The sequence below is a fragment of the Corvus cornix genome, chromosome 2, assembly GCF_000738735.6.
Source record: "Corvus cornix cornix isolate S_Up_H32 chromosome 2, ASM73873v5, whole genome shotgun sequence".
Taxonomy (NCBI): Eukaryota; Metazoa; Chordata; class Aves; order Passeriformes; family Corvidae; genus Corvus; species Corvus cornix.
This window is the reverse complement of record NC_046333.1, coordinates 143,957,124-144,029,212: the sequence shown is the minus strand read 5'-3', so window position 1 is coordinate 144,029,212 and position 72,089 is coordinate 143,957,124. Positions and strand designations below refer to the sequence as shown.

The following is a 72,089-nucleotide window of genomic DNA, read 5'->3' as shown; positions in this document are numbered from 1 at the left end:
TCCTGCAGTGGAGCCTGGAGTCACACAACTGACTGATGAGGTGGAAACACAAATCCTAGGCATTTTTCCACCAAAGACAGTATAAATGATATCCTTATGTCTTCTGGGAGTGATGAAACCACTCTGTGATAATTCAGTGGTGTGGAGAATACCTTGTTTTAGCTGATGAGCAACCACCTAGCAATCAGCAGAAGTGCCTGTTTCAGAAACAGCATGTATTTTTTGCCCAGAAAGGTCATTACATTAAATACACCCACAGGCACTGGAAATAGATAAAAGAATCCAGTACTGTTCTGTCACAGCCCCATTAAATTGGCTAAAGAATCAGAAGCCTTCTGGATTCACATATCATACATTCGTTTTTTGCACAGTGGCCCATCTTCAGCAGACAGTATAGTCCCATGAAGATTTTAGATCACATTGGTGACAAAACACTCCTAGAGGATAAGAGCTGCAGCACCTCTCTCAGGCAGATGAAAATCTTGGTCCCAGACTTGCTTCTTTCTCTCAACGGTTCTAGCCAGAAGACAAGAGACAAAATTCAGCTGCAGATGGTTCTTTGTCTTCCTTCTAGGTCAGCCATGTTCCCTCAGAAAACACGGGTTTGTCACCCAGTATTTGACCTGGAGAAATGAATGGAGAAAGGTCATTTTGTTCCACTCATCCACAAAGAGCCTAAGATAAGGTCCTGAGACAGCTTTTCTGATCTGAGACACAGTGAGCCAGCCTGCAGAAGATCCTGAACAGAGGTTAGAGAGAGCTTCAGTCAGTCTGGCATGCAAAACACCCACGTCCCTTAGGGAGGTATGCTGGTGTCTCAGCAAGGCAGCTGTAATGTGTTGTCTGAATAATGACAGCTATTAACATGAAAACAAATAAATACAAACTGGATGTGAATAAATGCAGCATGTAAATAGAGGGAAATGTAAACATCATTATGAAGGTGAATAAGATTCTAGAATGACATTATGGAAGTATTAGGGGGAAGAAAAAGGTAATTGATTAAGGACAGGAACCAACACATGGAAACAGGAATATTGGCCACACTGGCCCAAAGGTTTCATTGTTCTTTACTGGACACTGCTTTTTCCATGGTCCGCTCTTTTTATGCTCTGTATCAGAGGGAACTTTCACCCTCTGATTACATCTCCCCTCTCATTCTTTCTAGATGGACACAGACTGTTGAAAGTGGAAGGCATATTTTTGCACTATCCACTTCTTCATTCAAATTACCTTTAAGCTCATTGAAAACTGAGGTCTAAATAAAGGTGGAATACAGCCTGAAGAATTGTAATAAAAATGCCTAAGGGCTTCTGCAGGATGTTAATTAACCTGGTTCATGTGGGGAAGATGGTTGATAACTCAGTGAATATTTGAGCCATTTCAACTGTACAAGAAATTAACTGTTGTACATACCATACTCTGTAGAAATCCCCCACTGGATTTCATACTCTAATGTCTATAAAAAAAGGCAATACATATTCTTAGCACATAAGCAACAAATAGGAAATGCTCTTACGGGATGCACGTTCCCACAATAAAAGAACACAAATCAAACCCAGCAGCTAAAGAGCAGATGAGCGAATGATTATTTTGGGCCTCTAATGAAATGATGTTGTGAAAGGCATTAGACAGATTGATTAGAGCTCAGCTGACTGACAAAACTGCCCATGCTGTACACCATTATAATGAATCTACCTAAACTATTTCCTTGAGTGTGCACTGGTGTGTGCATCCCTGTGCATGCGTGCCTTTGTGCTTCACAACTAATTATTCATTGCTTTCTTTATAGTTCAAAAAACAGTCTGACTTGTACAGATCTATGTTTTAAAATTAGCTATGAATACACACTCTGGGTAGGACTCCTGCAAGGATTCAATTTCAGTATATCTGACAGTCATTTCAATTAACACATTTATCAGCATATTTACAACATGCAGCGTGAAATAAAGATCCTGTTAAAGAAAGAAGCAAACTGAATCAAGCCTCTCAGATTAAAAACCAGTCAAAATTAAATAATTACCACAAGTTAATATTGAGGCTAAAAGCATAGTAAGAATAGAAATTAAGATTGGATATTTATACCATTAAGGAGAGTATTCAGAGAAAAAATATCAGGATTAAAAAGAAAGTAAGATCAAGATCTTTTGCTGTATAAATGTTATTTGTTCCATTTGCTTTAGCAGACCTCTGCCAACAGCCATTAGTGATGGATCGGACATGCAGTCTTAGAACCTGTAAATTACAGGTATAGCTTGAGATCAAGGTTTGGAAATGGTTCCTGGAAACAAAGACCTGCATGTGGAATAATTAAAGGCAACAGCTCAGGCTGAGGAGTGGCTGACTAGGAATCACCCCTGCAGAAGAGATCTGGGGTGCTGAGGGACAGGGAGTTGAACATGGGTTGTGCCAAACAGCTTTATAGGGACAAATGCCAACTGCATAAAGACTGTGTTGGCAAAAACACAGCTGAGAGTCTGAGCAAGTGGATTTCCCCCTCTGCTTTCCACTTGTGAAGAGAACACATCCAGACTACGGTGTTCAGTTTGGCCTCCACAGGATAACAAAGTTATTCATGAGCTAAAGGAAGCTTTTCACTTGGGTGGTTAGGGACCAAAGCATATGATGGACAAGATGAGGTTCAGAAGCCAACCTTGTTTAGCTACAAAAAGAGAAGGCTAAGGAGGAATAATGTTAGTATTTTCAACTACCCAAAGGGAGTTTTAAAAAAGAGATGAAGCCAGACTAAGAGCTGGCAGATACAGGGTACAGCAAATGGAAACTAGAAATACCAATTAGCTATAAGGGAAAAGTTCTTCACAGTGAGGGTGGACAAACATTACAACAGAGACCCAGAGAGGCTGTGCAGCCTCCATCCTTGGAGATATTCAAAGCAAGGCAGCACAAAGGCCTTGAGGGAACTGATCCAACACTGATGCCACCCTGCTTCGCCCTTTGGAGATCCCTGTCAATCATACCTTTGTAAGGTTTTAGAGAAGAATAGAAATGAGGTGTAGGGAGAAAAACAGAAATGTCACTGCACAAAATGAGATTCAATAATCAAGGAATATGTAAGACAGACAGAAAAAAAGTGCCTAAGTTGAATACTAAGCCAGGCCTAAAGAACTGTTATCTGGTTATAATAGGCTGAACAAAGACAAACTTCATCTCCCTTTGAAATCAAAGCCCTGCAGGCTTCTTGTAGGAGGTAATTGAAGACAAGAATAACCTTGAGCTCTAGTCACACTGTACTTATTCATTGCTTATTTAAGACACAGAAACCTATTGTATATTGCTGCAATTTGTATAGCTAATTATATAGAACTCCAGTTACACATTGTGTCTAATTGCTGGAATATACATCCTCTGAAGCCATTAGGAGTGCTACCACTGATTCATTTGAAGAGTCTAATTTAGCCACCTGAATTATCTGACTCATCTTAGTAGGCTCATCTCAGCAGGCTTTTCTAATGTTGCCCTTTGGAGGAGCTTGTCTCTGTACAGAGAGCCTGGGGAGACCAACCTGAGGGACATGCTCAGTGCTCTGGCAATGCTGCCCCTTCTTTCCTCCTTGATAAAGGAGGGATGGTAATAATTGCATACCTTCACATTTGATGTGAGAATCAGTTGATATCAGAGTAATTTAACAACAGGAATACTAAAAAATCTATTCCATTTGCCAGAGTATAAAAATGACCTTGTTGAGGGATTGGAAGGATGAATGGGAGGAAGGGTTGCTGACCACTAAAATGCCAGATATTCAACAATATCAATTAATATGGTGTTTTCAGGGCTGTCTGAATACCTTGGCAGTAAAACAGTGTTTAAAGGAGGTCCAGGTAATTAGGGTTTGCAGAAACCAGAAGATAGGAAAAATCCTATAATAAATATTGAACTAAGGAAGCAAATCAGTAGTAGGATGGCTTCAGTGAATAAGGGAGTGTGCTGAGTTTTCTTCTCTGTGATTTGTGGTCATTGAGTGGTTACACAGGTATTCAGGGGGCTTATGAGGCATAAAAATGTTTGAAGAAGCACATAAAATAAAATACAAATTCTGGAATATTCAAGGCACAGCAATGTTTCTGAGGTCAAATACAGCTGCTGCAGCTGAGTTATATATTCTATACAAAAATATACTCTATATTCTTACAGATATTCTGTATATTCTACTCTACTGAAATAGAATTGTTGCTGTACCTTTATGGTAAATGAATAGGGTGGGAGAAGGGCCACAAATATTTCATTTCTAGAATAAAGTTACCACTTCAGAGAACAAATGAGAAATATGAAGAAGAAAGAGTTACAGATGGGGAAAAAGGTGTAACAGAACTGGGTCATGGAAGATACAGCTGATGATGCCAAAGAGAGCTGAGGGTGGAGTGCTGGTTTGGAACAGGTCATTATGGTTAGTGCAGTGTCAAAGGAGCTGAAGGAAGGGATTAGGAAGCGTCTAGAATCATCAAAGTCTGACTCTAAGTACTGCACATAACATGTGCAGGGTTGAAAACAATGGGTTTGATAAATTAAATTAAGTAGGCCTATATTTTAGAAAAAAATATGTCCTCTGAGTGGAGAAGGAACATGAAGGAGGGAATGAGAATAGGATGAAAGGCAGACAGGCAATAGGTTGGGATGCTGACCATAACCAAAGCAGTAGAGGTCACGTAAAGTGAGAGTTCTTGAAGGAAGGAATTGTTGGTTACATTTTATCTGATATACAATATCTGATCGGGAGAGAAATCAGTGAAATCTTGTGTGGAGGGCAAAGTGGAAAAGAGGGCTTAAGAAATGATCTACCTCCAGGAACGTGTGATATACTTCATATGAATGAACCTCAGTAGGCTTCAGCAGAGAAGTAAGGTGAGGATAAGCACTACAAGAAGTAAACTCAGAGCTGAAGAAGGAAACCTCTGCAGGACCCCATTGAAATTACTGCTGGGACAGCTGTGCTGGAGCCACCTCACTCTGTGAGACCTCCATGAATGACTTGGCCTGTCCTGTGCTCTGGGCAGTGCCAAAGACCAGATCCCACTCCCACAGCTGAGGCCACTGAGCTGTGTCTCTTTAGCTGAGGGAACATTATGCACCTGGGGACAGTCTCATGGCTTGTTGTAAGCGTTTCCTCCAGGCTCTCAAAACACTGTAGCCACATTGGCTCTCAGCAAAGATGCACCTTATTCTACCTGAAGCCATGCAACTTTGGCACAGACAAGCCAGATGGTCAAAATGATTAATATTTTCCACTTATCATTCAATCTTCAAGCTCTCTTGAATTTCTTCTGGTGTCTGGACAGCCTGCTTTGCTAGGCCGTGCCCTAAGACAGCCAAGTGCATTTCCAGATGTGGACAATAAAAACCCACCTATGCTACACAGAAAAGGGCTTCTAAAGGCTTCAGACTGCAGCTGTCTAAAGAGTGTTTTGCAAATTTTGTGTTGGTTCTGGCAAAATGTCTTCCATTAACTAATTTTATTAAGGTCTATTCAGATCCCTGCATGTGCTTAAGATCTCAGCACCATGGTTGCCAACTTCAGCAACCCGTCAGCATTTGTCAAGACAAGAGAGCTTTTGCAAAGGCATCTCTGTGTACAGACTGAAATGGGGTGTTATTCATCTCTTTAAATTAGGTTGTCTCTGTTGGCTGCATTCCTGTTACAGTCACTGGAGATCTGGTCAATACAGCCATGAGGCATCAGTCAGTTTATTCTAAAGCAGACACTCACATTTAGGTCAGATGAATCATGCCCCACGTATTATGGATAGTATTGACTGGCTCTCCATACACATAGCTGAATTCCATGTAACTGCCTCAAAGGTAAGCACTTACATTTTAGAAATGTTAGAAAAGTTAGAAAAAAGCAACTCAACTAATCCCCCTAATAGTCACTTGGGGATCAGAGTGATAACCCAGGTCTTGGGAGGTTCACATAAATTCCCACCAGGAAGGATGAACTCACAGCTGTACAAATGCTCTGAGAGCATTGTTTCAGTCCTGACCTCACCACAAACTGCATCTGCCACCTCCTCTGTAACCAAATCACTTTGTTTCTCTACAGTTTTGTCTCTCACATGGACACAGTGACGTGACACTTCCCACAGTGTTCTGTTGCCTACACAGACTGGGAGCTCCTACTGCATCTTACAGGACTTAGAATGTGCAATCTTGTATTTTATTTCAAACCTCCAGTTGCTACTGTGATATGAGTAAATAATGGAGAGGACACAACAGCTAGTCAGGAGAGCTTTCAGTCCCAAGAATGATTGTACTTTTAACTAAGAAAAGTATGTTTTCATATTGGATTTTGTTCTCTTTTTTTGTGTGCATTATTGTTATTGCTGCTGAGACAACTGATTTATTTCAATGTTTCCTCTTGTTCAAAAAGAAGAAAGCTTAACCCGTGCCCTTTCAAGAGTAAAAGTAACCCTACAGGGTATATAATAAATATTTAAAATGGATAAATTGAAGGAGGAAGGGGAAAAAATCACATCACAGAAGGATAGCAAGGATTTTATTTCAGGGTACTGACAGCTTCTGTTGTCTCTGCCATCAAATAACTCTGAACTCAGGAAAGCTGCTGCATGCAAATGAAGGCAAATGAAATATAGGTGTCCACATGAAGTGCATCATTGTCATCCAAGTGGCAGGTGGGTCCCCTCAGCACAGAGGCCAGGCAGTGGATGCTGAGTGCTCCCACATTAGGGGCGGTCCCGTGAGGACAAGGTTAAGACTGGTTAAAAGCACAGCAGGGAGAGCCTTGCATTGCACCTTCCTTCAGTGTCTTAATTTTGGATTGGATTTCCTCCCTCAGTGCTGTCAGGCCACTATGTTCCTTCAGCGATGGAATTTATTTTATCCCTGTTCTAAATCATGAGAGAGGAATTGTATGCTGATGAGGTGATAAGCTGTCACCATCCTACCAGGCAGCTACTCCACACCTGTCTTGAAATCAAATGCTGGTCCTGAGCACCGTTTGCAGCAGAGACATGGAATACCAATCTGGGCAGGAGAGACCGTCCTTCCAGAGCCCCTGCTTTTCACCTTTGCCTCTCAAAAAAAAAGAGCAGGAGATTGACTGTGGCTTTCTTGTGCACTCCTGGTTTCCAGGGGAGTCAATGCAAGTCATTATTCAGGTACATTTTTTATTTAGGGAAACTGAGACACAGTACATTGAGCATTTTATTCATCTTTCACTGGGAGCCTGGCAGAGTAAGGAGCTGGTCCTGGCTCTCCAAAGCCATGCGAGCTCTCTGGCCATGGACCACCCTTATGTATCACAGGGATCCAGTCAGACTCATGGTTGTTCTCTTCTCAGAACCACATCAATGCCTACCCTGCTGGAAAGAGCTTATGGTTTTGCACCTCAGCTTTCCCACATTCTGCAATGCCACTGGCTCCACTTCACAGCCATGACTTTCTACATTCCCTTGAGCTCAGTAAGACAAGAAATAACAAAGCAGTAAAAGGCCAGCGTAACATAGAAGTGACTCCTCCCAATGCAAAGTGCAGAGTATGTGTTTTAATTACTCTTCTGACCTGGTAATGGTGTAAATCACTAGCAAGCTACAAAGTGATGATGACAGTATTAAAAAAACCCCACAAAACTGGTTAACTAATAAAAATAGAACACATCTCTGAGGAGGATCTTCTCAAATGTTACTCATTGAAATGGTTTTAGTCCTCTAATTGTGCTGAAAAACATATCTAAATCTAAACCCATTTTACATACTTAAGAACGGCTGAAATAAAAATTGCTTTTACTAACAAATTATCAAGTAATATTAAAATGTCGTTATCACATTTATCTGTTTACCAGCTGGAGTCCTAATTGAAATTTGTTCAGAACTCATAATAGCATTAGGTCATGTTATGCTTACAACATTTAGCAATGATTACATCTGTGACTTTTGTTTTTAATTACCTTTTTTCAGTTATCAGGGAGAGATAGAACCTTTCAAGATCATAAGTCATTTTTGATTACAATGGAAGGAGAAAATAATCAAGTCATCTTACAGAAGAATGTGCAACTGTATAATTTAAATTCCTGACTCTGGGTCTGTTAGATCTGACTGTATTTTGATTTCCTTTCACTCATCGGTTTTGTTAATTGGTTCTTGATGCCAATGAGGTGTGCTGGCATTTGCACATTTGGGGATTTAAAATAACTTTTTTCAAAATAGAGATGAGTGCCTATTGTCTCTTACTTTCCTGCTGGCAGTACAGAAGGACCACTTTTAACCCAAAGTACTGAAAAACAGACCACTTTGTATCAGCTGTGCAGCTGGACATAGCCAGGGGTGAATTTTAAAGGGGTCTTGAATGCAGCTGTAGCTGTGATTCAGGAAAGTGTTTCATCACGTGTCTTCATCATTCATCCCAGCCAGCAAACACACGCATGATTACTCACCTGCTTTAACTTAAACATATTGCTGAGTCTCATCCTATGGAAAGGGCAAGCCATGGCAAGCAGCAGGCCCAAAGCAGGACTTCACATGCCCTCATCAGTGGGACTGACACCAACTGCTAGTTAGTAATGAACTGACTCCAGCAGGTGCCTGGACTAGAAGTGCCCTGGCTGCCCTCTTTCTTCAAACTCTTGCTTAGCTTGTTGTAACGAGCCATGCTTGGAAGAGCAGAAAAGTAACTCCATGAGCCAAAACAGGGAATAATCAGCCTTAATCTGCTGGAATGAGTAACTGAGAGAGATCAAGCAGCTCCACTCACTCTTCTCTGAACTCTGAGAGTCTGGAGACATCCATGGCCCAGCAAATCTCCCACAGACACAGGCTCACCATTCTGTGCCACTTCTGTGCTCTTAACACACAGCAGAAAAGAGAACCTGAACATGGGCAGCCATGGGAATTTGGTGGCACTGTTTGCTGGGCAAGTGCTTATGATGATGAATTAAATAGGGTTGGTAAGCTATGGGAAAAGAACAAGGTCATTTATTTCTGCACACCTATGGAAATGTGAGGCACACAGAGTGGCAACCACAAGAAATCAAGTCTGATGAGCTTACATGATAGTGACTGGTATCCCTGGAGGGGTAACAGGGATTGTATGAATGTAAAAAATGGGCTCAGAAGGGATGTTGAGATGCAACATAATCCATTCCCCTGCTGAGATGAAAAAGGGGTGAATTGCCCATAAGACATATTGTCTATAATTCTCTTGCTCTGCTCAGAGCCAGAGGAGTTCAGCAGTTGTACTATATCTAGTTGGAAAAATAGCTTTCAGGAACTGAAACAAGAATTATAGAAAATTTAGGGTGGAGTAACAAGAATGGCCGAAGATCTAAAATACACCTCTATCATTCAGTCAGTCTCTGGAAATGAGTATAACAAGTTAATACCACTTGGAGGTGAAAACATGTAGACTGGGTTTCAAAGTGTCTGACCTGATTTCCCTGCCTACATATCAGAAAGTTATACTTCCCTCATGACATCTCACTATGCCCAAGCAATTTCTTTTCTGTTGACCTGAGCCACTGGTCCAAAGGCTCAGTCCTTTATTGCTTTTCAGAGAAGAAAGGGAGAGGCTTTTCCCCCATTGCTAAATGAGCCTGTGGTACCTGTACCGGGGCACAACTAGCACAGGCATTTTCAGTGAGCACAGGAACCAAGCCAGTACCTCTCACTAGGGCAGGTTAAATGCATCCTTTCCCTCCTTGGGGCAATTGGTCTGCAGGGGAATGATCCTCAATGGTTATTCTGGAGCAAAGCATTGAGAAGTTTTGGGCAGGCTGTCAGTGTCTGCTAGGATGGGATGCTCAGCCCTGCTGGCAAGGGAGGTGAAGGACTTTCCCATGGCAAGCTCCTGCCATGCTGTGCTTTCTAACTGCTCAGAGCTAGTGGACACTGGGTTGAGGGTCTTCCTTGACTCTGCAAACAGACAACTTTGTATCTCTGCTTATATGAACTGGTAGTTCTGAAACAGCCATGTGAGGCCTAATGCTGGAGGGCAGCAACACCGATTTTTTTTGGAAAAAGCATCAAGTTCTGTGCTCTTTATACTGCCTTGCCTGCAGTGACCTGTGAGATGCAGATAGCCTGCACAGGACAAATACCTGAGCTGGGAAGAGACCAATCTCTTCCTGTTGACACCCTGTCCTGTCAGGAGGCCACATGAGGTTGCAGATGTGGGTTAATCCCACATGGGACAGGTGCCAACCAAGGAGACACAGTCACAGGTGCAGCCTGCAGTGGCTGCACAGGGAAACCTGGGAGCAGATAGACTAAAAGTGATGCTGAGATGAATTTCATTGAGGATGAATGTGGCAGCAAGAGGCCATTCCTGTCACTGCTTACAGCCACTGCAGCCTTTACTGAGGACAAGATGCGCAGCACTGGAGCTGTTATAAGAAACCTGTCCTTCTCTTGCTCTGTATTTTGTACTTGTTCCTAACCAGTGAAGTTTAGGGGTTTTTTCTCAGTGAAAAAATAGGGGACAATAAGACTCAAGGGTCATTATTTATCAAGCACCTTTTCTAAGGTGCAGGAGTCATTTTTATTTCTAGTCTCGTTTCAGACTAGCTAACACTGGGACTCAAACCTGCCCTTTCTACACTGTAAGGCAGTAACCCAGCTGCCCAAGCACTGGTTATGCTGGGGCTGCTTGGGATTTAGCAAAATTCCTCCTGGGACCTGAACAGTCTTTCACAGGCAAAATTTCAGTGATGTGAGTGTACTGCCACAGAAAAGTGCTGGCTCATTTCCTAAACTCAGAGTAGGAAAAAAAAAAATCCAACTCAGTCTAAATGTCAATGTAACACCATTAAAGCAATGTAACAAAAATAACTCTGGCCTGAAGACTTGGAGATTTAAGTGAGACTAGAATAGGCCTTTAATTACTTCCATTTTTACTCTTCAGCAGCCTCAACAGGACTAAAATAGTTCCCTCCCTCCTGTTCCCACTGTGTCAGTAGGACAGAGCCCTGCATGAAGATTCACACGCTCCTTAATGTTGTGCCTCCTTAGACACAACAATACCTCTCTTAGCTTTCTCTCCCCTCCCACAGCAGGCATTCAGTGTGCATCAGCCATACCACAGCCAAAATGAGAGGCATGAAGGTGGATTTCCTTTTCAGTCTCAGCTTTGTCCCTTTTTTCCCTTCCTTTTTTTGGAGGAGATGCAGATGGCAGTCACTCCCTTTGCTGTGTGCAAATGTCTAGACAGGAAAAAACTCCCCACAGCTTGTCCAATTTTCTGAGCTGCCTTCTGCTCACCTCTACCTCCTCATTTTCCTCGTTATCTGCTTTCAGTATTCTCCATGTTGCTATTGGTCCTGTGAAAATGAACACATCAAAGCCATAAGTAGTAGCTTTTTTGCTGCTGCTATGTCCTCTCTCCCCCCCTCTTCTTTTAACATTAATATTAATAGCTACTATACCTTTCTTCACTGATGCTTTCTTCTTGATCCTCAAGGGAGTAAGCCTTTTCTTGGACTTTCTGCTACTGTGAATGCTTGTTTGAAGGAATGCTAGGGCATGCTGGGAAGCACAACACCGATGATGCCTGTGATGCAATACTGGGTCGAGCAGCAAAGATATTAAATCCTATCGTATTTATCAGAAGAATCAAACATTCTTTTATACCTGGCACATATTGCTGGGGTTTCTTTCCTTGTTGCTTTCCTAGCAAAAATAGCTTTTTAATCAGTCCAAAATCTCCAAGGAGAAGAGAAGAAAAATAAATAACCTCTTTCCTATGCCCTCCTTGATGCTATTCCACAGGGCAGCTGCCTGAGGAGTGCAGAAGCAAGTGCTGTTTCCCGCCTGTTGTCAAAGCACACAGACACAGATGCACACTACAGGGACACTAGTCACCAGCACCCTCATCACTGCTGTTATTTAAAGCACGGAGTTAACGAGCTCCCCTGCCCTCCAAGGTTTGCCTGCCTGTTGCTAGTCCCTGGGGCTGAGGGCTGAACTCCTCGTGCCTGCGTCAGCCTGGCTCTCACATTTGTATTCCGTGGTGCGGTTGCGTGTCTGGAGTGCTGGGAAGAAATCCCCCAGGTTGGATTTCACTCACACACGTATAATGGAAAAAGGCGGCCGCAGCGAGCGTGACGTCTGTGCTCTGTGGGGGCTGCACGCAGTCCATGGCCAAGGTGCTGCCTGGGATCACAGGGTGCCCAAAAGGCTGAAGGTGAATTTCCTGATGCCATCGTCACAAGGAACAGGTACCATGGTAATGATGAAACTCACTATAACCCTCAGAGCAAGTTATTCCAAGCATGATTTCTGCCTAGATGGATGTAAAGGTTATTATTTGCTCCTGTCTTGACAGCGGGGGTCATCTCCCTTTGATAGCAAGGACTACTTTATTGTGCAGAAGCAAAACACGCATCTGGGACAGGAGGGATTGGGGCACTCAAATGAGACTCCCCTTACACTTCTCCAGTGACGTGTGCTGCAACTGGACACCGCGATGAGTAACCTCCTTCCCCCCTCCTGTGCTCTCCCAGAGCTGCTGTTGATGTGAAACCAGTGGTTGTAATGGCCAGTGGAAAGACCCCCATGAACAGCAGTGGGTTTGCATCAGCTGGAGAAAGGACTGAGAGAGGTTTGGTGCTGGATTGGTGCTGGCTTTCAAGTTATGGCCCCTTCCTATCTTTTCCTTTTCCTTCTCCAGCAAAGCCTTTTGCAGGTTCATAGACACAGACTAGCTGCCTTTTAGTCTGGGGAAATCTTCCCTATTCCAACAAAAAGGCTGCAGGACTGAAATGTGCTGTACTGGCACCACAGCTATGACCTGAGGACAAAAACTGGTGGGGGAGAAGAACAGTACACTTATGAACTAACTTATGAACTGGAGAGAAATGCCAAACACTTGTACAAAAGCCCACTGCAACCAAAGAAGCTGCAGATTACAGAGACACAGCTCAGGCTCCTATTGCAGCCTTTTTGAGAAAATAAAGCCTCACATAAGCACAGCCTTATGTCCAGCAGTGCCAGTCTCACTCATTTCAGCTCCAACATGCATCACCACAAGAGCTCTAAAGGAAGAATGGCAGATTGTTTGCCCCAAGAGTCAAGAGAGTCAACAGTCCAAACAAACAAAAGGAGGTGGGGGGACCTATTTGCTTGTCATAATCATCAGTTTGATCTTTTAAAACATGTGCAGCAGCTTCAGAATCTAATGGAGATGCCTTGTGTTTGCAAATGTGAAACCTAAACAGTTTCAGGCAGTGATCGGAGAATGCTTTTGAGATCTCTGCAGGAAACCTAATAGGAAAATTCAAATGAGGTCATATGCTTTGCTGCTTGTCTACAAGCTTCTCCCAAAGGTCTCCCTGCTCTCCCAGCTTATCAGCCTAATTAACCCCCTGCACCTGGTTGCCACGCATGGAATTTCGAGTCATTATAGGGGTGCGTGGCTTCCTTAGCAGCACGTCAAACTCTTCATGTCACACTCCAAGCACTGGAATTTGCCTTGCACTTCTTCGTTCAGTGTTGCAGGAGGTGGCCAGCTATCTGCACATGCAAAAACTCCACTGAAGGGATCAATTTACAGGCAGTATTTGGACCAAGGGGGATAACATTACCCCCAGAGGGTCTTTCAGGTTTCTGCAGCACACTGGAGCAGGAGGTTCTGAGTCTGAGTTGCCCTTAGATGTTTTAAACTACTTCACAGGCATTAACTATGCCCATTTCATACACACAATCCTACCTTAACCAGCTCCCCTGAGTAACGCAGATGGTGTGCGAGCTTTCTGCATATTCAGCTGGCAAGGGACAGCCTGAAGAATCTACACTGCTCCCACAACTCTTTACACATTCCTCATTAGAGAGCCCGAATTGAAGGAATAAAAACAGTAACCAGGAAAAAAATCTCAGAGCAGCACGCAGAGATCCAGGAATCAGACAGGAACTTTGGCACAGGCTGCTATGGAGGTTGCCCTCTCTGAATTTGTCTTTCCATTGTAGTAATGAATCCCTGGCTATCCTGTGACTTGGTGAAGTGTAGAGGGCACCTTTGCTCACCCCACTGTCCCTTTAGATTCTACTACCCTGATGTTCGAGGCTTTTTCATGGAGTTCAGAAGTCACAGTCAAACCTCCTCAGGTGGAGAAGGACTCCAAACTTTCAAATCCCACCTCTTACTGGGTGTTTTCACCACAGTGTCAGTAGGCAAAATGGTGTCAGAAGTATTTTAAGAGTCTCCAAATATATGATCTTGGTTTAAGAGTGGTTTCAGACTCTGAGCAGCAGGACCAATAAGCACAGATGATAGTCTCTCAAACTTTTTTGGTTTGCTTCTTGGTTGTCTTGGAGGACCCAATGCAGCACATTAGAGGTAAATAGCATAGTATCTATCACAAGTAATTATTTTCCCCTCCATTCATTACAAAAGGAATTGGGAAGTTGCTCAGTAATGTACTAAATTTACACTAATTTTATGGCACTGAATTTAAAGTTGGGTAAATTCCCAGAGCCTGAGCCTGCTTGGAGGATCTGCAGTCTCAGTATCATCATGCCCAAAGAAGAGCAATGGAGCTGGTGAAGGGTCTGGAGCACAAGTCCTCTGAGGAGCAGCTGAGGGAGCTGGGGGGCCTAAGCCTGGAGAAAAGGAGGCTCATGGGGGACCTTATCATTCTCTACAACTTCCTGACAGGAGATTGTAGCAAGGTGGGGGTCGGTTTCCCAGGTAACAAGCAATGGGACAGGAGGAAATGGCCTCAAGTTTCACCAGGGGAGGTTGAGATTGGATATAAGGAAAAAATTTCTTCATGCAAAGGGTGAACAGGCATTGGGACAAGTTGCCTAAAGAAGTACTGGAATTACTGTCCCTGGAAGCACTCAAAAAAGTGTGTTGTGGCACATGGGGACATGGGTTAGTGGTGAACAGAGCAGTGCTAGGCTAACTGTAGGATCTGAGAGGTCTGTTCCAACCTTAAAAATTCTATGATTCTATCATTCTACACAATGTAGACATGAAGCACTCTCTGTCTAAACTCCTCTCTCCACCTTAAGGAGTATTTAGGCCACTCGTGTATAGCTGTGCATGGTAGGTTTCTATTTCAAGAGGAATCCTTATACATCGGAAATCCTTTTGGCTGCTGTCAGAAAAAAGCATACAAGTCTTTCACTGAATTTGAAGACTGCCTTGTATGATGCAGTCATTGCAGCAGCCTTCATGACATCTTTTTTGATTTAACTCTACTTTGCATTTTGTTGTCCTGTATACTGAGACAGCAGTAGATTTTTCTGTGGCCAGTAATGCACTGTTAAAGCAATTAAGTGTACTAGAAATATTTTCAAATGACCGGGAGTAAGCTGAATAAAATGGATGCCTCTGAGTAAAAAACTTAGTAAATGGCATGCCAGTTTCTTTTTAACAAATCAGGGGATGATGGCACAAATTCTGGCAGCACACAACCTATGCAGGTTCCTAAAGATGAACTCTTACAGTTATGCGTATTCTAAGTTGGCCTCCATTAACAGTTTGGACTACTAAATGTTGACAACCAATCAGAGATGCAAGTAACTATAGTTTTAAATATCTTCTAAGAAGATATCACTGTCCTATAGCATTCTGAGGTAATTATTTGATTAACCAGTTGATTAACCATTTATTTCAAGCACTTATTAGTCCTGTGACCTGCTGAATAAAGCATGTACCTTGATTCAGGAGTTAGTATCCACAAATCTTACTTAGTGGTGACTTTTCCTTTCTCTGGTTCAGTTTCTGCAGATATAAAACAGGGATAATGATAATGACCTCCTTAGTAATGCCATCAGGGATTTACTAATAAGCTAATCATTATTGGGGAATAAAACTTTAGGTGAAGAACCATTTATTAAAGCATCCCCATGGTTTACTCAGACTCCAAAAGTGATTTATGAATGAAGCCCTAGAGGGAAGGTGGATGACAAATGCACCAGTCCTAAAGCAGCAAAGATCCAAAACTCATGGCCACAACTCTAGCAAATAGGTGTGTGTCAAGGCAGAGATGTGCACAAATTCTCAGTAGTTCCTCATCTTTATGTCTCTCCTCAACCTTCCTCAGTTGCTGCTTTTGCTGGAGTAGGAGAGGTGAGGGGTTTTTCTGTAATCCTTTTGGTGCAAAAGTATGGGATTCTTTCATGTTCAATCCTGTCACCAAATGAGTTGCAAATACTTCCCCTGCAACTGTTTCTGCAGCGTTACATGGTCAGTACCAAGGGAAAACATGAGGAGGAACTGTCCTGGAATGAGTATATTGGATGCAGGTGGAGAGAGCTCCCTTATATGGCCTGGAGCACACACCAGGACCTTTCAGACCATGACAGTGATGAACAGTACACAAAAACTTCATCTCCCACCTTATTTTGCTTCTACATGGACAATCTGAAATGTTAATAATGCATTTCTTTTTCTTTTCCCTTCCGCCTAGTAACCTCTTTCTCTAAAAACCCTTTATCACACTTTCCTATTTAAGCCTCTGCAGAGCACTTGGCTTTCTCAGGTGCAAAATTTACTTGGACTGCAAAACTTCGAGATCTGACTAGGTGCCAAATGTGGCTCATTGGCTCCTACCATCCCCTCAAATAAGGATTTTAGCTTACTTCTAAAAACAGGAATTCATCACTGCAAATTACAGTAAGGTTGCAGTTGAACATTTGAAGCACAAGTACCGCTCTCCTCTACCCTTCCAGTTGCAGGGGATGATGGGGGAAGAAATAGGAAGAACAGCAGCCCAATACCTGACTCTGAACCTGCTGTCACTGGCAGAATTATGGGTTTTCTCTTCATGAGCTGGTCTACATGACACCAGGCCTACTAGAAATATTGGGTATGTCTCTCTCAAAGAGGGAAAGGAACTGTGCAGGAGACAGCAGGGCTCACTGAAAGAGCTTTAAGCTAGATTTGAAGGGGAAAAAGGATAAAACCAGGATCACTAGAGATAAGCCTGGCATCATGCCAATGTTTGAGGGATGGTGTGCTAGCAAGGTCCTGCTGTCTCAGTGAAGGTAGAGATGGAGATCCATGTGTCAGCAAAGACATAAGGGTTACTGATGTGATAGAAACCACAGAAGTTCCTGAGGATGGTCACATAGGAATTAGGGCTTCCCACTCAAAAGAGATGGTGGGATCAATAACCCAACTTGGCCAACAAGGCCAAGTGCCAAGTCCTGCACTTGGATCACAAAAACCCCCTGCAGCATTACAGGCTTGGGGAAGAGCGGCTGGAAAGCTGCCCAGAGGAAAAGGACCTGGGTGTATTGGTCAACCAGTGGAACATAAGCCAGCAGATGATGATGATGTCCAAGTGGCCAAGAAGGTCAATGGTATCCTGGCTTGTATCAGCAATAGTGTGATCAGCAGGACCAGGGCAGGGATTGTCCCCCTGTACTTGGCACTGGTGAGGCCACACCTCAACTGCTGTGTCCAGTTCTGGGCCCCTCACTGCAAGAAAGACATTGCGGGACTGGAGCCCCCAGATAAGGGCAACTCAGGAACTGGTGAAGGGTCTGGAGCACAAGTCTGATGAGGAGTGGCTGAGGGAGCTAAGGATGTTTAGCCTGGAAAAAAGGAGGTTCAGGAGAGACCTTAGCACTCTCTTCAACCACCTGAAAAGAGGTTGTAGCCAGCTGGAGGTCAGTCTTTTCTCTGAGGTAAAATGGTATGGTATCTTCATAGCCAAAAACATTACCTCAAAATCTGTGCATAGAATCTTCATCAAGTGAAATTATTATAATTAATCTGTAGGAATTATGAAGGTCTATGATCAGTGGAAACTAGCTTAGATTGAACTATGATTCATTTCAAAGTTCATATGTATTAAATAGAAACTGACATTCAACTTCACTGTAAAACACTGGCCTTTCAAAGCTTGGTATATGAGAAGAGGCAAAGAGGGCCTGGCTTTTCACAGAGGTCATGTGCTGCAATTTGTTCAAGGTGAGCAGACTGCTTAGAGGGAATGGCACTGGAAGAGGAGGTGTCTGGGCATTGTGCAGCCAGGTTTGCTTTGCAGCCACGTGCTGGACAAGGTTTTCCCACTGAAGGAAAGAAAGGCTCTGATTATCTTTATTTTACACCTCTGCAAGTAACATGGGCTGTACACATTGGAAAAGAGAATTCAGCTTAGATGAGAGCTAGCCCGGAGAGAGGAAATTTGTCACCTGACAGTCTGCTCTGCAGGTGTTTCTTCTGTTACAGATGTACAAAACCTCCAGTGCATTGCAGTTTGAATCCAACCGGGCCCAGCTAAGAACTGTTGTAAGAAGCACAACTGCCTCCTTTCTTAGGTCACTGATGTGGTGGGGCCCCAGTTGTGTTGTCAGGAATCCCCGCAGCCCTCTTGGTAAATGATTGGGGAGGGACACCTCATACAAACTCACAAGACAAATTATACTAAAAATTAAAAGTGAAAAAATAAACAGCTCGACTGGGACTTCAACGAATAGTAGCTGCACTGTGTGTATTTCAGTCACAGCTTTTATGGCTGAATGGGTTTTGGAAATACTAAGGGACTGGTTTTGCAAATCTCCCATGTGCAGAATCCCTGGGAGTTAGGACCACTCTGTCCTGACTGTGCAATTCTTACCTGCTCATTTCTGCTTCCCTCTTACCATTGCAAGATGTACCAACAGCACATGTGGGCAAGCCCCAGCTGGCATCTTTTGCCCAAGGCAGGGGCTTAAGTGACACAAAAACCTGAACAGAAGTGTAAAAACCCTAAAGCTGGAAATATAACTCAGGTTCCCATACAGTCCCATTTCTCTGGAGAGAAATTATTTTCTGTGCTTTCTAGTCTGGTAGCAGTTACACAACGGTTTCTACTTGAATGCTTCCTGTCTTGGGGAAATTGCCATCACCATTAGCAAACTCTGTACCAGATGGACAGAGGTCTTCCCCACCTATTTCTGTGTGTTTACAAAATATCCCTCTGCACCTAAAACAAGATTACTCAGGCACTTCTTTTAAAGACCAGATCCCAAGACTTCTATCTATGCTGATAAGATACCGGTGCTAGTTTCAGAAGAACAGAAACTGTGCTAATTTCAGGGGGACTCCTCTGTGCTAATGAGTGTACCAGTATCTAGCTGAAGGTTTTTAGTCTTCAGAAATTGCCTGCAGCAAGGTCCCCACACTCTGTCCTTCCCGTGATGCCCCTCTCTCTGAAGGAGGGAAGCTGCCCTTTGCCCATGGGATCCTGCTGCAACTCCTGCAGTTGAGAACAATTCTGCAAGAGAAGTTGGTCATGAAAGTCACCTTGAATATCTTCTTAAACACTTGCCTCCACCATGTACCTGAGAATCCTGTCTTATATGAAATCCAAGGTCCTGATGTAACTTCAGGTTGAAGTCATAAAAGATTTTTTAAACTGGTGACTAAGCATTCGTCAGAAAATGAAATGATGTTGGAAGAAAGTGAGTGCAGGATCTACCCGTATTTTAAAATTCAATTAGCAGCACAGCCATGAAGAACAGCCCTGTGGTTATGCAGATTTAGTAAAGTCATTAAGATCTAAGATTACATGGGGTCCTATTTCCCCTTACTCTCCCTTTTGCTGCCCCCAGCAATCCTGCCTATTTTCAGCCTATCACAATACAAACGGAAACAAATCACCAGGGGTTAAACAGCCTAAATTGGATTACAGTCACACTGTTCAGAAAATAGAGTATTGCTGGTAATTGCATTCCATTGAATAAATATCTCTACACTAGTTTACATCACATTAGTATTCTGACAATGATTATTCTCATTGTAATTTCCCTGTCCATGATTAAGTGTAACACAGCTCAGAATACAAACAATTGATGTGTTCTGAGTGCTGGTATTTGTTTTGAAGATTAAACAGCATCCTGGTTGGATATTAATAAAACCTTAGATCAAAAAACTCCTAGACCCTTTTTCTTTCAATCTTGCTGCAGATTTATGAGCCAAATAACTCAAGGCCCAAATTTGTTCCTGGTGAAGTCAATAGGAATTCTGCTAATTTTACTTGCTTCACGACCCTCAAAATTCCTTTTATTTGCATCACAGTTGCCTCCTAAGTTTGCTGGTTCCAAAATATTTATGGATAGTCTGTGATGCCTATCTCAATATCAAAGAATTCCAGTCTAAAACAGGCTGGCACAGTTATGGGTAAACTTTACACTTGATCACTGCTCAGGTATTTTATTGCAGCTTCTAGGTAACAGCCTTTCTTAGAAGTCTCCATACCTCCAGCTTTACTGGGACCACTGACTGCAGCCTCCAAGCAGTTCAACCACTTCGATTTTTTTTAGTCCCTGCTGTTCTTTACTTTCTCAGGGAAAGAGACAATGCCCTGGCCGGCAGATGAAACAGGATATAAAGCAAAAAATGTAAAGAGCAATTTAGTCTGTCACTTCTCTAAGTTTCATGGGGTCATGGAAGACACATGTCAAATTTCTCAGTTTCTTTGTTCCTCCAGCTGACTTTGAGACCTTTGATATTGCCCAGGGGGAGATTAGGGTCCCCAGGTTCAGTGGGTTGACTGTCTAGCAAGTAAGAGCATCACCACTGTTTATGGGCCAGCAAGCTCTGGTGTGGAGCTAAGAAGATAAGAGGAGGCAACACTGGCAGGTAGACAGACTGAAATTCCACTTCATTCCTTGCTATCAGCTCAAGAACAGCCACATCACCCCACTGAGCACATTTTGTAAAGCAGCCTGTAGCCCTCTCGTGAAAGAAAAACCCAATGGCTGGATATCTTAAACTGGGCATTTGTGCTAATTATTCCTTTCCCTTGCCATAGGTCCAGTAATTAAAAAATGTCCCAGGAGTACTGCAGCATTCTTTTCTCTCTGCCACTTAGCAGAGGCATGAGCTATCAGTGACATGAAGATTCCATAGTTCTGTGCAACTGGCCCAAGTGCCTATCTCATCTGTCACATCAGAATGTTTTAGGCACGGACATTTCCATGTTTTCAGGAGAGTATCTTAGTGATTATGACTTCTTATGGCATTACTCTGCATAGAAAAGGTGGGGTTTTTTTTTTTTGGAAGAGATATCAGCTTTTTTGCATAAAATGAAAGAAAAAAAAAAGACTGTGAGGGCAAAGGAAGAGGGGACTGACATGAAGGAACGGAGATGAGTATGATGATCAAAACTTGAATTAGCTGCACCTGTATAAGTATAAAGCTGAGAAGCTGGTCATTGTTTACAATATAAGCATAATATTAGAATAAGGCTATCAATAATGGACAGCCACTGGGAGGCAAAACCTACCGTGGCTGGCATTTTCCAAAGAATTATGGCACCTTGGAGTCCAATTTCCACAGTACTCCGGCCTGTAATCTTGTTGATAAATCACTTCCCACATGTAGGACTTGATGCTAAACATTGAGAACAATCCACATTTTACTGCCGGTTCCAAGTGCATAGGGGAAGAACAAAGCACTTTGCAAAAACTGTTATGAAACTGGAAACAGGAAGCAATACAGGGCTGCATGAAAATGAAGTGCAGCAAGGAGCCCAACACTTTAGTCCTTTTCCTGGCAGCTGACACCATATATTCCAAAGACCGAAAGTGGCTCTATGCAGTGCTGATTGTCTGAAAAACAGTTACAAGACAGGACTCACACAATCCCTCTCAGCAGCATCTTATTCTGGTGTCAGTGGTGGAAAGACCTTAAACACCATTGCTATTTGTTGTCATCATTTTTGATCTGATGAAGTTGAAGGCGAGAGTGAAAGCCAGGCCATTGCAGAAAGCTCCATCCAGGCACGGGCACCACAAGGGCCCTTTGGCAATACAGAAGCAGATTGTGTTTGGAATCTGGTAGGCACGGGGACAGCTGACCAAGAGGACCAAGGATGGTATGGTATGGTGACGCTGCCCAAGGCATCAGCATTGCACCCTTGAATTTTAGGGACATGAATATCCATTTTTTTATTGTACATTTTGTTCATAAGTGTATCACAAACTCATGTGCATTTGAGGCTGGGGGAAATGAAGATGTATCTGTTCTCCACATCATAGGCCTAACTTCTTCCAGGCCTCAAATCCTGCAAGATCTGTAAACATCAGCAGAAGACTTCCCTCTTCATTTAAGCAAAGGGACGAATACGCCCTCCTGAAGGAATTCCACCAATCTCCTTCTGCTGAAACCTAACACAAGAAAACCCAGTGACAAGGATAAAAGCTGGGGCCACATTTCCCTGAATGAGGCATAATGCAGCATTAATTCATCCTGGTTTTTAAATAGGAGAGTTAATAACTTCAGTCAGGAATTTACGAAAATTGAACTTAGGCCACTGACCCAAGACACAGCAATTTGGAAGCTGGAAGAGAGATAAACAGAACCTATTACATGGGAGCAGCATTTAACTATAGCAAGAGTGCTGATATCTGACATCTGAGTCTTGGATCAGTAGCTACAGATACCGTAAAACCACCATGTGCAATTAGACACAATCTGTGATGTGCATTTCATAATAAGGCCAGCAGTACCACAGCACAGTTACTGACAGCATTCACAAAATACAAGCACATTTTTTCCAGGTCACATTTAAGGTCATTTTTAGCAACAGCAAAAAATATTCTTGTTTCCTGACAGGTATTTAGAATCTTCCTGAGGTCTTGTTAATTAGTCAGATTTTATTTTGCTTATGACATTAGCCTTGAGGAGGGGGGCAGTGGTGAACCACAGAAAAAAGTGAGGAAAAAAAATCCTGTTCCAGAAAAGTAAAACCCGTAAATCTGATCATGTTCCATTTTTTCATTAGTATGCACAAATAAAACACATTCTAAATTTTTACTGAAACACAAAAGCTGGTTTTTCAATCTTCATTTAAAACAGCCTAACCCCCCAATATGTTAGTGGTAAGTACCACTCTTCTTTTTTTTCCCATATGAGTTACAAATATAAAGCATTAGGTCTGACCCTTCCTTCCCCAAAACCATTATCAAAATCACATGCAAAACTGATCCTTCTGGAAGCCCAATTTACTTGAAGCACCTTCGCTCCACTTGGCTAAAGAAGGAGCAATAATCCATGTGCTGGTCTCTGCTTATAAGCCATTTCTAAGAAACAAAAACCTTAATCTTAGCAACAACAGGGTTTGGTATTTCCAACCAGAAGCTTTTAACAGAGAAACCTTTTTGGAAAAGTTAAAACCTAAGCAATCAACTTTTCAAAGCCTCTTTTGTGAGTGAATAAGGCCAGTTTCAAACCAGAGGAACCCAGACACGCACAGCTCTCAGTGACTTCACCCCAGACGCCACCCAGTTGTCCTTCACAAGCACTGAACAGAGCAGTACCAAAGAGACCATAGTCCTTGAGAGCCAAGCTCCCACGGCCTTGCCTGCAAGAGTAGCACCTTCTCACAAGCCTGTTTAGATCAGCAAAGAATGGAAGCAACCTCCTGCCTTAAAGCACTCATTTATTTGGAATTTGTAATGCCTATCTTTCGTAAGACCTGGCGCTGCAGTCAGTTTAGTACTGTGTTGAGCTTGGATTTCAGACTTAAGCCCATCAGTATTAATATGCCAAAATTTCTAGTGGGGAAGGAAATTCACGAAACCCTTGACCGTAAGAACCCTTGACTGCTCCAGCCTGTCAGCCCCATCCTAGGGCAGTGACAAGGTCCCGTGGGCTCCACCCAAGGTAACTGAGAGGGTGCTGTTCACCATGGATAGAGTGCACACACAGCCCTACAATGAACAAACAGCTGGGGAAGAACCAGGGAAGCAGTTTGGGGTCATTTGTTGAGATGACCCGGTACACCTGCAAGGATAAGGAAAGTTATATTCTCTGGCATCCACAGACAAAGACATTTCCAGGCAGAAAAGTGTTCTGCCTTTGAAGTCCAGGAAATTCAGAACTTAAGTACTTAGACAAGGAGAGCCTCGAGGATTTCTTTTCTCTTCACAGAGTGTCAAACTGAGCAGATTTTATCTAGTTCTTCCTGAATCAGACTACAGGATGGAATTGAAAGAGGCTGCACATTATACTCATTGGATCTGGTAGGCAGGATTAATAAGCAGACTTGTTGTGACCTGTGAGAATCATAGAATCATAATTTGGCCTGAAAGAGACCTGCAGAGGTCATCTAATTCAGCCCTTTGCAAAGAAGGTCTACTTAGATCAGGTTGTTCTGGGATGGATCCAGTCTTTAATGCTTTCAAAGATGAAGACTAAGCAAGGTCTCTGGGCAAAATATTTCAGTATTTTACCACTCCCTTGGTAAAAAACCAAAACCAAAACAAACAAAACCACCAAAACCCCCACCCCTTTAATATTTAAAATGGAATTTTACAGATTTCAGCTTGTGTCTGTTGGCTCTGTCACTTTTCTTCTTCTGCTGGGGAGCCCAGAAGTGAAGCAGCACTCCAGATGCAATTTCCTAGGTGTTGAACAGAGGTGAAAGATCACTTTGCTGGATCTGCTGGCTACACTCTTATTAATACAGCCCAGGACACAGTCTGCCTTGAAAGGACATGCTTGAAATCTGGTTATTATATGGCTTTAATTAGTCTGTACTGGAAACCTAGAACTGGCAATGTTTCCCCTCTGCACATATAAAAGAAAGTGCAACAGAGACTGTGACTCAGGCCACAGATTGTTCAGAGTTCCTCATGGATGAAGAGTGAAATGAAAAAAAAAAAAAAAATTAAAATTTACATTCACTAGACTGGTGAATCTTGCTGAGTTTCATCAATACACAAAATTACTCAGTCTGGCACAGTCATGGAGGCACCTCTTTAGAGGATCCAAAATCAGACTAATTCGTCATTTTTTCTGTTGTAACCAAGCTACAGTTCATTAATCTATCCCAAAGTCATTACCTTCGTGTGGCTTTTACTGTTACTTTGAACAAGGAAATGGCATAGACGGTAGGAATTGTTTTGCCTGATCTATTCTATAGCAGCAAAATAACACTGTCTTCTTTCCAATTACTCTTAGGATCAGTAGATTGTAAATGTTTAAAAGAGAGGACACTCAGTAGAATTAGACCATTGAATCAGTGTATCCCTGAAAGAGCACAATGCACACAACTTAATTTTTCTCCCCTTGAAGTAATTTGGAATATTTCCCTCAAGTTAACCATGGGTTGGGTTTAGTTTATAGCAAGAAACGAGGGACCTGTCAGGTGAAAAATGAGAAGCTGAATCCTCCATAAAAGAGAGTTTTTACACCGCTCATTCTGATACAAAAATGGCTTTGCATTGAAATCACTTTGAATTTAAGGCAGTAGAGATTTAAGCTGATAGTTGCAGACATTTGCTACAGTAAGTGTTTTGGTCCCTTGGCATTGTGGCCTTGCTGCCTTCCAGAAAACAGTGTTTCTATCTTCCCCTACAGATGATTTATCTTTACCCACAGCTTTGCTCATGCTGTTATCTCCTTCATGTGGAACCATAAAACATTTGAATCAGAGCAAGAGAACACCATGTTACACAGAAAAAGCCAAGAAAAGGGATTTGGTGTCGAGCTGACAACTTTAACCTATACAGAAGCTGTCTGAAATGAAGCACTGCCTGTAAGCATGAGCATCAAGCCCAGTCTGCAGCTGGTATCACATGTGAGGATGGAAAGCATCGAACTGCTTGGAGTGCTGCTGAGCTGAGACAAGTTCAGAGCCCTGCCCTGAGCCTCCTCCTGTGCTCTGATAGATGGCAGAGGAGGATGAACTCGGATGGCCAAGGGGCTTCCCTGCAGCAGCTGATGTGATCCGTCAGGCTCCTGCCTAAAAGACAGCCCAGGGAAGGAAAGAGGGAGGGAAGGAGGGAAAGGAATAAAAAAGGGAATGAAATAACAATGAACAGCACATTGCTCATGCTCTTTCCCCAGCTGGAATCAACCCACATAACCAGGGGGGAGAACATCTGTCTCCAGAAAGACAAACACATAGGGCTGTCAGTTCTAACAGGTATGAAAGTCATTATTACTATCACACACATCATTATCCAGAGACCACTTTATAAATCCAACCCAGCACTGCCATCCAGCAGACCAGAAGCTTCCTTGACAGTAGATTCTACTAGGAATATGGTGTTCATCTAACTAGTTCACAGGATTTAAGGAATAACCATCTGCTCCTTGCTCTCCTCCCACAGGCACTATCAGAAAGGGCTTAGTGGAAGACAAGGATAACACTGATGCTTTCTTAAACAAGAAGCACAGCGGCTTTTCCTCGTGCCTATGTACCTTCCACAAAGGGGCAGCAATAGCAGACGCTGTACCTGCTATTTGTCTACAAGCCGCAGAGGTTGTCTCAAGGTGTGCTTTTAACTAAGGTGGAAAATGGTTCTTGGCAGCAGGCAGTAATGAATGAATCTACAGGAGTGACTCCAGCCTGCCTGGGCTTGGCTGGTCCCCTGCAGCCTACAACAACTCAGCAGCATCATTAGTGAGTTATGGGAGAGGGTTGCTTGCAGCTGACTGAAAACCATCTCTCTGGAAGGTGTTTGGTGTGCGTGCTGCAGGGAATTTCCTGCATGTTGTTTCTAGAGGAAGGCCTTAGTTAGGAGTCAGGGACCTCCCTGAGCACTGTGGACATGAGCAGGATGATTCAAATTTGGATACTCCTGCTCCTTGGAAAAACATGTCACCTACCTAGCAATCTCCCTCTCTGTCTCCATGGTCCTTGTTAGCAGGCACTCTGAGCACCTCAGGACCTTAATGGTTTTATCATTGCAGCACTTCAGTGTAACAAGTGAGTAGGTGCTATTCACAAATGGAGACCAGAGCCCTGAAAGCATTGATCTTCCCATTTCATTTCATTAGAAGTCCAAATTCATTGCTAAAGCACACTTGGTGCTCTCAAGGGTGTCTTACTGCTCACACCCAGCTTTGCTGTGCCTCAGTCTGATGGGAGTGTGTGCAAAACCGCATCAGACCAATGCAAACTGCAGCCCATGAGCTCTGCCTCAACACTAATGCCCCAGAGCAGATCCTTCAGCTGCCTGTTCCCTCCTTGTCTTGCTCAGCAGAACCCCCTTCCACAGGCATACCCATAACACACCTGCGGCTGATGCAGGTTCATTCTGTGCATCCATCTGTGGTGAGGACTCTGGGAGATAAGCAGTGTGACAGGAGGCTTCTGAGAGGGCTACATGGAGGGCAAGCTGTCACCAGCCCTTTCCCACTCGCCACACACACACCATGAGCCAGGTTAGCCCAAGGCCTTCCCTGGTCCAGGTGTCTGTGTACAAGCCACACAGCTGCTACCCTGCAGCATTGCAGCCTCAGCAACTGAGACCAGCCAGGAGCTGAGTCCTGCTCTGCTGGATTTGGAACAGGTCCAGCAGAAAGCCCTAAACATCACCCTCACAGATGGTTTGAGGCTTTGCATCTCTGTTGCTTTCCTTTGGCTAGGTAAGAAAAAAATATTAGCCTGTTTCTCAGTCTAATGGATGAATGACAGGGTGGATTATCTGCTCAGGTATTGCTCCCGTACTTTGCCATGGACCTGCAGAAGTTGCGGAGAGCAGCTATGGCCAGTATTTCTGGGTCAAGTTAGCAAGCACCCAAAGCTGGGCTGAGGAGAGCAGACCCCACACACTTCCAGCTGTGTTACCACCTTGTGTACGGTCACTTGGTCTGACCTCACCAGCCTCACATTCTGGCACAAACACCACCCACAGGAGACTTTGCTCCATTTCCTCTGTTCCTCCCCATTTAAATGGGAGCAAAAGCACACAGTCATAGATTCATAGAATGGTTTGGGTTGGAACAGACCTTAAAGTTACAACCCCATGGCATAGGCAGGGACACCTTCCACTAGATCAGGCTGCTTGAAGTCCCATCCAGTCTGGCCTTGAACACTACCAGGGACAGGGCAACCACAGTTTCTCTGAGTGACCTGCAATCACATCACAGATTTGCTGGAAAGAGCGATGCATTTACCTCATATTAATACTTTCATGTTTTATCATCAGTATGGCAACAGACAAAGAAAAGACTCCTTCCTTTTACTAATGGCTTCTGCTTAGGTACTGCACACCAGGAGCAATCATCAGAAGCTTCTTCCATCAGAAGCCCTACCCCTTCCCAGCTGCAAGGACACGCTGTGCTACCAAGGCAGCCAGCAGTCCTGTGACGTGCAAAAAGACACATCACAGGAGGAGCTTCCAGGGCAGAAGCTCAGCATGAAACAGATGAGAAATGCAAGGGATGAGTAGTTCTCATGCCAAAAAGATGTGTGTGCTGTACCTCCTTCCTTGTTATGTTTGAAATATAGTTGCTATTTTCTGGTAAAAAAAAAAAATATGGACTATATTTTAATTAAGCTTTTCCTGCTGCTCAAGTCAGTTTGATAGCAATTCCTATGAATCCAGGCCCCTACTGACATATGAATTACTTCATTTTCATTTGCTGAAATGCACCAATTAAAAACTCAGAGTGGAAGAGCTTCTGAGATACAGCTTGGATGTCTCAGTTAAAAACTCTGTAGCTTTGGCAATCTCAGCAATTTATTTTGCCACAGATCACTTTTAGTCACAAATTACAGTGTTGGAAGTAGATAACATAGCCATAAACTTCGAGCAAGAGTTTTAGAAAATACAGAATTTGCTCTCTGATGTGAGATTTTTTCCTATCTGCAGTTCGTCTAACTTTCCTTTCTTGAATATATGGTAAGCCATGCTACACTATAACCAATAGCAAAGATCATATGTTTAGAAGTGCACAGATGTCAATCTCTCATCGATGTCATCAAAGATTTATCAGCTAAATGCAGATAAAACCTTGCTGACACCAGAGGCTCATTATCTCTTTCATGTTATGTCAAATATCATGAAACTCAGGGTTCAGAAATACCAGCATTTTCACTATAATTTTTCAACATTTTGAGGTGCATAAATTTTCTGATTCTCAAAATTCCTGATATTTCTCCTGGAGACACAAGCAGAACCACTGAGTAGTGCCAGCATTTCCCACAGAAGCCCAAACTCATGTCACAAACTCTTGTTTCTGCATTCATGAGGCCTGGCCCAGCAGAGATATCAGTATGACAGGGCTCTAACACAACAGAAACCAAGAGAAGCTGATATCTAATAGCATCTGGGTTACACCAGTCATGCAGGATATGTGAGACCCAGAGGTCCAATCTCTTCCAGGGTAGACATGAAGAAACCTCTCTCATGAGCACATCCTAAAACCAAAACTTTCAGATCCTTCTGGTGAGTCTGTCTGAATGACTCTTGATGAAGATACTGCATGACTATGAGACATCTGAATATTCATCAGAGAGGACCTCAGAGCACTCTCATCCCCTTCCTGCATCTGATCTAAGAGATATTTTCATTCCTTTTTTTCAGACTGATTGAATGGGTGTTTAATGAATCCATACAAAGCTGAACAGCTTCATGGGACAGAGAAAGCAAGACTTGCTCAAAAAGAGCTTACAGTCTGGTGGCTTTCAGTACCCTCCTGGGAGATATCGGTTCAAGTTCCTTCAGTGAGATATGAGACTTCATCCTTGGTCTTTCATACCCCACGGAAGCAATCTTAAATATTAATGCTTTTATTAACTGGCGTGGCACCATTTCCTCTTGTGTGTGAGAATATCCAACCTCATTAAAGCACTTAACCTTGGGAGAGTATTAGGCAGTGTAACACAAGTGAACAGAAGCACCATATTCCAACAGCTGTCAGGACAGTAACTCTCTGTCCTATTCCCCACCAGCTACCTCTGGCATGCCAGGTTTGATAAATCTCATTTTAGGTGGCATTCCTGGCTTTACAGGACCCTTGGTGCCTGACTCGGGGATACAGCTTCCACTGGAGGACAAAGAGGTCACAAAAGAAATGTTACAATTCTGAATCCAAATATCCTTGGTGGACTTAGCTATGGTGTCATGGAAGGACACCGTCCATCAAGTGACTCTCAGGTCATACACTTCCCTCAGTTAAGGGCATGATTGATTTCTACAGAACTTCATGGAAGAACTTCCATGGACTTCACTAGGAAGTGGTTTATTTCTCCAGTGCCCCTAATTCCACCATGGTGTTTAAGCACTCTAGATCACTAGGTCTATGATGTAGAGTGCTTACCTGCCAAATGGAGCATAGTTTATATCAGTTCTCATAAAACTGTACTGCAAAAAAGAAATGGAAGCTATTAAATAATTCAAGGGTGTCATAGCCATCAGCTGGCTGAATACCTATGAAACAAAATCTGCTTACAGAATATGCCACTAAACCTTGTCTTACTCAGAAGCACTGCTAAGAAAAAATATAAACACATAGCAAAACTTCTTTCTTCTCATCCCGGACATCTTTTAATAACAATGTGACCACAGCATTTCATATCCAAGTAAGGATGAATTATGATTTCAAATAAACATCACCTTTTTAATCTTTGGACGTAAAATATGTGTAAGGCTGCAACTGGAGCAACAAGATGATATACCACTGGGACAACAAAATAACTGTTCCATCTAATTCTCAAAATTAGCTTTAAGTTCAAAGCAACCACAACTAACACTACAAAGGCCCCTGGATCACAGCAGCTACATAGATTAATAGAAGTTACTTGCTCCATAGACCTCAAAGAGTTTTTAAGCCAAGAGGTGCAGTCCCCTCTCTGTACATCAATGGACTACAAAAGCAAGCAGCTTTGGCTTCCCAAAGAGCCATCCAGCATGGCAGGTATTTTTGCTTTAAAAGGGGCTATCAAATTTTCAGGCATATCAAATATCGTACGAGCCATTTTAAGACCCACCAGAATGGTATTTTTATGTCAGGAACCTGTAGACATGTGTTGCTGCATTCAACAATAGATTGAAAGCATATGGATGTGAAATTCAGCTGTGAAAGTGTTAGAGGGCTGTGTAGAGCTGAGTGAGACAGATCTCATGTAGATTCAACCTTGCTTCCTTGCAGTCTTTGTGGGGATTCAGATAAGGGAGTTGCTGGTGTGAACCCACTCCAGCAGCAAAGCTGTGTTTTGTCTGGGGTGGAGCTTTCTCTCCAAAACAGAATTTACAAAGAACAAATACTTACACAATCTGAACAAGCAAGTGACTGGAACCTGGGAGTGACCCCAGGGAGGTATAGTATTGAACAGTGTGAGCTTCCCTGTTGACTTCAAGCACAGCTCTATCTGTGGTGTCCATATGTTCCCTCTGCGATGTGCACAAAGCTCAGTACCTCAAAACTGGGTAACAAATGCCAGCACACTGAGCAAGGACTCGCCTAACTGTGGACCCTCCAATAACAAGGTCAGGGGTGTGCCTTCAACTCTACCCTGCTGCAATTTGGGCTCCCAGCTCAGGAATTGCACAACCATTCCTGCCTCCACTCAATATCCAAAGGCTGCATTATCTTTAGCGGATAAGCACCAAAGTCCTCTTTTTTTTTTTTTTCAAATGCTATACAAGAAGTCAATTCTCTCTCTAAAAGCACAGTCACTGAGGTAGCATGCACTGTCACCAGCTGCCCTGCCATCCATGTGCCTGCAGAGTTTAGCTGCTTTGAGGCTTAGAGGTTAAGCATGAAGAAGTTTTAAGCATCATAATTTCAGGCACTAGTCCAAGTGATATATAGGCACTGTAAATTCTTTGGGGATTTTCCACCCAATTCCTTACCTGTGCATGCAGCAAGCCATTATGGATGTGAGTTACGATACAAAAATACTCACCAATGGTTTCTTATCCCAGAAGGTAGCTGATTGAACAGACAATATGGATTCCATGGAGCAGTCATGGCAAGGAAACTCAAAGAGATCAAAGAAGCTGACAAGATGCAGAAAATTAAGCACTGAGGTGAATTGAAGCAGACAAGAAAAAGAGAAAACACGATAGAGAGCTGCAAATATTTGTGGATGTGCATGAACACACGAGCGACTGCCTGGACCGTACTGAGTTTCCACTCATACACAGACACAACTTTCCACACGTTGCATCAGATTTAAAAAGAAACTTGGCCTTGAACACAGGGCTGCCAAACCATTTTAGTGAAGAAACATAAGAGATAGTAAGGTACAGTGCTGAGACAAAGCTTCCAATGGAAATGGGAGAACGTCAAAAAATCACTTCTATGTTCAGTTTAGCTTTTAGCTAGTCTCACACATGCCCAGCTTTAATTACTGAAGCAATTTCACAATGCTCTGACTATGAAGTAGGGCCTCTTTTGTCCAGTAGCAGCTATAGAGAAGAACTGCAGAGGGAAGCAGGCAGTGCCCAGAAATCACATTGCATTCAACACATTTTGGACATTTGCTCAGCTAGCCTTGGTCCAACCCTGCCGCTAGAGTATATCTAGTTTGGTTGGATGCGAGAGAAACGTTCACAATTTGAAAACACACTGGGATGCAAACCAAAGTGCATGTGTGTCAGGGGTGGGTGTTTGGATGATTCATTTCAAAAATGCTCCCATGGACAACCACCAGCTGAACCCAAAACAGAAAGGTCCTGATCTGCCTGTCTGTCACTGCTGAAATGGCTTGCAATGTCCCACCATCCCAAGCAGAGCAGAGAGCTCATCTCCCCAGCCCCAGGTACAGTAATTCTCCCCACCCCAAAGGGCAGGTCTGTATCTGAAACCACAGAGATGTAGAAGCTGATGGAAATTGTATTCTTTGAGCCTGTGGGCAGTGCCCAGGGCCCTGGTAACATTACATTTGTTCCTTCATTTGCTGCTACTTAGTGGATTCTCAGAACAGCAGCATTGCAGTTAGGCTTACAAATTACAAGACAACAGACAAAGGGAATAAATGAGACAAAATTAAAGACATTACTCCTACCTCCCATAAGTTATCTCTGAAGTCTATTTTAACAGCGTGATTTTTCCAGTGTATGTTAAAATAGTATGAAAAATAAACCCTCCTAGAACACTAACTAGGCATTAATGAAAAAGCAGAATATTGTTTTGTGTTCTCCAAAACACAGAAAGAAAAATATTCCCACCAGATCTCATAATGCCTTTCCAGGGGAGAAAGAATCATAATCTTCTATATTGAAAAAGAGACTTAGCTCTTGGAGTCGGAAAGAAAATAAATTAATAAACCTAATTACACACTCCGCGCATGGAGGAATCGAAGGCGCAAAGTCAGCCCAGGAGAACCGGGCGCTTTGATTGTGTTCACTTTACAACTTCCCCTGTCACTGTGCGCGGCCCCAGGGAGGCACCTCCTGGCGCTCCCGCGGGGGCTGCGCGGGGCGGGCGCTTCCCCCGGGGCAGCTGCGCGCCTCTGCGCGGGGCACGGCGGCATCCGTGCGGCCACGCACCGAGGCTCCGCTTCGCCTCTCGGCGCCGTCCCGGGCAAACTCCGGCGGCGGAGCCTCCCCCGAGCTCACCGGCGGGCCGGGCTGCTGTGGCACCGCTCCCTTAAAGGCGCCGCGCCCGTGCGAGTTCGGGCTGAGCGCGCTGCACGCCCCGTGCCCGCGCAGAGCTGCGCAGCGGCGGCGCAGAGAGCCCTGTGCCCGACCTCCGCCTGCCACCAGCCTCGGTGGGGAGCAAAGCGCTTGGCATGTAGGAGCGAAGAGAGGGAAAAGGTGCGGGGCGGAGGGAGGTGTGGGGGAGGAAGGCGGGAAGGGGGGTGAAAGGGGGGGGGGGGGGGGGGGGGAAAAGAGCTGCCTCTTTAAATACTGGGGGCTGAGCGCTTGCCGGGGCGTCCGCGGCGGATCCAGCCTCCCTCCCTCCCTCCGGCCGTGCCTCTCCGGCGCTCATGCCCAGCCGCGGAGCCGGCGGCGCGGCGCTCGGGCGCTGCCGCTGCGCGGGGAGCAGGAGCCGCGCCGGGCCGGGGCCATGATCCAGCCGCGCCGCCGCCCCGCCGCCCGCTCGCCCTGAGCCGCTCCCGGCGCCGCGCAGCCGCCGGCCCCGCGGGGTAAGTTCGCGGCCGCCCGGTGCCGGTGGAGGGCGGGGGAGGCGCACCTGGCCGGCGGCCCGGGCCGGCTCACCTGGGCGGCGGGCGGGTGCGCTCTCGGCCGTCCCCAGCTCGCACCTCCCGACCTCCCCAGGCGCTCTCAGCCCCCTTCTAACAGGTGGCTCGGTGCCTGCCCTCTCTCAGGCGGCTCCTGCGCCGCTCTCCTCCTCCTCGCCGCCGCCTAACAGGTGGTGGTGCCGCCGCGCCTTCCTCCGTGCAGGTAGGGAAGTGTCGCGTCCCCCCTTCCCCCGTTCCCGACCGCACTCTGGGACGCTGGTAGGGACCGCGCTGAGCGGGGGGAGCCGCGCTCATGCCCCCGCTGCTTCTCTGGGAGCCGCTCACCCGCGCCCGCCCTCATGGCCCCGCCGTGTGTCTGTCGTTGCAGCGGGCATGGGGAACCAGGTGGAGAAGCTGACCCATCTCAACTACAAGGAAGTTCCCACGGCCGACCCGACAGGTATGGACAGAGATGAAGGGCCCAGGATCGGGGTTTCCTACATCTTTTCGAATGACGATGATGAGCTGGAGCAGCAGCAGGATTCGGTGCATGACCTGGGGGGTGAAAACCCTGCCCTGCAGCCCTACGATCCCCAGCTGCACGAGGTGGAGTGCTCAGTCTATTACCGGGATGAGTGTATTTACCAGAAGAGCTTTTCAGAGGAGGACACGCAGCTAGAGGAGGGCGATGAAGGAGGTGGGGGGCATCTGAGCACCTACACCCCGGAGAACCTGCTGAATAGGTGTAAACCAGGTGACCTGGTGGAGTTTGTGTGCCAAGCCCAGTATCCGCACTGGGTGGTCTATGTCGGGGATTTTCAAGTTGTGCACCTGCATCGGCTGGAGGTGGTGAACAGCTTCCTCACCGATGCCAGCCAGGGCAGACGGGGCCGCATTGCCAACCAGCTGTACCGCTACAAACCCCTCAGCCCGGCCGTGGTGGTGCGCAATGCCCTGGAGCAGGTGGGTTGCAAGGATCGGGACTTGAGCTGGAGAAACTCTGAGTGTTTTGCTGCCTGGTGCCGATACGGCAAGCGAGAGTTTAAAATCGGCGGGGAGCTGCGCATAGGCAAGCAGCCCTACCGATTGCAGATCCAGCTGGGTGACAAGCGCAGCCACACGCTGGAGTTTCAGAGCCTGGAGGATCTGATAATGGAGAAGAGGAGAAATGACCAGATTGGTAGGGCTGCTGTGATCCAGGAGCTCTCCAGCCACCTGCAGGCTGCAGAGGAGGAGGAAGAAGACCATCATCATCCAGGTGCTCAGACTGCTGTGGAGTAGCAGTCTCAGCACCACCATACTGCTTAGCCTGGGTGATGGGGATTAAAACTGAAGGCTGCGAAATTGAGCTGTTATAAACCCTTTGGGCTGCTTCGGTGCAGCTTCATTCCAATCACATGTGAAAGGAAGGGGGAAAGCTGATTAAGTGTCTGTGCTTTAGTGCTTAACTCCTTCAGTGCTTACTGATAAAACCCCTGACTTATTTGTAGAGGATAAAACTCAGGGCAATTCTACCCCTCTCCTCTCTCACTTCTTTCCCTTCCTCTCTGCCGTGTTCTCACGTAGCCTTTTCCTCAACCATCTGCCAGTAGGCTTGACCCTACAAGATGCTATATGCCTTTGACATCTACTTATCAGCAGAAGTTAATAGTATTTAATACCATTAAGAAGTAGTCAACAACTTCCAGGCCATGACCATGTAGCTCTGAGTATGAGGATATTGTTTTCCCTTCTTTGCTGCTGTTTCTCTTCAGCTGTGGCTTCTGGTATTGCAAGGAGCTGTCTCTCGCCTGGCTCAAGGCTTCGTGGGTTAGTAACCAGTCCCCCAGAAGGTGTAAGGCAGAAATCTCCACCAATTTTAACAAAATGGGTTTGATGTGCCTGGTGCCTTCATAATTGATAGGAAGTTGAACGTGGGCTGGGAGACCTTCTCCTTTGCTATCAGCATGTGGCTTTGGGGACAGAAGATGTATTTATTGCCAACAGGTCCCAGGGAAGGAAGTTTGCTACCCCAGTTACACTCTGCACACTAACGTGTGCTGGGACTCCTACAGGCAGATGCTGAGCTGTGTCAGGGCTCATTGCAGGCTGCCTTGGCTTCCCCTGAAGCAAATGGCAGAGCTCCTGATTATGTCTGTAGTACACACAGAGGTAGTAGAAGCAGGTTGCTTATATGTAAGAGCATGTCTTGTGTAAGCTGTCCCTCGAGGGGGTGACCTCTTGGCTGGGTGCTTATGGCTGTGAGCATGGCACAGGTTCTGCACCACAGTGAACACAGCTGTGATGGAAGGGAGCACAGGCTGGAAGACATTACAGGCAGGGGGGTTTGGGTGTTCCAAAGCAGTTTCCTCTTCATTAGGGATTTCATGTTTCCTTTTTTAGCTAATTTCGATAGTATGCAGCTGAGCTATAGCATTAGCGGAGAGGACATGCCTCCAAAGTTATGCAAGTCCCATCAGGAGGGGGAGTGCAGTGCTGCCTGCCCTGACTATTCCCTGAACTTTTTTTTCAACTGTTGAACTGGTCTCCCACACAGGCAGTACTGTCAGGTCTTTGTCCTGGGATCTAGGGTGTGTGAACAATTACTGATTTGGAGGTAGTTTCTAATGCAAAATTTCTTCCCCTTAAAGCACAATATGATGATGTGAACTTGAACATAAGCTTGAGTTAATTTAAATAATGGAAGCTAACAGTGTGCTGTAAACTTGAAGCATAGTTAATACAGTCTTCCCCGCAGCTGTTTACAGTTATACCACAAATAGCAAAGTACTCCATGTCCTTTCCACCCCTGGGACAGGAGCAAAGTTTGTCATTTAACAATAGGTGGATACAAGCTTTTGACTAGTTAAGATTATATGAAGCAACTTTGCCAATGTGAGCCAAATAGATTGTGGTGTCATGTTTTCTGCCTAGAATATACAAGCTAGGATTTGGCCTATATCCACGGAAGAGTTTAACACCAAGCTCCCTTAGAATGCTATAGCTCAGGTGCCTGCACTAAGTGTTGTTTTTTTCACCAATATGCAATTGAGTTATACTCAGGTTACTGTGGTTGTTGAGCAGATGTCTAACCTTGTTTTGATAGGATATCTACCCATATCTGACTGTGATAGGGTTAATATGTGGATGTCTGCACACAGGTTTTATACAACTACTAGTAACTACTAAAAGCTGAAATGATCACTGAGACAGTCTGAAAAAGAGTGGAGAAGAGCCTCTCTGTTCTACTACTGACTGATAGAGACAACAGATTATCTAGACTGTGAGCAAATGTCTAGCTGTGATTTCTTTCATACTGAAACCTTGTACATAACAAAGTTTATTTCACTGTGTAATATAGCTATGTAAAATAATATTTTCCTAGAGATATTTTTGAAAGTTTAAAAAAACCCTTCATAACCTTGCATTTGAAAGTAAGTTGTTATGCACATTATTTTCCAGTCCTCTGAATGGGTTTATTTTTCATTCATGATCTAAAGTATATTCTAGGTCATAAAGTATAGAAACTGCTATAAATGTCAAATATTACGTATCTACAGGGTACTAAACAGTAAACTAGTTGTGAAAATATTTTTCCCTTGTGTCTGAAACATCAGAACTATGACACTTAGCCATTTCTCTCCTTCTGAGATAGCCTGCACAGTCTGGCTTTGTTTTCTATTCTTTTTTTTCCCCACTTCTTTTGTTCTAATAAAAAACGGACCAAATCTGCTTGGGAATGGAGAGCAAAGCTTCTTTGACTAACTGAAATCTTGTCTTGTGCTGGTCTTGGTGCTTCTCTGTACCGGTCATGCCTTTTGGGATAAATTCCCCCACAGGCACAGGGCCTTAGCAAAGAATTCCAGAGCTTGCAGTGCTTTGCTAGGACAGAGAGCGAAGGGGGAGCTTGTCTCACAGCAGAGTCTGGCATGCATTCTGCTGTGTTATAAAACTTCTGTGCTCCTCTGGCACCTGGGATACAGGTGTTTGATATTTGGAATTTTAAAATTTCCCCGCAAGCTATGTTTGGGAATTTACTGTCCCCTGACATTCCATTATGTGTAAAAAGTAGAAGAGGGGAGGGAACCTTGGCATTGTTTTTATTTTGTCTGAAAGAGGGCTACCTCTATACAAGGATTTCTTATTCCAGCAGATAAAGATGCAACTGTTGAATCTTTAACAGGCAGGTCCTTTTCCCCTACCTGTTGATTAGGCAGTGTTATTTAATAGGTGCTACTAAACACCTCTGCACACATTTCTGGTTTTAAAGCCATGGACCTGTAATGACCTGGATGTGAGAACAGAAATTATTGTAGAAGCACATCACAACTGCTTGGTTTCTTGTCTTTGTTGTACTTTGCTCAGTTACTGTCTGCAGAGTAAGCTGGGATTTCTGGAGCTTGATTAAAAAAAAAAAAAAAATCTCCCAGGAAAACTGACTCTTTTATATATGTGTCCACTTCAGGACTTTTGCATAGATCACAAAAGAGGGAAAAGGAATAGATAGAAGTGTTCTTCTCTGCAGCTGCTTTAACAGAGAAATGCAGGTGTGATCCCTCTGCAGAGCTTGTGCTTCTGCAAAGGCCTTAAACCTGTACTGAGTTTAAAGTTTTGAGTAGACCTTACCTACCTGAGGCCACTTGAGAATCAGTAAGCCTATTCCTGTGCTTGAAATTAAGTGTATATTTATATTTCTTCGTGAATGAGGGTCTGGAATTTCAATGTGAGGTCTGGTGGGAGCGTGGAGGATCTGAGGTTGCATAATCAACAGGGGAGAACAAGCAGTGCAGTGAAAGCTGTTTCTCAAAGGACCTCTTGTCCAAAGAGAGCTCATGGAACCCAGCCCAAACTTTGGCCTCAGTTTCCCCCTGGAGATCCAGGAGCTGCACTGATTTGGTGAGAGGTGTCTTACACAGCAGTTGTAAGCTAAGCTGGTGATCTGCTGCAGATTTCTCCAGTGTCTTTGTCTTGTCATGCTTGAACTTTCCCTTGCGTTTTTAACATTTAAAGTTAATATAATTTGTTTTAAAAGCCCTTTGATTGTGCAAACATTTAATCATCTATATGAATTTACTCATTTGGGCATACCTACTGCTGTGAATATCAATATGCACATGTGAAGGCTGGCAAGGCTGAGCCCCAGACGTGTAAATGTAGCTCCAGCTAGGAAATGTAGATGAGCACTCTTATTTCCCTGGAGTATTGGCATGTTTGATGCAAATAATGCCTTGGAAAAGGTGTTATAGTAAAACCTACAGTTATCTGTTGGTTGAGTAATTTTAAAAACACAGTTTAGACATTCACCTTCCATGGCAGTGAACAAAGATGTAAACTGAATACTATTTTGTTATCCCTGATTCTGTGTGAATGCAAGGTATTGGTTACAGCAACTCTAGCGCTCCTCTGGCTAACATGGTAGGCAGTTGTAGAGTAGGCAGGGAAAATTCCCAAAAGCTACTTCAAAAACTGTATTTTCTTACTTGGAAAAATGTATTCTTCAGACTGAAGGACCCTAGACTATGGAAGTAAACTTTGAATTGTTTTGTATAAATGAAACCTTAGGCAAACTCCTTTTGTTCATTTGATTTCATTATTCCACTCAGTACTATAAGAGGTGATATTGTGTGATTAATCTGTTGCAGATTTTGAATGTAATGGTGGTTTTCTTTTTCTCTTCTCCTTTGGTTAAGTTTTACCAAAGGTCTGTCCTTGGGTATGTGAAGTGTGTTGTCGAGTGGTTTCCCACCTGTGCTTTTCTGATAATTAACAGCACCAACCATAAAGCTGACAGCCATGTAGGAACAAATATTATTTGAAAGCAAAATGTTAATTTTTTATGAGAGATCGGAGACTAGTAACTAAGTAGAGGTAGGAAATACACTGTTTCCAACAGCAGTTTCTGTTTGTAAGAAATCTACTGTTAATTGGGTGCGCTTGACTACTCTTAAAAATCAGTGTGCAGTGATAAGGCCAGGAGTATTGTATCATGGGCTTAGACTTTCAGATTAGGCTTTTCTTTAACTGTGAATAGGAAGAAATCAGGCTGATTTTGAACACCAGTGGTTTAGATGGTTCAAATTCCTTTGCATTAATACTGGATTAGAAGCTTTCTTTAAATGCACACTTGAAATTCCTGACATTGTAACACTTCATGAAATCATCCACAATAAGAAGTGTAATCACAAATACGATTTTTTTCCACCATGAGCATTTTCTGTAAGCTGTCTTTTGTCAGTAAATGTTGAATTGTTAGTGCAAATATCTTCTTTTTCTGAGAAAGAAGTACACATCATTGATTGTACCATTTCCTTCAAAATGAAGGGCATTGCATAGTAACTCAAAAGAAATAAAAGATTTATAGTATCTTTTACAATCTTTCTTTCTTTTCTTTGTTTTTTGAATGGCATGTTTTTCTCCAGCTTTTTGAAAAAGTCGTAATTTCTCATGATGGATGCATCAGACACAAAACAATCAATATTTTCACTGCCTTCACGCACCAGATCAAAGTCTAACTCTTTGGTTGTATTCTTGCTACAAAGAGAGAGGAGGAATAATCTCTATACAAGGCCAGACTATCAGATGCTTAATAGGTGATAGCTGTATTAAATCCAATGAGGATCTGGCTCATAATTTAATTTTTAAGTGGAAAATTAATTCAGCAGCAGATCATATAGTATTAGCTGGCACTGGGGCTTGTCTTGTCTGCCAGCAACTGCTAAAGGAGCAGATGTAGTGTCTGCTAGAGGGAGAAACGAGAGAACAGAACTCAGAGTTTTTGGAGAAATCTGTACAACTGTTCAGTTTGTGTGGTGGTTTGTCTCGTGGCTGGTCCATGGCTGGTGTGGGATCTGTGTTGTACCCACACCAGGCTTAGGGACATTTCTTAATCAAGGTGACAAGGGTCGTGTGTTGTGGTAAGATATATCCATAGGGTAACCATTGTTAATTCATTAAAGCCTTCTACTGGGTGGATATTCACAATGGCAAAAACAGTGATACAACCAACAAACTGTACTTGTCCTCAAGATCCTGACCACAAGGAGCTATTTGAATCTCTCACAAAAGGACTGAGTCAGCTCCAGCAAGAACTCTTTGAATAAAACCATCCTGAGGAAATCTAGTTGTAACAAGATGAGACTTCTGCTGAAAGTATCGGTGGAGATTTAGCTCTTCTGTGGGTGGCAGCTGTCCGTGACAGCTGTCTTATAGGTGAGAGAAAGTGAGACAAATTCTTATATTGGAGACAGCAGCTGTCAAGGCTCAGGGCTGCAGGTGTGAATTTACCATAATATCAAATTTGTAGCTCTGGTATGCATAGACTTAGGTCAAGATGTATGAGGCACCCAGCTGTGCTCTATGTGACTGCAAGAGTGCCTGAATTTTCAGGTGTCTGATACTAGATTCGAAAACATGAAGAACCAAAAACGTGATTTGGGTGACTGGATCAATATGTGAAAATCCCTGCTCAGTTATCACCTAGCACTGGAGGCCACTGAACTCTGAAGCTTCATAGTTTAACCTGGTTTTTTGTGCATGTGTGTTTAGTTAATCACCAGAGTGCTTTCACAATCTTGAGGTTCTGGGCCTTTTTTTTCATCCCAAAGTTTTTCCAGGTACATAAAGTAAAGCAGTCCATTAGTTCTCTCACAGCCTGTGCCCATAGGGAGGGAGATCCAGCAAGGAGGATCTCCCTCCCAGTGGCTGCTTCCAGAATATATGTGACATCAGATACCAAAAAGAAGCATCTTGAAAAGGACATTTGCATTTCCCTTTTATGTCAGAACACACCTGAGCTAGAAATAGGATAATGTAAAATGCATGTACATGGATGCCGACTGTGCCAAGGTCTCTGCACTCTTGCCTGGTTGCTCTGAGCCACTGGACTTCTACAGAGAGGTTTTTCTCTTCAGTTCCCTCTTCAGTGCATTGTGGGTCACTTCAGTACAACACCCATGAAGGTCCTCACGCCACAAAAATTTGGAAATGATGGGAAGATTGAATCCCCATCATCCCCAAGCAGAAGAGGAAATCAGTTTTCAGTCTTCATGCATCCTGAAATTCTGCTCAGATCTCTGGGATACTGTATAAAGTCCCACCACTAACACCTCCATTGTTGTTGTAAAGGAAGATGCCCAAGCTGCAGTTTGAGAGTGGTTGCCTTTTGCTTTTTCCAAAGAGATCTGCACTGTAGCAGGAGGCAGTGCCTCATGGCCAAGGGCAAGGTGCCCAAGGACTAGAGGGGAAAGGAAGGGAACAGCAGACTTGCAGAACGATGGCAAATCCAGAGGGGTGGAAGGGACCTCTGGAGATCCCCTAATCTACCCCTTTGCTCAAGGCACATGCAAATGCAGCAGGTTCCTCAGGGCTAAATCCAGTCCTATTTTCCATAACTCCAATTATGGAGGCTGAGGACTTCTTCAAGCAACCTTTTACCACTTATATGGTGAAGGTCTTTTGTGTTTGAGTTTTGTCAAGGACCCCTTGATCATCCATGACACCTCTGCTTGACTTCTTGCACACAGGAATGGACCATTCTCTGTTTTCCAATCCAATAAGCACAGACTGGCTGTCCCTCCTTGAGCTGAAGGGTCAGGCTTCCCTTGTAACCTGGAGAGCATCCAGTCAACCTCCTTTTCATCATCTGTGTAGCTCCACAGCATGCTGACCTCCTGCTGCAGCTCCTTCCCTTGGTCACAGAGGTCCTCCATCACCACAGACCTGCAGAAAAGAAGCCCCAGGAGCACCCTGCAGCCTGAGACTGCACAGCTGAGTCCTCCCTGTGGTGAGGGTCCCAACCCTCCACAGTTGCTCTCTCACTCTTACTGAGCAAGAGTAGATGGAAAAACTTGTGGGTTGAGATGAAGACAGGGGCATCAGTGACCCATGACTGTGACAGGCAAACCAGACACATAATGGGGAAAATTACATGTATTGTCAATTAAAGTAGATTTGAATGGTGAGAAAGAAAGAAAAAAATTAAACCTTTCCTCCCTTTCCCCCGTGACACCAAGGGGCATAGGGGTGGAGATGGGCTGTAGTTGGTCCCTCCCAGCCCCTCCTGGCCATTCCTCCCTCCTTCCCCATCTCCCTGTCTTAGCACAGGCCCTTCCCTGGGCTCCAGGAGTGTTTCTGCTCCAGTGGGGTCTCTCCAGTGCTGCCTGAGGGGGATCTCTGCTCTGGGCCTGCAGCCCCTCCTGCCCTTCTCCTCCTCCAGCCCCCCTTGGGGGTCCCTCCTCTGCTGCTCCCTCCTTGGATGCCAGTGGCACGTCAGCACCATTGCTGAGCATCTCTGTTGCTCTCAGTGGAGTTTCTGGCCCCTTCTGGGCAAGTGACTGCCCCTGTCAGCCACAACACATTGCTGACTGTGTGCCAGGGCCAGCCACCACATGGGTGCATCTCTCCCAAACATTGGATGCAAAGTCCAGTGGAAATTAAGAACTCAAAGCACCCTTTGGTCAGGAAGATCTGGCAGAGCTTGTAGGAAGGGTTTGGAACTCGCTAGAAACCTATGTCAAATGATCAGTGAGGCTCATGATCAGTGAGGCTCATTTGTCTCACTCTGGGTCACTGAGAACTGTAGTCAGTCCCTATGTCGAAACCAGAATTTGTTGCTTGCATTAGGTTAGTCAGCAGAAATTAACTGGGAATATTAACAATTGAGGACCATATTAAAGTCTGTGCTCTAATTTTTTCTTTCTCCTGAGCTTCTTCCATCCTGTCCTATTCAGAAGAATTGTTCTGGGACAAGCCCTGTTCTTTGTACAGTACTTAGTGTGATGAGGTCTCAAGGTGTTTATAAAGTATTAACTAACTCAATCACCGGAGGGCAGAGGAAATGAAATGAGTATGTTTTGGACCATGAAATAGATTACTCACATCCATGGAAAAGGTTTAATTGAGCAAAACAGGTACACAGGTGTACCTGGCTCACCACAGAAATTGTACAGAGGAAGATGAGCCTTGAGAGAAAAGGATCGAGGCACCCTGACAGCACACAGAGAAATGTGTGCAGTGCTTATGTAAATTGTGTCTGTGGAAAACAGGTCTCTGTACACAACTCATCCAGCTCCCACAGAAGGCAGCTGGCAGCACTCCTCTTTACAAAGCTTTCATTAGAGCTGTTGCTCATGTCCAGTGGGGAAAAGGTGCTCTGCTGGGAACCTCAGCACTGCACACACAGTGAGGAACATATCCCTGATGCCCAAAGGTGTTACTCCTTTCATGGTGTTGTTTTGTCTTTGTGTTTTCTATACTTTTGTTCCTCAGCTTGTCAAGAAAGCAATGCACCCTTGAAAGGGATGTGCAGAAGAGGGAAACGTTCAGTAGTGGGGCAGACTGGTGTGCACACTTAGCTGTGGTGTTCTCTGCTGCAGCCTGTCCCCTGGAGCTGGGTTCTGCAGCTCTCACTGCAAGCTGAAGAAATGAGATACCCACACCCATACTTATGGGTAAATGGGCAGCTCACTCAGCTGTGCTTTCCTGGAAAGTGGTTTCAAACCTCTGCTCTGCCTAATTCAGAACACGGTCTTGAACTTGAGCAAATGCTTTAAGCAGTGCTTAGGGCCAGACCCATTTGCATTCTCTGGATCATATCAAAGCAGAAGAGCACTACCAGCAGGAAACAAGAAACCTTGTGGAAGTCTTGCAGCTACAGTGTTCTCTGGAGAAGTGGGACACCAAGGCTTCAGTTCTTTCAGCATTTGAGGATGGCAGTGACAGATCTCATCTCTTCCATGTGATAAACACAGCAGCACGGCACTAAGCAAGAGAAAGAGACAAAATCCCATGGTGGTCTGTTCAATGTCAGGCTTGAAGTGTCTCTGTAGTATCTGCTTCAGGTATGTTTTCAGGAGGCAGGAGTGCCCACAGCTCATGGGCATGCACAAGTGCATGCAAGATGATGTTTGGAGGTGTTGGGCCAGATCTTCTCAGCCCAGGAAGTCAAGGATGCCACCTTAAACATCAGTGGACAAAACTTGGTTGGTTTTACTATTATTATAACAAACTACAGATATAATTGAAAGACACATCCAACTATCAAAAAGGTAGTTTCTGATTAACCCCAAGGATAAAATAATGTGTTCTTTCCATCCACAGCTCTGCATCTGTCCACCTTAAATAGGCCCTAACACAGGTTTTAGGGCTGTTTACAGCCCTTGCATGTCCAGATGCATCTCAGATCCCCAAGTCTAATGAGTTCCCATCACATGGATTAATTATACAACAAAGCTCAGGAAAGAAAGCTGTTAAATCTTAAATTAAGTTATTAAAATATTACTTCAGAAATTCAGTAGCAGCTTTTAGCCTGTGGGAAGTGAGTCTTCAGGGAAAAACACCATTTGCAGGTGAGGTGTCACTTGGAGCCCTTATCATATTCATGGGGAGGAGGTGCTGACCCCTGCAGAGAAGCTGCAATTATAATGAGTCTCTTATCCAGTTATCTCAATACATCTGTGATGGAAGCTGAGGTACTAAATAAGATGCTAGCAGGATATAAATAATGAGGTGGTACATGGCTGTGTGTTGGAACTGAGCCACTAAAGCAAGATAATGGCAAAGGCACAAGCTTAACTTACATTGTGTTATTCCTGTGGGAAAGGGGGTGGGAGGATAATGCCACATGGAAAGCTGATTCCTCAACTTGTAGTGAGTAGCATAACTCCATAGCCCCGCTTGTCTTTGTTCAGAGCTGGAACAAGCAGAGTTGCATTATTGCAGAGGTCTAGCCCTAGGTGTGAGGCAGGATTCCAGCTGAATGTGCTCTCAAAGTCTAAACATACAAAGGCCGTTTCTGGCTTCACATAACTAAGCCCATGCTGAGAAAGGGAAGAAGCTGCTGAATGCCTGGGCCTAGATTCGTCAAAGAATGAATTAATCAATGTCCTGCTGAAAAGGATTTGAACTTATGCATGACTGCTGTGATAGTCTAAGACTATCAGAGTATACATTATTTTATGGTGGTTTCTTGTTACTATGCAAAGCATAACTCATATTTCTAATTAAGCATTTTAATGTAACACAGCATGTATGTGTCTCATGATACAGTATAGTAAAGACTCAAGTTGGGGTTTTTTAAAAGAGCAGTGATTTTTTTAACCACCAGCACCAATGCTTTTCAACATGATTGTACGCTGCCCTTACCCTCTGCTGCAAAACCTGTGGCAAGAATTCCTAACAGGAACATCAGTCAATTGTACAGCAGTGTGTGTTGTGACGGGTTTGCTCAAATATCTTTCACTGAGATAAAGCAGTTTCAAAGAAAAATGACACTATTGTGAATTTTCCCTATTTTGTAACTTTATATGGCCAGATTTACAGATTGCTGAAATGCTTTACTGCTTTGATTAAAGAACAAAGAATTAAGTAAACTTCTCTGCTGATTTTAATGGAGAAAAATAATTACTAGTAACCACATTCCGTTTTAAAGTATATTACACTGTTAACTGGCCTGGCCTCCCACAAGCTAAATCTATAGCCCAACAAAATAAAAAAAATGGCTTTCCACTGAGAGAGGGTCAAGGATGTATTGTGTGTAGCTGATCACTGGTGAACTGCAGCAGAGAAAAGAGTGATTTTTTTTTTTTGTAAATGAGATGGCAGCTAATGCCTTATAACTACTCTGTGCAATATTGCGTGGCATTCCCCTTGTGACAAATTGAGTACATGAGAGCACTGAGCTCCTTGCTAACTGAAAGGCTGAGGTTTTTTGAAGTCTCTGGTGAGCCTGTCAACTCCTCCGTGATCACAGTAAAAAGGGACGTCCCTTCGCAGCCTGTGTTAGAAACCAGATATTCCATGCAGTCACATTTGCAGACCATAGCTGTGACTGGCATAATGACTGCAACATACTTAATGTTCCAGTTGTCCCATAATGTGCCATAGTGAAGAGTGAAGAGCTGGAGCTGGGAGGCAGTCCTAGCCACCTCTTTTTAGGGATCTGGTTAGAAAGGAAAAGTATTCCTTTAGTTCCCATCCAAAGTGCTCCCGGATACCAAATTAAAATAAACCCTCAGTTCTCTGTTCCATTATGGCTTTTCCTAGATTCATGGCTAATTGTTCTGCCCAGCAGTTTTCCTCAAGGAATCATTATTACGTCTCTCTTACCCTCCTTTTTCAGTCACTTCCTCTCCACTGAGCTGATGGTTTCTGCAGCTTGAAAAGGTCTGTCCACCCTCTTTGCTTTAGCTCAGCAGTTTCCACTTCTCTCAGGGCAGCAGCAGGGTTAACTCACCACTCAGTAGCTCTGACAGAGCTATTGGAACAGTAGCATTGTTGCAGGAATAAAGGCATTATAAAAAGAATCGTTCTTCAAATAATGCAGAGATTATCAGAATGTCTCGTTCTATATACCTTTAACAATTTCTACATGTAGACCAAGAACAGTTCCTTGCTGTTCTTTAGGGCTTTTTCACCCCAAAGAGTCTTCAATCGGTAGCACACCGTCCCTCTTCTGTGTCAAGCTGGTCTTGCTATAAAGTTTCTACTTCTCTCCCTGCCACCTTCTTGAACCACATAAAAATAAGATATTTCCTCTGTGACCAAAAGGTGTAGGAGGCTGCAATTCCTTTAGGGAATGTACTTCCTTGCCTGACCTATTTAACCAGGAACACAATTGATAGCAGAACCTGTAGGAGATATGTAAATTCATAACACCGATGAACAGTCTGTCAGTGCTGAATGTTGGAACCCTGGGTTCAGAAAATTTAGGTTCATGGGATATAGTAATATACATGTAACAAGATGGAGAATTTTGGGTGTAGGTTAGTTCTTCTTCTTTCTTCTTTCTTCTTCACGAGCCTAGGTGATCTGGTATTGGTTCAAAAAACCCGCAGTGCGGAACATGAATGATTAGTTACTGGATTATAAGTAAAAATAAATTAGTTGGAATTCCGTAATTGGGAAGTTTGGGCTTTAAAAGGCCTTGGAAGGTAGAACTCAGGGGCCATTTCCTCCTTGTTAACTTAGAGGCACATTATGTGCAGCTGTGCCATAGATAAGAAATAATAAATATCTGAGTCAGAAGAAAAGCTCGGCATCTCCTGTGTTTTAATCTGAACTCTGAGTAAAAGAACTCGCGAAACAGATGCAAAGAAGAAAAGAATACAACAGAAAATTTAATAGCTGAAGATGCCCACAGCATCTGTCCCTTTGCCGTCTGATAGACCTTGAATAATAAATGACATTGCTTCTGCCACAGGTGGTCCCATGATGAATATTTTCAGCCTGATCCTTAGAGGTGTGAGCCTAAGTGACTGATGAGCTGTGCTGTTGTGTGTGTGTTCTACCTGGGATAGCAGTTCTCCTTTTGGGAGAGGGTTAGATGAGGAATCACCACCCAGCACAGGCACCAACATTGCTCACTGCTCAACTGAGCACTCTCAGCCTCACTGTCTTGCAGATTCCTCTGCACAGACACCATTCCTTGGGCGTGGGGATCTGTGCCAGCATCCCACCCCTGCACCCTTCCTGTGTGAAATACCTGATGCCCTTTAGCTGCTGCTTCACATTCCTGTGGTTAAGGTGACTATGAAAACACTTTTAAAGAGTTCTTTTTTTTTTCTCACAAGAAATTGTCACTGAGATTACAAACACCTTTCAAAGATACTCGCCTAAATATGCCACAGAGAAACAACAGATGATAACATTGCAAAGCAGACATGTTGTCTGTGTCCAGATCTTCAAAGCACAATATGTTCTTTCTTGGCCTTTTGGACTGCTTTGCTCCAGAGATTGTAAAGGGTTGAAAGAAATTCTCTGAAAGCTTTTGATGTTCTGATAAATAACCATTTATTGTCTATCAGTAGCTGAGGTATATCAATGTATTAAGCTTATGAACACTACTTTTGGCCTGCTAGCATGTAATTTTACATTGCAATAAGAACTAAGATTTTTCTAATACAAATCAAGAAGTTCACTGAATTTGGTCATTTGTGTTGCAGGAGAACATTTTGTGAGCCTGATGTTAGGCAGGCAAATGATGCACCTGGTCTGACAGGGTTTCTTATCTATAAAAAAAGACAGACTTCTCTTAGAATTAATCCAATCACCCAGATGAGAAACCCTCAAAGGCAGCCTGTCTTCAGAGGCTTCAACTAGAAACAACACTTAGTTTGCTGGACCTCAACTTCCCACCTGAATAAAACCTATCACTCACATGTGGTGACTCCTTCCTTGGGAGAATTTTCACATGATTTTAATATGATGTCATTTAATTAAATGAAATCTACTTAGAAGATCATAAGCAAACTGCAAAAAGCAAAGACAACAGTAGAGGAAATGACAACAAGGTCCATAAATAAAGTTTACCAGGGCTGGATCTTTCTCTCTCTGCTATGTAATGAGACCAGAGACCTCCATATTCTCTTCTGAATCAGAGATTTATGCATACAAATGGCCTATGTGTCTTTTAGGTGATTTCTGTTTTCTAGTGCCACCATGCTTTCCCAAAACCAAAATGGAACAATTCTAACTTGTCTGCTAATTAAGTGTAAAGTTGTCTGAATGTTTTTATTATACAAATTTTAGTGTGCTCATTGAATGGAATATATTTTGCTTCCTCTTGCTTCTGATCTTACCAGGTTTTGCTATATTTGTACTGTAATCTTTTCCACTCCTCTACAGATGAGAAGGAAAGGCCCAGACTATTACTTATATAGAACATCAGTTTGTCAAGCATTTTGTGCATCCTCTGGGATTAGAGGAGCTATGAAATTCTATCATTATCATTGCCTGCTGCATTACTGAACCACCAGGCAGGGCCTGAGAGAATATGCATGCGTGTTTGTGCAATGACATTTTTAAGCCACCCTTTGCCTTTTCATTTCTTTACTTCCTGCATACTAATCCAGCCCCAAAATACTCCAGGCTAGTTCCCAGAACCAGAATTTCCTTCTCTGTTTTAAACAAGGATTTTTTCAGGTATTTGAGCTATTTCACCCAAGCCCATTATTTACAGATGGGAGAACAGCTGCTTTTTGCTTAGACACATTTACAGCTTCTGAAGAGAGAGGCAGACTTGCAGACTGCTGTGAAGTGATTTGGGTTTCAACCTTTGTCTCCACAGCAAGCCTTTGAAAAACAGGCCACTTGTAGACACAGAATTCATGTCTGCAAACACTGAAACGTGCACATAAAGATAAATTGCAACAGCAGAGCCATGACAGCATAGAGGCCTTATGTAAAAGCATGGATAGGCCTGGAAGCACTTCATTTATGACAAATTCAGGTTTTCCACTTTGTTACAGCAAAACAAGTTCTAGAGCTAAGTAAGCCCCAAGCTGACGGGAAACTCATAAGCCTGTTAGGGAGGAAAGTGGACTTGAAAGAACGCTCTGACACTCTGCGGAACTTCCTGCTTCTTTGTAAGCCTACACCCAAAAAAATGCTTCTGAATCAAGTCTGAAAATGAACGATTAAGTGATAAAGCCTCATCTCAGTGTTTGCTGTTGCTCCAGCTCTGCCTCACCAGGGGATTCTCTCCCTGTTGGTCCCTGGGGACTGCGCAGAGAGCTGGCACCGAATAAAAGCTGTCCACATTTGCAGGGTGTGACTGGGCTTTTGGACACAGCCCTGAACAAACAGTGGTGTCAAACTTTTCAGTGCTGCAAGGGAAGTCACCATGACGCAGCTAGTCATGCTAGACTGGGCTAGGCACTATTAACTCTTCCCAAGGCAAGGCATTTTCCTCTTCCTTGTTGTTCAAATCTGAGCAGAGGGCTCACTCACCCACTTCTCATTCTACCTTTCCTCTCGCTAGCCTGGTGACCAGAGAGGTAAAGACTTCCGTGTATTGCCAGTATGTGGTTGTGGAGGGTGTGAGAGGTTTGAAATCCCTCATGCACTTTTGCAGAAGCACGAAGGTTAAAGCCACGTGAACACTGCAAACTGAACAAACTGAGGAAACATGGTCCCGACAGACTGCCAGCTCTGCTGATGTCCGATATATTTTCTGCAGACTAATGTTGTGGCAGGCTGTAATGTTGTTTTGAAAGATGAAAATAGGGTGATTGCTTACATTGTATCATGAAATGTAATTCTAGAGAGAATTTCATAAATCTCTACAAAACTTTTGGTTCATATTTTTAAACTATACCGTTATATGTAGCTTCTGAAAAACAAGATGTGTCATGCAAATAAGTGGTGTATAATGTTAGAAAGCGAAATAGAGATCTCGAATGGAAAGAAAAGGAGTTGGGTATTTTCACACAAATATGTTTTGAATTTGTGGATGGTTTTGCCTGTTTTTTCAAGAAGGGAAATTACAGTAATTTCCTGCCAATTTACTTCCACTCTTAAGACCATTATTATAGGATACTGCAGTTAGTGTTTTGTGATTTAATAAAGAAGCCCACCTACAAATGGGGCAAAATATAAATTGTAGATTTTAAAGTGTTAACAAAAATGTTTTGCAAATTTGAGGAAAGGACAGAGAAACTGAATTTCAAGAATTTAATTTGCCATTCATTGGTCTTTATTCTCTTTTGGCTGCAAATGAGACATCCTACTGTGGTGCATGAAAAGAAACAGAGATAGAGAATATGAGTCATTATTCCTGGTATATAAAAGCAAAATGAGTGAAGTTTGTGATCTGGACTTTGATCTCAAGCAGCCATTTTTGCTTTAGATGAGTTTTCAAAAGTCTGTTATCATTTTAGGCTGTGTGATAACTAGCACAAACTGTTTACTTAGCAAGCAGAGGCTGTTTCAAGCTATGCTGAGAGGGATTTCCGTTCAGGCACTAACATACACTTCAGTATCTCTGATGGAGAAACAAAAATACAGCCTAGCCAAAGACAGGCGGTATATTCTAACAGAGGCCAAATGGAAGCTACTGCTACAAGGAAAGGGCACATGAAAGATATGATTATTTATTGATAGCAGTGCCCACTATTTCATCTTTCTGAGTCAAAGATCCTACACTGATGTGAACTAAATTCAGTGCAATCTTGAAATTAAGATTTTCTTCTTTCCAGTTTCTCACAGAAGGATCATCTGCAAATTGGAAAGTGGGATGGGGAGCAAATAAGACGCAGATGCGTACACAGAACTAAAATTTTGGCTTGAGGAAGTCTCAGTCTTGTCCAGTGGCTATGTGGAAGTGTCACCATGGATAATGTGAGCAGCATTGTGCCATTCATGCACAGAAAGTTGATGTGAGATCAAGGAGCAATTCCAACATTCAGATTTGGAAGAAATTGGACCTCCTCAGTTAAACATTAACAGTTATACAGTTTAACACAATTTACCTGGCTAAACCTCCACAAACAGAAACATTCTTCAATAGGTATTTTCACAAACATACCAGGTTCTGAATAACAAGCTGAATGCTATGAATAAGGACCAAGAGTGTTAAATTCTTTCTTCAGCCTCTTGCACTGAACTCTTGTGGGTGTTGGTAGCCCTTAGAGATTCTGCCCTGAGATTATGAAAGGGGGCAACTAAACACCCTTGTTTTCATATGTCAAAAGATCACTAAATGCAATTATGTTTTTCCTGTTCTCTTAAGGAAATGTACTACTACAGCAGCTTTATAAACAGGTAGACACTCCCATTGATTTAAGCAATGTTTTATCAATACAATTTTTCTGTATTAAATAACAACAGCCTTTGGCATAACTGGTCAAATGTTCCTCCTTCTTGAAGAAGGAGTCATCTCAGATGCAGGCTTTAAAACAAGAGGTTAAAATGTCAACAGTTCATGAAGTAGAAAGAAGATTGAGAAGGTGCCCTGTTGTGTACTCAGTGTCACTGGGCCTGTTGTGGAAAAACAAACCATCTTCTGCATTTGGGGCTTGCCAAAGTATGCGAAAACGAGTCTGGACTGGCTGGAGTTGAAAGGAGGTTTGGGTGGTGTGAATTCACTTGTTTGGCTCAGCCTTGCAGCACTGAGAACCATTTTAGTGTAGAAATTGTGAAGTGTTCTGCATGGACCTCAGACTAGCAGATCATCCAGACTAAGACCAGCAATATGTTAAACAACAAGTTTTAAAGGGAGAATTGAACTGGAATGGTTTGAAACATAAGCAACAGAGACAGTATAAAATATATTGTTTTTCAAAGAGGAAAAGGTTCTCTGAATTTTTATTTATTCAGTTCTTTCTGCTAACAAAAAGAGTTTTGAGTTCAGGAGAAATGTCTGTATTCTTGCACAGAAGCACTGTGTACGTGTCTGAGAATGCAAAAGCAAAAGTGATTGGGCACTGATTGGTAATAAAGGTGAAAGTCCACAGTTCGTTTCCCCTGCCCACAGTGGAAGAAAGAACAAAGCAAACAATCAGAATTAAAAGCCAAGTTAATTAAATTCCAAACACCTTTCAGTGTAATAAATTACCTCAGAATTAGTAGCACAAGCTAGGAAATGTATTACTAAAAATAGCCTTTTGTCAGCCTGCCTAGGTTTCCTCAGTACTTAGCAAAGAGAAGCAAACACATCCAGAGGGCATTTTGGATCTTAGGAGAACTGAATTATTTTCTCATAGGTACTCAATCTCTTTACTTGTCTCTATAGACATAAATGTACACACAGTCACACACACACATACACAGGGAAAGATTTATATGTGTATACATACGTCTGTGTGAGCATATAGGTTGCACACACATTTTTGTGTGCATTTGTTAACAGTACCCTGCAAGCTGCACTCTGAATCCAAGACTGTCGCCCACACTTACATTGGATAAATCCAATCGTGGAAGTTTGACAGAGCAAATTATGATTCTGCTCTTTCACTGTTTTTATGACTATGCTGCATAGAAGAGATGAAAATCTGACTTACACTGATTTACTTCATATTAGTAAAAGGCTTTGAAAATAAACCATATCAGATAATATCACAGAATCATGGAATCACAGAACATTCTCCAGTTGGAAGGGACCCAAAAGGATTATTTTAGAACAATATTTATATGGTTTTAAATAGAAGCTGGTATTTAAGTAGTTAACTCATAGTTCAGCAAACTAAATATCATTCCTGGGAGATATGTAGTCACATCTTAAGCTCAGGGAAATGAGCTCAAGACCCCAGTCCTCCACAGACTAACTGAGGGACTGGTAACAGCCTCCCTTGATCCGCATTTGGGTTTGCCTACGTGTCCCTGTGGGACCATTTTGCCTCAGGTTTTCTTCTGCAATGCTCTTAGACCAGGCAAATCCCTTCCTTCCAGCCTGGGCTGTGCCCTTGGTTCTCTCTGACCCAGAGGTGGCATTTCAGTTCTCTTTTGAGCATGGTAGAGAAAAAAACCTCTGGTGATACCAGTGTAAAATGCATGAGCATTACTGAGCCACATGCACCCTGTGCAGTGCTCACGGAAGAAGGCTTAACCTCCCACATGCAGGAGAACAAGATTTTGACTCTTGTTTGCAGGTCACTACAAGGCTTATGGCAGAAAGTAAATATATATCCTACTCCAGTCACAGACAAGCTTGGGCTGGAGCTGCTCCATCTCAATCAGATAAACACAAAACATTTTACCTTTTAGTAACAATATGCTTATTACAGTGTGACTCTTATGGTTGAGTTTCACCATCTTTTAAGATTACTAAATATAACCAGAGATAAACATGTAAACTCTGTGTCTGCAGTCTTTGCCTGCATAAGAAATACCAGGAACATCAGGAGTGCCAGGCTTATCTTACTGCAAATAGTTATCCAGTTACCTAATGCAGCTCACAGGATTTAAGGGAATTCCTTAAATTGTGATGGCTGCGAGTCTTGAGTAAAAAGCTCTGTAGCTGCACAACATGTTCTCCCTATACAAGTGGTTAATATTACATTCCTGTCATTCCTCACCTTCTAGCTAAAAATTCAAAGCAGGTTGGCTAAAGGAGAGCACCAAAAGTGGGGTGGCACACATACCCCTGGAGTGCCAGCCCCACACCCTGATCACAGTCTCTAGTTTTCATGTGGCAGACAGTGATTTTTAAGCAGCACTGGCCAAAATCAACTCCCTCATCTTTCCATGCAAAGGAGACTGCTGGGCCTCAGAAATTATGTCCAATCTTCCACTCAGAGTCACCTAAAGAGCTAGGAGTAAATATCAGAATATGGGTAGATACTATTTCCACCAAAGGTGTTGCAGTTCTCCCCATTCTTTTAATATACTCCACCAGAAGGAGATGGTTCTAGGTTATTAATTATTTGCTTTGTTTTTCTGGAGGGTAAGCCTGTTATCTGCTGTGGAAATCTATAGACACCACAACAATTTTCACCCTGGTGTGTATAACTTAGATTTATGCTTTAGTAGCTATGGTTAAATGTTAGAACTGAGTCGTCACTACTATTACCACTGAGTGGAGCTGGTTACTTCCAGTGTCCATAAACAAAATGGGATTCTAGTCATGGGAAAACTTATTTTTCCTGCTTGTATGCTGCCTATTTTGTCATTCTCCTCAATATGAACTTTCAACTCAGGTTATCTTATTGTGCCAAAACTTTGATGCCTGAAGAAAAAAGGAACATTGAGCTTGATAAGGATTCTGTTCAGGCATGGAGCTGACCTCTAGCTACAATATAAACAACAAGGTCACACACTGGAGTAGATTCTTCTCTTAACTGCTCAGAAATCAGGAGGTGCTGAAAAAGTAGTCAAAACAAACTGCATAGGTGGTAAAGCTCTAAGAAGGTAAAGGTTTACTGAGCATATCTAAGATGAAATGACTTGATGAATACATCATGAACTGATAGGAAAGTGGCTTATCTCTGTGTCACCAGTGAGTTACTCCTCTGTTAACTCCCTTACTCCATAAAGACGGTTTCATGTGTTTCCCTCTGTCTTTATTAATGTTTCAAACTGATTGCTGGAGTATTTCAGTTTGTCCAAACCTGAACCACTGTCACTTTATTGATATTAACTTAGTTTTTTAGCCCATTAGAATCCTTGCAGTGCTGAGGAACTTTTTTTCTGCTCCCCCTGTGGGTGAATCATTTTCTAGGAAGCATGGATATATTTAGTTCAGCACATAAACAGGATATGGCATGCATTGGTGCTCAGTGGCTTTAGTACATCAGGTCTAGTAGTGGACATAGTGAACTGGACATCTGTTCTGAGATGTCCTAGCAAGGCAGCAGAGAGAGGAGGTCATAACAAGCCAAACCACACCCCCCGCAAAAACTGAGCACTCACCAATCGTTCTGAGATGGCCTTTCTTGTGCTCCTTCATCCTCCTTTCCTAGCTGCTCATAACCTGCTGTATCACTTATCAGCCCATCTCAAAACTTGCCTTTCCTCTTGATTTAGACTTCAGTTCTTGATTCTTCCACCCACGTCTGTGTTAATTTGCCTCCTTCATGTTGAACAGAGAGCAGATCAAGGGCTGTCATTCTGCTGAGCTTAATCTCCAAGCAGAAAATGTACAAAAACAACCATTTCAGAAACTCACTGATTAGTCAGCGGAACCACTGTCTTGGTAACGGCCGGGGAGAACACACCTCTGTCACTGCACCCACACAGGACAGTGACAGTCGCCTCAAACAGACCCTGTAAACCAAGAGACTTCGCAGCCCTCAAGGTAAAATTTGGGTTCTGGCAGCCTCAAAGTGGCTGTGCAATTTTCTCAGCAGCATGTCAAACAGCGCCACACAAAATAGGGCTGCTAAGATAGAGCTGCATCTGTAGCAGGCTGTGGTGAATGTGCTATGCTGGGCACCCTTAAACTTGGTGCCCCAATGTCACCTCCTCCACCTCCATTTGCCACCTGGGAGGTACCATGAATATCCTTGCATACAGCAAATGCTAAAGAATCATAATAGAACAAGTCCCTGTTTGCTTAGAGTGGATGATTAGCAATACTACAGTACATTTTGTCATGTATTCTGTGTTGTAGCTGATATCCTCTAGCAGATAAGGACAGTGGAGTATTTGGTAGAGCTGTTATAGGCTTCAGGAAGGAAGCTGAAGAGCCCATTGTATTCAACATGAAAAGCCTTGCAAAAATCCTGGCAAGGTAAGGGATTAAATTGAATCAGGTATCTTGCCACAGATGTTTTTGAGGCACTGAATGACTGCTCAGTGCATGTGCTCTGCTGGCATGGAAAAGTGCACAGCTTTACAGTACAATCAACATTAGCATCATCAACCTCTCTCTTTAAAGAACACATTCAGATTGAATCCTCATGAGGGATTTATGAGCCTTTCTCTTAAATAATGCACAACTTTGTAGCTTGTGCAGTCTCTAGGAAACACTGGCAACCTGCAGTCAGGAGAGGCGGGGGATTCTTTGGAGACAGCTGTTTTCACATATTTTCTGCTCCTGTTCATGTTCCCAGTTCAGCTGTAGGGGAAGCTGATACTGTAACTGATATGATGTAAACATTGCATAGCACACATGTATGCATATGCACATCCTCACTCTAAAGACACATTCACATACACACACACACACACAATATATATTCGCACATTTCTTGTCGGGATTGAACTTCTTCTGGAGCAGAGTCTTTGCTGAATTTCTTGCTCTGTGCTGTCAACTGTAAAATAAAAAGTGCTGTTCCATGAAATATGGATACTCATACCTCACCTATCAGCTCTCCTTTTCAAGTGTCAGGAACGTGACAACTCAATGACCACAGATACATAGGATATGTAGGGTTTTCTGTAGTTCTTTTATGTACGAATGTATCTCTACATATAAAGTGACAGATCTCCAGTTGATATATTGATTAATAAACCAATACTGCTCTGCAGATGCCACTGAATCTCTCTTGATTTACATCTGTAGAGCATCTGGTCTGTGATATACTGTGATGTACACAAGCCACAATATTGTGGTGCAGCATTCTTAACCTTTTCGGTGTAACTTAATAAACAGACACAGTGGCAAAACAGAAAAAAAATGATGGACACTAAATAAAGATTAGCCTAAGTCTAGCCTACTATAAATTCTGTATACAAGCAAGAGTGCTTTTTCTTTTTTTTAAATTTATTTTTCATTTTACTAATATCTTCATTGTTCAATCTAAAGATGATTTACTTACCCTGATCCAAAGCAGAACTTCAGAGTGAAAAGAAAATAAAGATATTTCACATTCCTCAAACTGGATCTGTTGTTTAAAAGAAACCCTCATGTTGTATATTCAGCACTCACTGTGACCAGTGATAGATGAATACTGTTTGTTACTCATGCAGGCAGAGATTAAATATTATCTATTTTGAATTCAGTCACAGTAATTTGAGGAATTAAATTCTGTTTGGAAACAGAAGATAACACTTCATGTACAGGTTGATTATAAAAAGAAAGACAGTGAAACATAGCAGCTGTCTGAAAGCATACAGGAGTTCAGAAGGTTAAAAAGGTTGAGCCACTATTTTCCCACAAATAAGATTATAGATAAACAGAAAGCAATTTTTCTCACTATCTGTGGCAGTAAATGTTAACGCCCTATGAAGTGCCTTGTTGTAATCTCTGAAACCAGGAACCATACATCCATAAGACCTGTAAAAGTTCTCAGCAAAGCACTATATGCCCAAAGCTGGGCAGCATTGTGGACATCTTCAAATTTCATAATAGAATGAGGAAGTTAAACAGAAGGTTAATACCGCAGCTAAAAACCAACATGAACAAGTACTTTGAAATTACTTGGAGACCATGCTTCAGTGCATCTGTACTGTGTTAGTGATGAAAGATTTCAGAGGTTTTATGTGACAAAGGGAAACAGAACTTGACCAAAAGGTGCTGGATCAGTAATGACAGAAGCAGCAGTCAGAATTCAGGGACACACAAAGTGACTCAATAAACAAAGTAAAACATCAAATGAGCTCTGAAGATCATGAGTCATGCCCCAGGTTCTTCTGTCTCTAGTGTAAGAGTTCATTTTAAGTGAACTTGTACATGTGAATTATCTACAAGTATCACATCGACATCAAGGGCAGGACCACAGGTGGTAGATGTCAACTGGCATCTGCCCTAGGGGTGGTACCTATCTTCAGATAACACAGGGAAGGGAAAAAGTTTTTTCTTTTGAGGAAGAAAGGCAGAGGAGTCAATGTACCCCATATTGTAAATAAAAGCAACCGCAACCAACAAAGCAGTGGTGAATCTAATTAGTTCTAATGGAGGCTCTAAAGGCGCTGCATTTCACTCATTGGTAACCATCTGTACCACCAGCACCAGGCTGAACCAGGTGTCTATAGAGATGGGCTTGTTCCTACCCAGGTGGATGTTATCCATGTGAATGCATTGGTATCCATTCAACCACGACAGAAAAGGCAAAATCATACTGTATCTGTTAATGGTGTCCTCAGGAGAACAAGGTTAAACTCAGTGGGAAGAAAAAAAAAAAAACCAACCTAATTTACAGACTTTTTCTATCCACTAAGCCTGAAAAGTTCATGAGCAGAGCAACTCAAGACCCTTCACCTCTCTGCGAATTATAAAGGTAGAAGTCCACAAATCTGATAAGCGTGGCAGTCCCCAGATTGAAGGTTTCCTGGAAATGGAAGGTAAATGCCAAAAGTTCTGTAAATGTAGTGTGGCGTACATGATAACTGAGGAGAAGGCGCCTGTCTGTGCAAATGCTAAGTGGGGTTCATACACCCGGAAATTTTGCAGTAAACCAGGAAAGATTCAATAAAATTTTACTAGAGTTGAGACTAACCTCACCTCAGACAAACAGGTACACTCCTGTGCACTCCTCAGCACTGGAGATGTCTCCCCTCAGGCTCCACAGGTTCAACAAGGGGTCAAAGTCACAAGCATCACTTCTCTGTCTGCCTCACTCCTATCACAGCAAAGGTACTTGTATTAAACTATTACCACACATTCATCAGCATCTGAAGGAATATTTTCTCTGATATGGATGCACAAGACAAGTTTAAACCAATCCCTACAAAACTGGAGCAGGCTATACATAGGTGAGTGCAGGAAATTATGTAAATCATTCTATTAAATGAATACCCGGAAGATTTATAGTAGCACCAATCTCAGAAAAAAAAATAGTTCACACTTTTACGGTGACCAGGCATCATGGATAGCTGAGAAAAGAAAACAAAATCCCATCAAACAAATAACACAAACTCTTAAAGCCAGGGAAGCAGAGTTATCTATAGAGCTCAGGCACAAAGGGCAGACATGAGAAAAATATGCCTTCATATTTGAAATGGGGAGTAAAGGTGATAGTTTTAGCAACTTCCACAACCCATCAAAGCTCAGACAGATTTTTGCTGCTGGAGACCAACCACAGTACTTGACACAAGCAGTCTATGAGCATAAAGACTTTCTGAGTGACATGGCACATTCACATTTCCCAGTAGCTTCCTAGAGCTGGAAATGATTAGTGAAACCCTGGAAACAAAGCTCGTTCATTAGCTGTGTTCCTTCCAAAATACAGAACAGGAATTACGACAGAAGCAAGCCCAGCCCAAGTGTTGATGATGTAATAGAAAGTAAAATTTAATTTGGATTTATTCATCCTGGTGAGAAGGGAAAGTACTATGGAAGCAAAATCCCAAGTTTCTTGTTTAAGTGGGTTTTGTAGTTTAATGATGCAGAAGCTGCACGTAAGAAAAGCTGGCTTTATATCTTTCAGATCAAGTCGCTAGATAAAACCTCCTAGACACCATTCCTACTGGTCCTAGTAAGCAGAGTAAGTGATAATATGGATTTGATATCCATACACCTAATTTCCCCTCTCCAAGCCCCTGCCCTCAGCACAAGATGTTCAAGCCCACAACAGCTGCTCTGTGCTGGCCCCAAATCATTGCCAGGGCAATCTGTGGGCAACCCCTCACTGGTGTGGGCCAACCCCACACTGAGGATTGTGTTCATCCTGGAACAGAACAGGCCTCTGTGGGACAGAGCATGGCCCTGTGCCATGGCACTGCTTTGTCTGTGAGCATCCAGGCAGCTTTAGAGCCACTTCAGGCTGTGAACACATTCCAGGGAAATCAGGCTGGGGTTCATTCGCAGTGCGGTATCTGAGCCTTTTGTGTGATGACCAAGAGCCAGTGCCAGAAGACTGAAAGAAGCATGGAGTGCCTTCAGAGCAACATCCCACAGGTGTGGAGAGCTGACACTCATTTGCAACACTGCACCTGGGTTCTACATAGAAAGTTCAGTAAAGTGGTCAGCACAGTTATCAAAGTTAGGCAGCTGCTTGGTGTAGCAGAGCCTCGCCCCTTTCATTTCCTGTTTTTAATTTGATAGAAATTACACAAACACACACATATCCACACACTTGCCATGCTTAGTGATGCAGCTAAGTAATTCTGGTGTGTTATATTCTGGTGTGTTATACTGGAACTCAGAGACCTTTTCAGAGAGTCTATTTAAAAACTCTCTGGACAAGGATACATACATTGACACATAAGCATTAGTCCTGCAAACATTTAAGTCACATTCATTTCTTTGACTTTATATTTCTACAAAAAAAATTTTAAAATTTGCTTCAGCTAAGCAGATAAAATTTAGCATAACTATATATAGAATTTTATACAAACACTGACAACATCTGGGTGAGAAAGGAACTGGTTAAAAAGAAGATGATTTTTGTGTTTCTTCAGAAGATGGGCAGTTGCCTGAAAAAAATGCAATGATATATTTGTCTCTGTAAGACTGATTTTTGCTTTGGGCAAAGATTTCATTTGATTTAAATCCTTGATAGAGGGAATCTGCAATAGATGCTGCAGGGGGAAGTATCAATGCTTATTACAGTTTATGCAGCCTCATTTCAACACTGCTGGAGAAAGGAGCTGAATCAGTCTGTTTAACTACAGTGTCTACTCCTTCTTTACAGAAAAAAACCCACAAAACTTATACTTTTGTATGATTATTGACATCATAAGTGGATTTCCAATTTAAGTAAGTTGTCTAGAAATCCACAGAAAAAAATTGTCATCTGCAGCAAGCATAGCAGAAAACACAGATAACTCAGATGGTAACATCCTGTTTCCTAAGGTGCCATTTGGGCCAATTCACTGTTTGTAAACTGAATGGTTCCAGTTGCTTATTCAGAGACACACATGTGCCATTGCTTGCATAACTTTCATCTTATTTGCAAGCCAAGGTTGCATGAATACAGAGTGTTTCACTTCAGTCGCTGTTTCTTTTAGGAGACGCTCTGTCCCTGGAAATGGAAAGGACTCCATTTAATGATTAACCATCAAAATAGATTCCGTCTTTATAATCTCCTAGGGAAACGGTAAATAACTTTGACCAGTATACTTTCAGAACAACTCATTTCAAATAAAGAGAACAGAATAGCCAGTGTCTCTAATACAACTATAGAAAATGCAAACTGGAAAAACTTATAGAAAGCCTCTGTTGTGTTAGAAATCCTTCTGTCCTCTGTTACCTCATGGTGCATCACTAACTACAAAAAACCAGTTCTCTGCCTCCAGCAATTCGCTTCATAGTTCTTCCAGTACTGGGAAACCATGCTTGGTGAGATTGGTTTTCTTCCTCCAGGACATTTTGATATAGGAGTGTTGTTTTATGCATCTTTATTTCAATAAATAAAGTTGATCGTTGCTGTGTTTGCTTTTCTGGTTTTAGTATTTTTACTGTGTGTAACAGATGGAGCTGCTAGCAACACAGAGAGATAAGGTTGCTTAACGTTTCCCATGCTAAGTCTCTGTTTTCAGTTGCTTATATCTCATTTTATCCACTTGGGCTACAGCATTTCATGCTTGCTTCTTGCCTCAGATTGATTTTTCCTCCCTGGTTTTCAGTACATTATTCTGTTACTTCTGAGAATGAAAAAACTACAAAAAATTAAAAAATAAAGAAAATCTGCTGTCCCCTGAAATAAATACATTTCCTAATGTTAATTTCTTTCTTGTAAGGTCTTTGCATATGGGACAAGAGTGTTGCATTTTGGTAGGAAGGTTGTGGTGGGGGGAATTAAATTAGCAGGTTCACAACTTCTAATCTGTGAGCTAATCTCACTAACAATAAAACCACTGTGAACAAAGTATGAACCTTCCTGTGTAGGACTGGCTTTTGAGCTCTGTGTTTTTAGAAAAATTAATTTAAAGATATAAAAAACTTGGAACTAATACAATCATAGCAAAAGCAAACCAGAAACGCTAATATCCTGCTTCTTTAGGTAGTATATTGTCACACACACAAATATCCATGAAGCAGATCACAGCCTTATTTTTTGAAGATATACAGCCATGACCCAAAGACTTTAGGCAAAATTCTACTACCACCAAAATAGTTGGAATATTTTCCTGATGACTTTGCTGGGAAAAGTGTTGTTTCCTTGGTGAAGCTCCCTGAAACCTTACATTTTAAGTAAAGTTATGCAGCTCAAACTGCTCCTACGCAGAAAATACAGCTTTTGCCTTCCATGCTTCCACATCCTCTGCACACATGCCAGTGCAGCAGCAGCTCCTGCTCTTTCCTCAGCCATTTCCAGGCTTCAGACAAGCACTTGAATGTCAGAGAATTACTCTCTGCAGGGGCAGGTGTTTTCCACAGTTTGTCTGAACACCTTTAACACTGGCGGTGAGAAAACCTCCAGGGCTGGCAGTGCTTTGTCCCTGAACAGCAAGTGCTGTGCCAGTGTCCAGGACAATAGCTATATATGACATATATTTCTCTTGGAAATGAAGATCCCCCCAGGGAATGGTAGCTTTAATAATGCCTGAAAAAAAAAAAAGTAAACTAATCAATAAAGATTTGTCAAGTAATTACTCCAAGAATTGGTCTACACAACTGAAATTAATCCATTAAAATAATTAGCCTTATAGTTTGTATGTCTGGCTAATTATATAAACATTTACCATGCATATTTTCAAGCTAAACTTCACTAGCTTCCATACAGAAACTCCTTCAGTGTAAGAGACTGTACCATAAATTACACAGTTCACATGTTTAATATATGTCAATATATTGTCAAGGACATTTACATAATATATGCAAATGTATTGAGTCTTAGCTCTTGCAAATTCTAATCCCATCCTTAACATCTCAGTCATACACAGCAATATGTGATGTGGGTGTTTTTTTTTTTTAATTATAACTGACCAACTCCTCCTCCAATTTAACTAAATTAGTGAGGCTGCTGGAATCTGCTCCACAGGGGACCCTGCTCTGGGACTGCTTGGGCACTGGAGCAAAGGCAGGATGTGGCTTGGTTATTAAATGAAGTGGTTCATTGGAGATGTGGTAAAGTTAGAAATCCAGTTTTTGCTGCTTGCCATTTACCTTCCAGTTAGAGAACCAAGGTGTCGGTCTCAGCCTATAAAATCTTGGGTGATTGGGCTTGGTCAGAAGGGATAGTGTTACTCTCCTCATGACAAATAGCTGGAGTAATGCCTGGAGATCAAACAAAATGCACAGGATTAATTATATTATATGAACTGAAAGGGATATTGGTCTCCAGGCAGGCTACCATGCTTCCAAGCTCCCATATTCCAAGCACTGCTACAAAATACCTTGTATTAGCACATACATTTTTCATTTCTTTAGAGCTAGAATATTGGAGTTTGAGGTTTGACTTTCCAGCACTGAACCAGCCTTCAACAGCAAAGTCACGGCACCATGTCACAGAATCATGGAGCTATAGATTAGAATCAAAAAGAAATAACCTTCTGTCAGGTCCAGTATTTAGAGTCAAATGGGAACATCTCACCTTGTTTTCTCTTTAAGTCTCATTGAGAGAGTTAAAACTGTGTAAACAATCCAGTCCAAATGCTCCCAATGCACTTAAAATTCTCAATGCAAGATGGCCAAACTCCAGCCTCACTTTGAGACCTTTGTGCGTTTTCTGCTATTGCTCTGGTTCATCTGGTCTCTGTGATGGAAAACCTGTTATTAGGTAATTAATTAATATCAAGTAGAATTAAAATGCTCCAAATTCAAACTTCAAAATATCCCTTAGACTCTTCCCAAATGCCACTGGGGTTCCCACTGGAGACATCACGGTCCCTACAGTAACCTGTCACCACTGATTATTGTCAAGGCATTGAACACACAGAATTATCTGTGACATGCAGCAGGGAAGAGAGCTCCAGTGCAAGCCCTTCTCCGGGCTGCAGCCCTTCAGGGACAGCTGCTCCTGCCAGCACTCTCCACTGCCACAGTTCCTGCAAGAAATACACTCCTGCTATGATGTGGGGCCCACCCCTGGTGGCAGGGTCGCTCTAGGGACCAGTTGTGGCCATTCCTGCTGTACTCCAAAGCCACCACAGAATCTTTTCTCAAACAGGGGAGGAGTGCAGCCACTCATGGTAAAGGCTTTTGCACCTGGATCCAGCTCCACAGGAAAGCTGGGACAAGAGACACGTGGCTAGGGACATGTGTACATGGGTCCCACAGCAGCTCCTGCCCTCTCCTACAGACAGAAAGGAGGTGCAGATGTGTGGCTGGAGGGTAAGTGGGAACCAACAGCATCAGAGATGGGGGGGAAGCAGTAGGAAGCACTGAGAACAAGGAAATAGTCATGAAGTGTGGCCACAGTTATGGGCTGCAGAAATGCCACAAATCAGTGCATTTCTATGATTTCTTTACAGCAAACTGGGCTCAGTTGCATACACAGGGACAGCCATGACTCATATTTCCAACTTATGCAGCATCAGTCACAGATTCCTTATTACACAAAGTTATTTTCCATATCCTATCTGCCACAGACAATAAAACTAAACAAATGGATGAATATAATTCATTCACTGGTTTATGAACTTGGAGTCCCACAGAGACAGTAGGATATGGCAATCCAAACTGCAGTGCTGCTAAAACTGAGGGACAAAATGCAGCACAAGATCAGAGTGTACCAGCTTACAAGGATTTATTCCAGGAAACCAAATGTGCTCTGGGATTGATGTTTCACTTCTTTCTGGGTTTGTTATCCTTACTGTAAAACATTTACCTATAAACATCAAACATCAAAAAAGGCACCATGATTTCAAGGCAATACATGAATTCAGGATAGAAATGGATATGGGTTTATTTAGGGCTTTGAAATGTTTTGAGGTGTTAAGGTCAATGGTCCCTTTTAATGGAAAAGCCTGGTCTGCCCCTTTGGACACTGTAATGGTGCAATAAATATATACACAACAAGAGTATTTCTCTCATCACTGTATTGTTCCATCTGCTTTGGACTGCACTGAGCACGTAAAAGGGCAATCCAAAAATATCAGGTGGGCTGTAGATTTGCCATCCGGTTGAGATCATTGTTAGCTTGGCGTGAACTTTGCACAAAAGCAGTGACAGCAAAGATAGCTGAGTGACACTGATGTGGGCTCAGTTTCGGAATTTTTACATTAAAAAACCCAAAACAAAACAGCTAAAGAAGAGGGAGTATCCCCCAGTGCTCAGACAGAAATTGCACAATGCAGGAAAGGGAGCTCATTGGATAACTCTCTTGAGGACATCAGGAATACCCAGACTGACACTGAGGACATTTGCAAATGCAAGTTAATGCTTTTCAGGATTAGTTTTTAAACACACAATGATGCAAATGTTTATTTATCTGCAGAGTGGCAGATTGTTATTATTGCCTATGCCAAAATATGCTTTGGCTGCAATCCAATGACAAAGCCTTGTCTGAGAGATACTTATCAGTCTGGGGAGCTGAAGTGACACAGAAGAGATTTAAAAATCGAGGGGGCTTGTTCTCTGAGGCATACACCAAGTATTTGTTAACTGTTATCAGCACGTAATTCTCTCCATCCTGTCTCCTGCCCTGCAACCAGATGGGAAAAAAAGATATTTTGGGGCAACCAATATACTGGTTACCCTGCCTCTGGCAAAAGGGTTCAAAACTTCCTGACCTTTTTGTTGGAGTACTTGTATATTTTTTGTGCACAGGTCTAAGAAGCAGTTCAGAGTGTTCATCTTTAATTGCAGAGTTTCTAAAGCAGCACAGCCCACCTCACCTGCACATATGGATTTTACACCATCTCACCTGCATTTAGTGATCCTGCAAAAATAAGATGGTGTTGTGGCACTACAGCTGCTCTGTCATGCTGAGAGTGAGGGCTCCCCAGGCAGGAGCACCTCATATTTTTCTTAGCCATGCCCAGGGGAAATGCAATTGATGCCCAGCACAGATCATTATCCACTATGCCTCCATCTGCCTCAGCTTTCAAGGCTAGTTTTAATAACTTTGCAAGTTACAGTGAGACTTGCTTCGTTATGCTTTTATTAGTGATCTGTAATGGTCCCTAATTAAACATAATGCTGCTGCAGACACAGTTGAAAAAGGCTCTACCACCCCTTCACGCTCTGGAGTATTGAAAGAGTGCAAGTCTGCAATTTTCTTGGTTTGGTCCCCACAAGTGCGACACAGAATTTATCGTTCATCACCAAGACCAAATTAACATCATACATTCCCCAAAGGTGCCATGCACAGATTTCTTATTTGAGTTTTGCCATTGCTTGAAAGACCAAGAGATTTCCCCATGGGCTGAGGAGCAGTTAACCAACTGACAGCAGACTGGAGAGTGGGGAGGAGTAGAGTGACATGGCAGAAAAACCTCATGGAAGTAAAGAAACTTTTGGTGTTATCACGCATTTAGACTTGGCATCTTTGTTTATCCAAACTCCACCTTAAAAAGTCATGAAGCCTTCCTTAATAGGAATCACCGACTTACAAAGCCTCAAGTTATTAGCTTTGTTACCATGTTGCCATGATGGAAAACATCAACCACAAAAATGTATGAGGACCTCAAATATTAATGAGGAACAAAATGCTGAAAAATGGCAAAGCTTACTTAAGGTTATCAAATCCATGAAATTAGTTAGTGTTATCTGTCCAAAATTACTGTTAATCATGAAACTCCACATTCTCATTGCTAACTAAGTAGTCCCCCATAGTCATACTGCAATAGAAAGAATGTTGAAAGAGTCTAAATTCAGCTGCTGGAGATTAGACAGAGTAGGGAGGACTGGTGTGCACAGAAAGCTCTCTATACATAGCTTCATCATTAAAATTTCCCTAGCATGAGCAGAAAAGTTATTAAATTCCCAATAAAAAATGTTTAAATGTCATTAAAAAGTTTCAGTTCTATCATAATTCTCCTTAATGGTAAAAATTTCAGTGCTGGTTCTCAGTCCCAAAATTGCATTTTCAAAGAATCCTGTGCTTTAAGTCTCAAATTGCCTAATTACCATATTTATTGCTGGATTCTGTTTTCTAATCCCTGATGACTTTGTCAGATATATTTATGTTCCCTTCATTTTCCTCTCCTGCAAGAAGGACATACAGGAGTTAGTGAGGATGGCATGTTGCAACCTGAGTTGGATAGATGGCTGTTATCACACCATATTAATACCTATTTAGCTACACAACATTAGAGATGGCAAACTATAGAGTCCTGGGCATGAAAAATCATAGCAGTTACATTCTCCTTAACATTTATCCATATTACACTCACAGGATGGTCATTATAATTGATATAAATTAAACCTCAAGAGTAAACCATTCAGTCTCAAGTTGACGGCACCAAAACCCATTTTATTTCAATTGAAGATTTGAAGAACAATTCTTATACTTCTCAGCTCCCTTTAATTAAAGCATTGCCACAAAAAATGTAATTCAAGGGAAGAGCCAGGATAAAATATTAATAAAAGCAAGTATCCAGGCAGTCCAAAAGTAGTAAAATCTTTAAAATGTTCAAAGAAAGGCTCTAGTTTTATTTGGCTCCTGTAAATTTAGGAAGGGAAGAAAAAAGACATGGAATTAAATCCTTGTTGTTTAAATTAAAGTTTCATTAAACAACAGTTCTCCTTTAAAATGGAGTATATAAAACCACCATGATAATATTACACATTTATTGTCCTTTCATATTTAATCAGCAACCCCCACTCAGCCAAATTTTCTTAGCTTTTAACCTTGTCAGCTCAATGCGCAGTCTGCCAGGCTAGATGTTTTTCCTATCTTGGAACTGATTGCTTAGATTCTGTTATTTCTTCCCATCACATGCTGGTGATAAAATTCAAGGTAGTAGAACTTCTTCAAATTAAAAATATTAGAAAGGTCAACAGCAAGCCTCAATCAAACATGTCTTGTTTCAACTTCGGCCTCATTATATTAAAACCGTAAAACATTAGCCGTACCATTAAAAAAAAAAAAAAGAGAGAAATTAAAATTTAAATATTGAAATATTAAGTATCATTTTGGCAGTTTTAAACTACATCTTTGAAGCAGAACACTATTTAAAAATGAACCTCCCTCTTGAAAAATGCAGGGATTTGTGGGCATAAGAAGATCTCTCAAGGGACCTACAAACAGATCTGGCTGTTAGAAGCAATCCTATTGCTATCACAAATTAACAGATTTTGCACATGATCATGAAATTGGTGGTCATTACAAACTACCCCATGCTGGAAGTGACACTTAGCAAATAATAAAATTAATAAAAAGAAATTGTAGTCATTGCAATCAACAGATTTGATGCTGAAGAAACAGAGCGGGTCTCTCCCACTTAGGTTTCATTTTAACTCTTATTTGAGTACAGACAATTTTTAAACCAGAAGCAAAGTCAAGTTGTGGTATTTTAATATGATAAATTAATGGATTACAAAATATTCAGAATTTGGGGGTTTGTGGAGCTAAAGAACAATTTGTGGTGGAGGGTCTATGCTGTCCTCAGATCTGACAGCAATCAGAATAAGGTTGTTAGCTTCTTTGTTTGAAGTTCTATATGAACAGATCTGTACTTCTAATAATTACTGAATAAGAAAATACATGCCAGAACACTTTCTAAAAATAATAGAAAATGAATGACAAAGTACGAATGGTAGGAACATAAAAAAATTTCTGCTGCATCTGAGGGGATGCTTTTTCTTACATTCTGTTCCAGCAGGAATCTGTTTTATGCCACTATTTAAATTTCTTCAAATTTTAATCAAATGTATGTGAAAATTACAATAATTTTTCAAATAAACTGAAAGCTGGGGATACTTTTAAAAAATGTTCTGCAAACATAGTTTAAAGAATGCAAAAATGTAAAGAATGTAGGATCTTATTGTGCAAAAAGAAGGTAATTATTTTGGTTGGACCTTAAATAAAAATATTTGAATTCATTCTACCCAGAATGTAATTATGTGAATCACATATCACTTCTAGTAGATCAGATCTTCCCCCAAATCTCACAGATGGCAAAATGAATGAATTCAAGCAAAACTGTTTTCTTGTTTCATTTACCAGAGAAATAACTAGCACAAAGGCAGAAGTAGCTCCTCCTGGAAAGGACAATCCCAAGTAAAACAAGAAATCAGTCAGTTGCTCTAGTTACAAGCACCTTTTTGGTGTCAAGCATTTTAGGTATTTTCTACTCATTGGGTTTTCTGGCAGTGTGCTGTATCCATAAATAGTCACTAATTCTGGGAGCTGCGCTTAACGCATGACACCAGCGTAGCTTCACTGTGTGCACCCTGCCTGCTTAGCCTAGGGAAATAAATACAGGATTTTGTCCAGAAAACAAAAATTATTAAAAATGGCTGGTGTATAAAACTAGGTAGTTTTCCACTGTGATAAGAAACTTGAGAGGATTTATTTTTATACCAGCTTGAAAAGTCAAGCAGACCAGAAACTGGGGACAGCTTCAGCAAATCATATAAAATTCTGTCTGCAGACAATTTGGTGTACAGCCAGCCATCAAGAATTGGGATATCCTGGCTCTCCAGTGTGAAAGCTCCCACAGCATTTTTATGAGCAAAGATGGATAATTCTACTCCCCCAAATTAACTATGACTTCACTTTCTTGAGAGTCTCAGCTAAAATCCACTTCTCATTCCACTGATGTTTTTAAATTGGCAGAACTTGGGTGAAATTGTACATTCACAGTGTTTTCATTTAGCAGACAATGCTTTTCATCTTGGATGTCCATAACTCAGTGGGAGCTTCTTGGTGTCAGTCTTATGGGTTCCTTTCCTACTTCATGGAGGAACTGGAGGTTGTCCAAAGAAGGACAATGATGCTGGTGAAGAGTCTAGAAAATATTTGTTATGAGAAGCGGCTGAGGGAACTGAGGTTGTTTAGTCTGGACAAGAGAAGGCTTGGGAGGATCTTATCACTCTCCACAACTCCCTGAAAGGAGGCTGTAACCAGGTGGGATCAGTGCCTTCTGCCATGTCTCAAGTGAATAGACAAGAGGAAATGGCCTTAAGTTGTACCAGGGGAGGTTCAGATTGGATGTTAGAATTTTTTTTTTTCACTGAAACAGTGGTCAGACATTGGAATAAGTTACCAGGGAGGTGGTTGGAGTCCCTGTCTCTGGAAATGTTCAAGAGGAGTCTGGATATGACACTTGGGGTTTGGGGTGGTTATGGTGGTGCTGGAGAGATGGCTGGACAAGATTATCTTGAAGGTCCCTTTCAACCCCAGTGATTCTGAGATTCTGTGATTCCTATGGGCCTTGGAAGATGCAAATAAGAGCAGCTTGCAAAGTGGATTGAAAACTGGATGAGGGCTCTCTGAAGTGAATTATTATGAGAATAAGAAAACTAGCCTAAATGGTCAAGGTAAAAAAGAAAAACTACATCTTGCTATTAAAAAAGAGGCCATAGAAACTACACAAACAATAACTGAAATGATTAAAGCTATAAATAAAGCTAGAGAGGAAAACAATTTTAATCATTATAGCTCACAGCCGATTTGTAGTCATCTGATGTTAGATGCCTAAGGCAGGACATAAGTCTCAGGAGCCTCCCTATGTGGTCAATGAAGAGAGAGAGCAATTCAGTCAAGTACTCAATTTATGTGCCTAAATAAGCCTGGAAAGGCAAAGCAAGAGCTACTCTTCCTCCCCTGCTTGCTCACACAGTGAAGGGGAAAAAGCTTTCAGATTTAAACATCTCAACTGGTTGTTTCATGTCATGCAGCAAAGATCCCTCAAGGACCTGAACTACTGGAAGGACCCAGCAAGAGTGTAAATGATACAAGGATGTATGAAACAACCTTTCCCCAGGGCATGCAGCCAGAGCAAAGAAAAAAAGCACATAATGGGGGTGGGAGAACAGAGGCAGTGATCCCAGCAGGTACAAAGGCCTGGCATGGTTTCATGAGTCACCGCTGCTCTGTGCCCCATTGCAAGAAAGACTGCTTGAATTAAAGGTGTTTTGTCACGGACAGGTCCTTGTTTGTATGTCAAGGCAAGCAAAGGTGAGTTTCCTGTTTTCTCATACCAAAGAACTCCAGCTCCTATTCAATTAGCTAACAAAAACCTGAACAGAGGAGTGGGTGGATTTCTTAATCCTATTATATTCCCCTTTCAGTGGCTAGGGATGTACCTTAATACCTCAGAGGGAAAACGTCCCACTGTCTGTGACAGAGCATACAATTGAACTGAACTGTCTGAAATCAGAGAAATCTGTCTCTCTTCTCAGAGTATGGGCATTAATCCTAACACCCTTTCCTTTGTAAGAAGCCATATAACTGGAAAAAGGTACCACAAA

At 42.6% G+C, this 72,089-nt stretch overlaps 1 protein-coding gene across 4 annotated transcripts; it reads left to right on the top strand.

Annotated features, from left to right (window-relative positions):
• Positions 1-33,157: 33,157 nt before the first annotated feature.
• LRATD2 (LRAT domain containing 2) lies at positions 33,158-49,310 on the top strand. Of its 4 annotated transcripts, none has more exons than XM_039548406.1 (2): positions 33,158-33,378; positions 34,158-49,310. In XM_039548406.1, exon 2 carries the CDS (start codon positions 34,163-34,165, stop codon positions 35,048-35,050), a length of 888 nt encoding a protein of 295 aa, XP_039404340.1. In that variant the 5' UTR covers positions 33,158-33,378; positions 34,158-34,162; the 3' UTR covers positions 35,051-49,310. The 4 variants fall into 4 exon arrangements, with proteins under 4 accessions (XP_039404340.1, XP_039404338.1, XP_039404339.1 ...); XM_039548404.1 differs by having other exon boundaries at positions 33,159-33,401; XM_039548405.1 differs by lacking the exon at positions 33,158-33,378 and adding an exon at positions 33,679-33,733.
• The last annotated feature ends 22,779 nt before the right edge of the window (positions 49,311-72,089 follow it).

Bases quoted from the DNA above. Each gene is read 5' to 3' on its own strand.
- LRATD2 (XM_039548406.1), top strand. From the start codon at position 34,163: ATGGGGAACCAGGTGGAGAAGCTGACCCATCTCAACTACAAGGAAGTT.